This window comes from Arctopsyche grandis, chromosome 9 (assembly GCF_051622035.1).
Source record: "Arctopsyche grandis isolate Sample6627 chromosome 9, ASM5162203v2, whole genome shotgun sequence".
NCBI classification, from domain to species: Eukaryota; Metazoa; Arthropoda; class Insecta; order Trichoptera; family Hydropsychidae; genus Arctopsyche; species Arctopsyche grandis.
The window spans coordinates 17,527,305-17,599,393 of NC_135363.1; the positions used below are offsets into that span (position 1 = coordinate 17,527,305).

Sequence of the window (72,089 nt, forward strand, 5' to 3'; positions counted from 1 at the left end):
TCTTCTATACATATGCATACATATTTTATATCTCTAATTTGGATTTTTAGAAGTTTTATAACTTGTTATTGAGTGATTATAATTCAAAGTTTGATTTATAAAATGTATGTGTATTTTTTTCATTTTTTTTTATAACCAAATAAATGATTATGATGAAAATTTTTCCCTTTATAATTTATTTCTTTTTAAATTATAATGTAGTATATTGTTAGTTAAAAATTGCTATTTTTTATATATGATAATAATCAGAATTTTGTCTTTTTATTTTATTTGACAATGTATTGTACATAGTTATGTAGGTATACTAATATATCAATGAGTTGTATCTATTTTGAATTATTTACCATTTATCATACGTTAATATATTTTATTAAAAGTATTCTTGGTCTTAGTGCAAATGTAAAACAAAAATCGTAGGGAATATTATAACTTTATATTTATATCCCTGTAGTCAAATTGAAAAACTTTTTTTTATTTTTTAAATCTAAAAAATAAAAAAAATATATTTAAAGAATCTCTTATCAATTAAAAAACATTTATTTATTATTAAATATAGTAGAAAAATATTTTAAATTAAATTTTCTCTCATTATTTTGACAGTTTGCGCTAATTTTAGTATGGAAATCGATGTTCATTTTAAAAATATTTAAACTGGAAATATGGTATAAGTTTTATTTTATATTTCCAAAAATAATATTTTCATAATTTAGAAAAGTACATTTTTCGACGGGCGACTAGCGAAATCTGGTCGCGAAGCGGCAAACTTCCAAGGAAAAGAAGCGAACGAAGACGCTCTTCTTTCGACGCTAAGAAAGTCACCCAAGAAAATTACCGACTTCTTGCACCCTCTTTCTTAGTCGTCGGAAAACCCACGCGCACACACATACACACACACAAACACTCACCCCAAGCAAAGCTCGCCAACCCCGAATGGGAAAGGTCAGAACCGACACCAATTCTTAGGGGCAAACATAGAGCCTACGATACGACAACACTGGGGTTATAATGGCTCGAAGTTTGGTGAGAACGTTTGCGGGACACTCGGTGCGCAAGTGCGGTTTTCCTTATCGTCGCGACGCCCCTCACCCCGGTCGGAAAAATCGACGCTGGTTCCGCTACCTGCCGCACGTGGGCGTCGTCGTCGTCGCCACGACTCAAAAATTAAATTTGTCTTGGGGTCAGAGATGGCGGTGGGTGTGCGGTTTTTGGGGCGCGCGGTTCGTGCGGTTTGCTCGCGCGCGCTTTTCCTCCCACACTGTCTCCCCCTTTCCCCCCGATTGTGGAAGTTTGTATGGAAAACCGAGCCGGCCGCATCACCACCCACCCACCACCCATACTCGGCTGTATTACATTGATCGTCCAACAACGTTTGATTTATCATATGCCGCGTATATCGAATGATTGCTCTAGTCGTACTATTCTCTCTTTTATTTGCTTTAAAGATTACAAACATCAGGCTCGTAGTAAGATATTTTTAGACTGAATTATCTTGCTTTATTATTACAAAAAATAATTCAGTAATAAATCAGAAATAAAATATTCAATGCGTCAAAACCACTTTTATATACATACAAACAAATACATATTTTATATTCGAACAATATATTTTTTCATATATCTATCAATTCAGATGAAATTCAAAAATAATTAATAAATAACTGTTATAGTAGTAAATATGTAAATACATACTGGGGTATCTGCCCGAGTTGACCCGGGACTGGAATTCCCGGGAAACCATGGAAATTTTGATGTCCCGTGTCCCGGGAATTCTTATCTCGAATCCCGCCGATAATCTTTCAAAACGTTCTTTAAATGGTTATTAAGTGGGTGTAAAATATTATGAAGTGAGTGTGAACTAATAATACAACAATATTGACGATTCCACAATTAAAGAAAGTCCTTAAGATTTTGATTAAGATGAGACAATGCAGTGATTGACGACGAATGAAGAATTAAATAAGGAGTTATCAAAGACAAAACTACAAAATAACGTAAATTAAAAAAATAGCCTCGACTTTAAAGAAGAAATGAAAATATACATAATTACTGGTGGAAAAACAGATAGTTAAAAAATAAAATTCGTCTATGTAAAATGAACTTTGTACTATAAAAGCTATAAAACCAAATTGAACTAATTAAATTAATGTCAGATGGACTTTGGCCCACCAACACATCTTCATTTTTGAAAATGATATATGTATGTATATTTATGTATGTGTACATACATATGTACTAGGGTTTCTGATTTCTTGAACTTTTTCAACTCCGGGGACACGGGACGGAGTTCAGGATCGTTCCCGAAATTCCATCCCGGGATCCCAGGACACGTGAGCCGTTATATTTGAAAGTGGCGAAAGTCCAATTTTCAGTTTCAAAAACACTATTTATGTTTGACTTAATTCACAAATTGTTATAATGATAACACTAAGCAACAAAAAATCATGTTTTTGAGCTACCAGAGCAGAGACTAACCAATCCTTACTAAGTTTGACCCACTAAATTCGAATATGATATTGATTTTTCTTGTTTGGGTCTCCTTTACGAGATATGAGCGTTTAAAAAAATGCGCACTATTTACAGATTTTTGGCTTTTGCGGTCTTTAATTCAAAATCTAGTATTGCTGTGCTCAAAGTGAGTATTGGAATCAATAGTCAGATGTTTTTCTATTGATTGTGATTTTTATTGTTTTAAAATACTTTTCTAGCGAATTTTAAAAGTCAAAAATATATATTTTTTACGGATTTTTTCTCTGTGCTATTTTGCATTTGTTTGGTCAGTTTTTTATTTCACCACGTTTATAAGGATTGGTTTTCTGTCTTCATATTTTTTTATTTTTATCTAAACGTACTAACTCGAGCGGTAATTGCTAAGAAAGAGTTTCGTTCAGTTTCCGGGAGCATACACTAGAAGCTTTGGAGCAAACGAGATGGCAAGTCCGCCACTTACGCGCGTAAGTGGCGAAAACTCGCGCATATAAATGAAAGAACTTGTGTAGGTTATTGAAACTACTTTCAATAATATTTTATTCGTTTATTATCTGGTCTTCGTCCATTACTAAATCTCAAATCCACCGCTAAGTGCTGTACCTTTTTTTGTTGTTCAAAAAGATATACATACATATGCTTATTCCCTTTGAAAGTTTTAATATACACATTTTTTGAGCTTTCATATAAATTTTAAATTCATAATTGTTTTAAGTTTAATTGTATTAGAGTTTTGAGGAAAAAAAATCATTAATGAAAACCTTAAAAAACCGATTTTCGGTTTTTTGAAAAATGGTCAAAAAGCCGGGTTTTCGGTTTCGGTTAAAGCGGCTTGAAAGCCACTAGAGCTACACACATGTATATGTTTATGAAAGTAGTACATTACACGGATAGTTCAATTTTTGAAATTATAATTTCTTATAAAATAATTATTCAATAATAGGTATATAATATTCTGATCGATCTTCTATTTTTTACATACCTCTTATACAGTTCACATGGTTTTTTACTATATTTACTTTAACTGTGTCGTTTCTTAAGAATGAAATTAAGTTCGCTATCAGTAGGAACGCTAAAAGTGGTTTAAATATTTTTTGCAAATGATTTCAAAGATAAAAATTTTAAAACCAGTACGACTGAATAAATTTTAAAACACTAAATAGCGAACATTTTAAACAAGCAATCTTAATTGCCTACCAACGTAAACATATATCTATGTACATAGCATTTATATATTCAAATCTAGCTTGTTTTATTATGCAAACAACATCGAGGGCAAAGATAAAAAAATCAAAAGCTACGAGTTTTCATCCCCATTTATTAATTTAAAGTGAGTCCAGAATGCAAACAATTTAAAATCGGGAGCACACAGAGAGCGAACCGGGGATCATCGCGAGCGGAGCCGAGCGAGCGTCCGAATTAATTTCGCCGAAATCCTGAAAAGTGAGTAAAAGCGGATGAATTATTCTTATCAGGTCGAGCGAACCAGGATAAGGAGCGGAAGTGGGATGGGGGGTTAATCATGCCCGACGACCGCAGAACGACCCCCTCGAGGGTTAAAAGTCTTAACGCCACGCGAGCGCGCCGGGTATTAATTACCCCGAGCGGCCTCAAAGGCCGGCCCGAACTTGCGACGCGATATTTCTTGCCTCCCGAAACCAAGTCTTAAGTGAAATCGTACGGTAATATGTGTGCTGGGAAATAGACAAAGTCTATACCGCTCGTCCTTTGTATTAAATTTTCTAAATTTTCATTGAAAAACTCTCAACTTACTGATATTTTAATAAAGAAATTACCATTTAATCCAAATAGTTCATTTTTAATTTACATATATTATAAGCTATGAACATATTATATCTTCCAAAACGATAGAAATAGGTCAGCGGTCGCGAACCATTTTGAGACTTCGCCAAAAATCTAAATTTATGAAAATGAGTATATCCTAACTCAACCTAATGGTATTCAGTCTTATAGGCTTGGATCAAATATTGAAATGTTACAATTTTCAGTAGTTTCTAGAATATTTCATATATCAATTTCGTTGATGATATTTTTTCATTAAATTGTTATTCATTTATTTTATCAATTCTGGGGAAGTATTTATGTATTTTTTGTAAATTTGCAATAAAGCGAAAACACACTGCATGGTGCGTAGTACGTGTTTTTTTTTTTTAGATACTTTCAAACATTCGAAAAAAACGCAGCACCCTTAGCCCATATTCATGGTCGGTCTCCGTGACGAGCCAGAATGTTAAATGACAGAAAACGCAAATATCGAAAGGCAAAGATCGAAAATCGAAAGATCTTAAGTCGAAAGATAAAAAAGGGTACATGGTAAACGGTACATACTCACTTAATTTGCGCGAGCAGGATACAACAGGAACAAGAGGAACAGGCTTTTCCTCCCGTATTAATGTGCGCGCGCAGAATACGGGAGGGAAAGCCTGTTCCTCTCATTCCTGTTGTACCCTGCTCGCGCAAATTAAGTGCCTTTTTTTTATCTTTCGACTTAAGATCTTTCGATTTTCGATCTTTGCCTTCCGATATTTGTGTTTTCTGTAATTTAACATTCTGGCTCGTCACGTAGACCCATTCATGGTACACAGTCTGTAGTGTTTTCGGCGATATTTTATCCTTGCTTGACAGTGATCGATAATGGTGAGTCCCGTATTTGAAGAAATCTAGTAGAAACTTGTCGTTTGCATATAATATGTAGATATGCATACACGTGCGACCTCCCAAACATATTCATTCTGCACGTGCACAGCAGGAAGCCAATGACACATGACGTCCCATACCACTCCGTGTATTTTCGCCCATAGATTCACTACTGCTTTTTAAATACATTTCCGAGATCGCGATAAAACTATTGGTACTAGTATATTATAATATTTTGGATTTAAAATAAAGTTTATTTGTTTATATCATTATCAGCCAATCACCGTCCACTGCTGGATGAAAGTCTCTTCAACATGCTTCCATTCGTCTCTATTTTGGGCAGCTCTCATCCATCTCATCCGACATATTTTTCTAATTTCATCTCTTCTGCGGCCTTCCTTGCACCTTTTTACATTATTTCGGGTAATGTAGCTACGTGACCTGCACAATATTTTTTAAGCCTCTTGAGTCGCTCCACTATGTACATATATAAACTACTCTTGTATTCTACACCCACGTATTCTGTTTTCTATCTCTCCTCGTTATGCCTAGCATACAGCACTCCATACTTATTTGAGTACATTGGACTACATACTTCTCAACTCTCACGTGATATATGTAATACTTTCATACACATAGTTTATTATTTAGTTAGTACACGAAATTACATATAATATCATATTCAATGTACAACTTGTTTGATCAGAATGAGAGGCTGAGAGAGTTGATATTATTATTAAATAGATAAATAGAAAAGTGTCATAATAGTATACATATGTATGTACGTTTAAAAATGTCTAGATGTCGCTTTTAGTTAATAAATTCATTAGCGTTCCGACGTGTGAGCGTCTGAATAAACATGAGTGTGCAGTAAGTAATACATTAGACTGCCAAAGTACTGAGCAAAGTATGTCTCTCCAGGGAGCGATTTCCTTTGTCTTTGCTCCAACTGAGGTGGTAGTAGACGAGCTGCTCCTCTTCCAGAAGATGTTCAAGTGCCTCCCGGATGTAGAAGGAGATAAATGAGCTGGCTGGCTTATTGCTTCATGCTGATTTCTATGCCTCCCCCCCCCCTCTTAATTGTTAGTCTTGTTCGGAGTTAACAGTTTCGCGGGACTATGTAAAATGGATAGGAGACGGAGGAGGGGGAGGGGGCATCTACGCATAAGAACTATGGGTAATTTAATTACTACGCAACTCTGATGCAGATATCACAAAGACGTATCGCCTGTTTAACTATAAAACTGAAAATACTACGAAGCATGTATATGTACGTTGATACACTAAAATCAAAATTAACTTTGGAATTCAAATTTATAGTATTAAATTTAACTAATTAATCCGCCTAGTTCTGTTTGGGTTCAGTTTTGTATATGTATGTACATACAACGAGTAGTGACTGTCTTTATTAAAAGGTGTTGATATGATTTCACAAGTCTTGACTTAATAGCTACGTACAAAATCGAGAATGTTTTAAATAAATAAATATAAAACTATTACCATGTTTTACCCATTGTAAATTTACATAACTAAAATTTGCGTTGAATTTGAAAGCGCTTGTCGCGCGTGATGAAATTTCAGTAATCTCTCCAAACACGCATTCTGCACAATTTTCCAGGCGGTTAAGCCCAGGTAGCCATTTTCATTTCCATCCACATTAACCCGTATAGCCCTTAGCACTATAGCACTGATTATTTATCGCAATTTTCTTTGTACGCTAATTTTTTTGCTTTCTACGGCTGTGCACACCGATAATGCAAATACATATATCTCTCTAGTGACGCTGCATAATTTATCTGCGTGCACTCTACGATGAAAAGGTTGCATTTTGCACAGCCGCGCGCGGGCACGCAGGTAGTAATTGCATCAGCTCGATCGTATTAAAACAATGCTTTTATCGACATCATAAATAAGCGGATTACTTCACCGAGGGCTTAAATTTTAGCGTATGGCAACGAAGCGGATGTGCAATATTACTAGGTATATCAAGCCTATATCAAATTACAATTATTGCGAACCAGTACATCGTCACATGAAGTGGAGAGAAGGGGGATTATTGGGGGAAATTTCTACATACCTGCGTACGATTTCAAACCTTTGATATCTTCTTAAATTATTATTTGATTTAATTGAGTACATTTATTATATTACTAGCTGTATTACCCGGCTTCGCTCAGTGTTTATAATATAAACCGCTTAAACATGACTAAGCTAATTTAATTAAAAAAAAAAAAAAATTAAAAAATTAAAAAAAAAAAAAAAAAAAATTAAAAAAAAATTAAAAAAAAAATAAAAAAAAAAATAAAAAAAAAATCAAAAAAAAAATTTAAAAAAATCAAAAAAAAAATCAAATTTTTTTTTTTGCCTTCTAGGGCTTCGCCCTCGGCACCCCCCTGAGCCTTTGCCTTCTAGGGCTTCGCCCCTCCACGCCCCATGAGCAATTGCCGTTTAGGGCTTCGCCCCCATGATCAGTTGCCTTTTAGGGCTTCGCCCCTCCGCGCCCCCATGATTCAAAGCCGTCTAGGGCTTCGCCCCCCTTAGTTAATGCCTTTTAGGGATTCGCCCCCCGCGCCCCCAAGATTAATTGCCGTTTCGGGCTTCGCCCCCCTTAGTTAATGCCTTTTAGGGCTTCGCCCCTCCGCACCCCCATGATTAAATGCCGTCTAGGGCTTCGCCCCCCCTAGTTAATGCCTTTTAGGGCTTCGCCCCCCGCGCCCCCAAGATTAATTGCCGTCTAGGGCTTCGCCCCTCTTAGTTAATGCCTATTAGGGCTTGCGCCCCATGAGGCTGGGCCCCCCGGGCCCCCTTCGGGGCCCCACGGGGCTGCGCCCCTTGTGGCGCCCCCTTTTGAGCCCCATGGGGCTGCGCCCCATGAGGCTGGGCCCCACGGGGCTGCGCCCCATGTGGCGCCCCCTTTTGAGCCCCATGGGGCTGCGCCCCATGAGGCTGGGCCCCCCCGGGGCCCCACGGGGCTGCGCCCCTTGTGGCGCCCCCTTTTGAGCCCCATGGGGCTGCGCCCCATGAGGCTGGGCCCCCCGGGCCCCCTTCGGGGCCCCACGGGGCTGCGTCCCTTGTGAAAAATCAAAAAAAAAAATCAAAAAAAAAAAAATCAAAAAAAAAATTTAAAAAAATCAAAAAAAAAATCAAATTTTTTTTTTTGCCTTCTAGGGCTTCGCCCTCGGCACCCCCCTGAGCCTTTGCCTTCTAGGGCTTCGCCCCTCCACGCCCCATGAGCAATTGCCGTTTAGGGCTTCGCCCCCATGATCAGTTGCCTTTTAGGGCTTCGCCCCTCCGCGCCCCCATGATTCAAAGCCGTCTAGGGCTTCGCCCCCCTTAGTTAATGCCTTTTAGGGCTTCGCCCCCCGCGCCCCCAAGATTAATTGCCGTTTCGGGCTTCGCCCCCCTTAGTTAATGCCTTTTAGGGCTTCGCCCCTCCGCACCCCCATGATTAAATGCCGTCTAGGGCTTCGCCCCCCCTAGTTAATGCCTTTTAGGGCTTCGCCCCCCGCGCCCCCAAGATTAATTGCCGTATAGGGCTTCGCCCCTCTTAGTTAATGCCTATTAGGGCTTGCGCCCCATGAGGCTGGGCCCCCCGGGCCCCCTTCGGGGCCCCACGGGGCTGCGCCCCTTGTGGCGCCCCCTTTTGAGCCCCATGGGGCTGCGCCCCATGAGGCTGGGCCCCACGGGGCTGCGCCCCATGTGGCGCCCCCTTTTGAGCCCCATGGGGCTGCGCCCCATGAGGCTGGGCCCCCCCGGGGCCCCACGGGGCTGCGCCCCTTGTGGCGCCCCCTTTTGAGCCCCATGGGGCTGCGCCCCATGAGGCTGGGCCCCCCGGGCCCCCTTCGGGGCCCCACGGGGCTGCGTCCCTTGTGGCGCCCCCTTTTGAGCCCCATGGGGCTGCGCCCCATGAGGCTGGGCCCCCCGGGCCCCCTTCGGGGCCCCACGGGGCCCCACGGGGCTGCGCCCCTTGTGGCGCCCCCTTTTGAGCCCCATGGGGCTGCGCCCCATGAGGCTGGGGCCCCACGGGGCTGCGCCCCTTGTGGCGCCCCTGGCGGGGCCCCATGAAGCTACTCGCCTTGCGCCCCCGCGGGGGTGAATCCATTGAAACGAAAAAAACAAATCGGCGCCCATGGATCGAAAAAAAAAAAATCGAATCACGTGTTCGATGACGTCACCGATCTACGGACGAAAACGACGACCAAGGATACATACAAAGTCTCTTTCCAAATTATAGATTAGATAACATGGCCGCCCAGGGAAATCCCCGATGCAGTTTTGTAGCAGTGAACCATCAGAAAAAAACTCGGATGAAAAAATCCCACTTCCGGTTTATTAATATTATACTCTGTACTCCCCCTCTCCTGTATTATGATATTCTCACAAAATTGTGATTTTATATAAAATTTACTATTATACGTTACAATAGTTTAAATAAATAAATATAATTCCGCTGTGAAAGTATACTTTCACTAATTTCAAGTATACTTTCGCCTACTCATTCGTTGAAAGCTTATCATACAAATCAAGTCATTTAAAACATGTTGTCAACTTGGTCGCTGGAACATACATATGTATGTATGTGCATAACAGCATCAATTGTAAAAGAGGACTGAGGATAATTCAATTTATGAAAAAAAGGCACTACAATCAGGAATCAAACGGTCCCATATGAAGCTGTATTTGGACAAACTGAAAAAGTCATAAATTTTTTGGGCAAACTGCAAAAGTCATGAATCATAAATTTTCTACTGATTGAAGAAAAAGATACAAAATTAAAGTATCATAAATAAATATAAAGTATACGTAATACGAATTCTCTAAAACGCCATTGAAAGCATACGTTCACTGGTAGTATGAAATCATTGTAACATAAATATACATATACCAAATATAAACAGCTGAAATGTCTTACGAATGCATTATATTTTCTTTTTGATGAATGATTATGTTTCCTGATTAAACTACATATGTATGTACATATATAGCTCACATTCTTCGACGTCTGTAACTTCTTGAATCTTTTATAAAATCAAATAATAAAATGTAATAATAACAGACGATTATAGTAACAATCTACATACAGTGTTATGAATTCGTCATATTAGTGTTATGATTTTTTATTGTATTATATAAAAATATACAATATCTCGTTCAAATGTTCAAAACCGCAATTATTGCCATTATATATTTAGGTATTTAAACTTAGTGACCACAGATCATGATAATTTTTGGATTCGATCAAAAACCATATATACCTATCACTTTGTTTATCTATTTTGTACAATATAAATGAAATATTGATCAACGTAGTGAAATTAAATATTGGACAAACGGCGGTTGCATATGCGGGCTGGATCTGTTTGCGGAATTATGTCCAAAATTACTATTGACATTTTCGTATTGACGTATGTATTAAATTGGACATCGAACGCCAAGATTTTAAATAAAGTCCAAAGCACGCAAAGAAGTATAGAACGCTGTTAGCTCAACATATCGAGAAGAGATACGGAATACGTGGATAAGAAGTATGACCAAGGTAATGGATATAGTGGAGAGAGTAAAGAGATAGAAATAGCAATGGTTGGGTCACGCAGCTAGAAGAAATGACGATAGATGGATAAAATAAGTGCTAGAATGGTACCCGAGAGAATGTAAACGAGTGCACGGAAGGCAAGACGAGAGATGGGTAGATAAAATGTGTAGTTTTCCAAAACAGAGAGGATTGGAAGCATTTGGGAGAGACCTTCTTTCAGCAGTGAATTGCGAATGGCTGTAAATGATGATCAAGTAGTATATATTTACTTTATAAATATATCTATCGATATTTTATTGTGTGCAAATCTTTCAGCGAACAAGCTGCTCCGACTTCGGCACGTGGCGTCCAATAAAATATAATCTGAATTTTATGTTGTTCCGCGAGGTCTGCGTACGAATGATAATTTAGCAGGTAGCCTTTACGACCCTCCCAACCACCCCCTCTCGCAAGCGCAACACGAGGAAGTCGCGTAAACGCTGTCGGATTTACGGTAATTGTTATTGCTGGGATGACCGCCATTACCAACACTTGCCGCCCCTCCACCAGCACAACAGATTTTATAAACGAGAATTTTTGGACAGAATTTTATCGGCGAACGTTATATATATATGTACATTTGTATACATATATACGTGCATACATATGTATTTATATGCATAAAGGAGCGAAGAGGTGAAGGGGAAGGCCGACCCTGTTCATAATTTAACCGAACCCTTCATATAACCTGTTAACAGTGCTAACATCTGTACTACTATGTACTTGTCAATTCAATACGAGTAACTGTTATTTGCATTTTATTCATTTATTCGTGTAATAAATAAATAGGCAACGTTGGAAGTTCAAAAAATCGTCAATTTGACTGCCTATGGGTATGTAAGCAACACGCATATTACACCATTTCCGTCATTAAAAAAATTGATGCCATTGAATCATTTTTAGCAATAAATTTTAATACTGTGAGATGTTTGATTTTATCCATTTTTCAAATTTACTGATATAATTTAAAAAATAAAATATAATTTGAGAAGTCTAAAAAAAATTTTGATATTCTTTGTTAAAAAAGAGGGTTATATTAACATTCTGCATAAAAAATAATACGAAAAAAATATAATCTGCTACTTTCGGGTGGCGTAAATTTAACAAAACTCTACAAATCCCAAAAGTTAACACCAAAAACAAACTAAAAATATGAAGTTTCGGACCGGTAAGCTTATTAGTTTCGTAGCCATGAAAATACACACAAACAGATAACTTTCACGTGTATAATGTACTTGCGCTATACTGGCCGGGAATATTTTACCGAAAGTGTTCTCAATCGTTCCGCTCGTGAAGTTTTGTCGTACGAATTCAAATTTTAAGATGGGTACCATTCCGCGGCTAGTTCTAAATAAATTTTGCGTTTTAATTACGTCGAACTATCGCAGTTTGAACCGAGCACTAAGAAGATGGCGATCGTAAAATAATATTATACGCGAAGGCATAATAAACTCGGTGCGCAATTGTCGTACGTTACAAAGTCTCATTCGGTTAACGATCAAACTTTCATAAGCCTAATAATATAACTCGGATGATGATGATGATTATGATCGTCGCGCACGAAACTCTAGCGCGCGTCTTAATTTTTGTACCCCGGTCGTAAAAGTTGACGGTTGCGTCAAATAATAATAAACAATAATTGAAAACTTAGCACGGAATGGGAGCGTTGTCTTATTTACATTTACTGTAAATAGGAAGGTTTCGCATATTATAATAATTATATCGAGAATTCGATGGGACTTTCAAAGTATCGCCGAGTCACTTTGATCCGCGCGTTCTTTGCCGAAGTCAAGTAGATATTTTAACCCAATTAGATCTATATAGCGTTTTAAATGTAATTTTCGATTCATATAATTGGCCCGCGTTTCTATCTCGAATGGGTAGATGAAGCGGAGGCTGTTTGGTGTTACGTACGTGGAGATGGTCTACGGGTGGTAGGAGTTGGGGAGGTGAGAGAGGACGACTCTGTGTAATTGTAAAGGTTCATTTGTAGAGTGTCACCTCTATCCCTCTACATTCGTTCCCATCCATCCCTTTTGCTTGGTTGCAGTGGCTGTACGAGAAGGATTACATTTTCAGAGAAAAAAAATCATTTGTAAACAAATATTGATGATTTTCTTACCTAAATGCTGTCTTGATGATTTTCTTACCTAATTACAATTGAGATTTAGAAGTTTAGTTTGTAAAATGTCATTGAAAAATTTAATTTTGAAGGAAATTAAAATTAAAACCTACTGGAGCAATATAACAAAATAATCATTCTACATTCATTTTGGGGATGAATAAAACATTGATCTTTATCTTTTATCAAAAACCTTTTTATAATTGGTATTTTATTTATAAAATACTAGTGGTTTTACCCGGATTCGCTCGGTATTTGTAATATAAACCGCTTAAACATGGCTATTCTATTAGTAAATATTTGATTAAATTTATTTGAATATTCATTTATTTTTTTATTAAATTGAACGTCATTGATTCTACGAACCAAAAAAATAAAAATACATACAAAGTCTCTTTCGAAATTATGTATATATTAGATGACAAAATAAATAGACGTATGAAGTCAGGATGGAATGCATTTGAGCGAATGAATGCTGTTTTCAAATCTAAAATGTCAGCCACTGTATTGTGAAGAAAAAGATCTTCGATCAATGTGACATGCCAGTGATGATGTATGGATGCGAAACTTTAGAACTTGAACGGCAGAATGCTGCATAAGTGACTAGTGCTTTCAAAGAAACATGACAAGGTTGGTTGATGTAGTGGTGAGAGACGTAGTTAGAAGAACGGACGATAGATGAATAAAATAAGTGCTCGAATGGTTAATAAGAGAATGTAAAAGGATGCAAGGAAGATTATAGGGGAGATGGGTGGATGAAATCAGAAAAAATGTGTAGGATGAGACGGATGAGAGTTGCTGAAACAGAGAAAAGTGGAAGCGTGTTAAAGAGTGTTTCGTCAAGATATGGACGGCGAATGGCTAGAAATGATGATGGCTTATTAAATATAAAATTTAAGAGATGGATAACTTCTATAGAGTTTATTGACTATTTCGCAAATGAAGATCTCGCAACATCCCGTGATAATTCGAGTGCTAGGTATTCTGTATTTGCGATTTTCATGGCAACGTTTGTCGTGTGCGAGATAGCCATGTGCGAAATTTTCCGTTTAGCCTTCTAAAGATAGGCTATATTATTTGATGTTTTTATATAATACATACATATATGTATTTTTGACTCGAGTACTATTAAAACATTGAAAACAATGCAATATTTATAACCAATTAAATGTGTTCATGCACCGCCTTTTGCATCCAAATCTACATCATTACGGTGGGCCTCACCGCGAGAAGGAAAGTGGGCTCACAGGTGGGTCTGAGAGAGGGTGGCCGATGGGGAGTGAGTAGGGAGATAAATGGGGAGGAACTGAGGTGTCCTTTGTCTGTGACTAATTGACAATTCAAAGAAACATGTCGAACGAATTCACTGACTAAATTTGTTTGTATTCATTTAGCTCCGCTATCGGATCCTCGTTACTACGGTACATAAGTACATACGCAGACGTGCTGTGCCATTGGTTCATACTTAAAAGCATACATCGTTAATATATTCCGAATTGCTAATAACTATATAATCATTTACAAACTTTAATAAAAGATTTTTGTATAGTTAATGTATTTACATATGTTAAAATGACTACGCTTTTTTTTTGCATTTTTACCCTTGAATCACTTTTACTTAATCGTAAACCATAAACAATACCAGATAATTTTTCTTATTCTTTTATATATGTACAATTTTTTTAAGGTTAAACCATAGTGATTCGACGGATGGTCTCGATATGTTATTAAAGCCATCATTAAACTGTTTAATTCGCATAAAAGTAATATTAAAAAAAATCCACTAAGCTAGAATGTCTTCCGTTTCCATCAGAAAATCATGTAAAATTTTTGAATATAAGCGACAAGTCTTTTAGAGGTCTATAGATAATTAATTTAATGTCTAAAAACGCCATCACATCGTCTTGATTGACATCTTGATTCACGTTATTAAATCCCATACAAAAGTTTAAATATGATTTTCTATTACGTAAGACTCTTGAAGAGTATCTTTAAATAACTGTTGTAATTTAAAAATGACTACTAAACGTCGCACAGGGTAGTCGCTTGCGGATCTGCCTAGACATTCACGATTTTAATATTTTCTGAAAAACTATTAAAATATCATCGTTTTATATTTTTTATTATCTATACTTTTGTATTATTAAAAAAACTGTAAAACAGATTTACTATTAAAAAAAATTATTTAGTCGTGTCAAAAGTCCATTAAACTTGATTAAACTTGTGGCTCGTGATATGCAACGAAATCAATTTATACTGGGTGCCTTTGTAACTTCCTTATTGGAGGTCAATTGTGGTAGCTTTATTGAAATTTTTTTTATTGAATATTACTCAAAAAGGTATGTTATAATATATTTAATTAAAACTTTAACAAAAATATAATTACTTTTATATAAATTTTTATTAGAATATCCACCCTTGAGCTTGGTATTTTTTTTATAAAAATGAAAATTTTCACTAAGATTTTTAAAGTAGATTTCCCCTCGACTCTGCCATGAATTTAGTTAATTATTGAAGTTGAACTATTTAACTATCAGAAACTGTAAACGTTTCCTGCCACAAAGACTTAATTTTGTACGTTAAAATTTCTGCAACCTAATTTTTGCAACCATTGCAACCTAATTTTTCTGACATATTTTTTTCTACTGAAAATAAATATGACAAATAAATATATATCAATCATAAAGATTTGCTTTGCAAAATGCAAATCAAACTCAATCCCTTGCGGAAGTAAACTAACACTTCCGGTCCATGGCTTTGTATTAAAATCTCACAATATCTGAAATATTATATTGATGTATCGAAAATAAGTTAAAATAAAAAAAGGGTGCGTGTCTAGTCAGATCTGCAACGTCTACACTGTGCGTCGTTTATAATAAAACTTGCATACAATCATAATTTATACAAACAGTTATGAGTAATTCATCAAATGTTAAGTTGAGAGCCACTGACATGTCGTGAAAGCTAGACTTCCTAAACATGTTTCTATGACACTATCACTCATATATGTATTTATGTGCATACATTGGGGTCTCCATTAATAAGGGTGTCTCATTATTATTAGCAAGATCTGATCTCGTAACTAGAGGGCTAAACTTCAAAGACGCACGTCTGTCTTTCTATTATAATTATAGTGACAGGGTGCGAAATGCATTTGTGAATCGTGATTTGTTATCCGATGGGTATATTTTTAAAGCGTGTTTATTGATCAAACACTTTGCACCACATATGAGTACACACGAAAATATTTTATAACACTTTTGCACGGCTGCAATTGCAACACGAAACGGATTATTGCATATTTGCATTCGGGAGCGCTGCGGCCAAATGCAGTTGCAGTGCACCAAAACTGTGTTATAGGTATACCGCATTTTTTGCCGATGCATATAGTATGTATTTATGTATATAATATAAAATGAAGTGGGTTTAAATTGGTGCACAAGCTAAATATATGTAGGCATCAGTTCGTTCGAAAATGGTAATCTATTTTTTATTGAATTATTATAGGGTGATTATTTTATTATACGAATATATGTTGTTGGATATGTTGTTGCAATCACGATCGACCATTTTATATGTACATACATTCATCAGCATCCGTGCGGTTGTGTGATACCAACTGAAAAAAAATACTGCAGGATAGAAATCTAGATAAAAGGGACGGTTGAATGTTTAACCGTAGTGGTTGATGAGTGAAGAATGGTTAAAAAACTATGTTTACTTATGTTTTATGTCTATTTTTATTGTATATATTCTTAAAATAAATTGTGTATCAAAAATAAAACGCGGAATTTTTCATCGAATATTTTTTTATTCAAACACAATATATAAACAATGTTTAACAAATAAATGCATAGTTTATTTATTTTTGTACAGAAACAAAAAAAAATAGTGTATCGTACAACAGTATAACAAAAGTGTTCTATAGACATTTTAAAACGTAATATTGCATAGTAAAATGCACAATCATATTGCACTTCATATGCAAAGCATAGTACGAAATATTATAAGGAACGAAATTTTTTGTGAAAATGATTTAATTTTTAATCTCGATGCGTTTTGCTTAATTAAACTATTTTCGAAAAAATAACTGTGTCGTTTGAAAATTATTCAGTACGGCTACAAAAATGAGGTCATCTTTTGGTTTCCTTGTCACTACATATGTATGTATATAGGTACTATGTGTTTTTGTCACTATATTTACGATACTTTGTGATAATACTTACAAGTGTAATAATACTAACAAGTGCCATACAATGGATTAATTTATGTTTTATAAATAATAAATTTAAGAAATTAATATTAAAAGAAAATATTACTATTTATAATATGTAGATCCATTGTATGCAATCGTTATATGTATTTATCTTTACTTATCTATCATATATAATATATAGTAAGATTCGATTATCTACAGTGATATTTTGTTATTTATCAATTTACAATTTACAACAATAATTTATGTATCTATAATTCAGTTCATCATTATGAGCGCATAAAGACAGAAAAAATATATCACCAATAATTTTTAACATTCCTTGAATCAAAAAAATAAAATCGTATACGAAAAGGAATAAATTTTTAAAATATACACACATATATTATATTTGCAAAATAATGATATATAACTTAGTATTTCGTTGTAATAGAACCAGTTCGATAACTACCGCTATTTTTTATGATAGCTCATTTTTATATGACAATTGTATTTACACATAATTGCTAACTAAAATATATATTAACTTTTGTCGTCCCGTTATCATAACGTTTGAAGTTTCGACTTATTTATTATGATGTAATATAATATTGAAATATAAATTATACGTAACTCTTCAAAATACATACATAAACATTTTTGATTTCACGTAAACCCATTTCAAATGGGTTTAATCACATTAATTGCTGCAATGTTGATATTATCATATCAACTCAACTGTAAACAACATTAATGAATAAAATTATAAATATCACTCTGTATACAAATTGAATAACATTGTTATTGTAGACAATTTGCTTAAAAATAAAATAAAGTAAAATTTAAATGGAAAATATTGCACTTTTATAGATAGCACTGAATTACACACTAGTCAATTTTTAACAGCTTTTAGATCAAATGCTAATTTAATGAATTTTTATTCATTTTCAATTAGGGATTTGATCTGAAAAGTGTAAATTAATACTACTTTATACATTTTCTTTCGTTTTATTATTAAAATTATGTTTAACTCGAGGAACGTCTTTCCGTTTTTTTTAGTAAGGTCGCCAAACGACAGCGTTTCCATCGTTCTGAGGTTGCCCTCTTTGGCCATTTATTCCACCCCCTCGTCCATCTTCACCACCTCTTGCAGCAGCCGCAGCACAAGAACTACCACCCAACAAGTCCGTACCACCACTGTTTTGACTCAACGACATGTGTTGCTGCCTATGACTACCCGTAGTTGAAGTAATTTGATCCATCATCGATTGCAAATCATTGTGATGGTTTTGGGTCGAGTGAATCGAATTCGAGTGAAGCGGGTGGAAGTTATGAGTCTGATTGGCAGCTGTGTACAATTGACTGTAAAGTAAACTAGCAGGCAGCACTGGATACAGCGAATTATTGCAGTTCCCGGCGCCGTAACCAGATCCAGGATTCTGATGGGAAGACATGAGCGATGGAAAATTAGTGTTGGCAGTATTACCCAAATGTGTTATGCCTAAATTGGAGCCGGTATTCGACGTAAGGAGATCATCTTGGACGGGAGATTCCGCTTGTGAGCTGTTATCACTAAGAGAACGAGGTCCTGCGGATAGACTGAAGTCTCCAGTGTTGTTGTTGGGGTATCTGGGTACTAAAAGACTGGAAGTTGTCGAGGAATGGTTATGTGAAGGTGGCGTACTCACTAAACCCGATAAATGTTGGTCCAAATCTGACGCCGTCGTATCTGGAAGTACTGTGAACAAAATAATGAAAAATAACAATAATTTAACATATATATATACATATATATATAATATAAATTTGTACTTTTTCCACGTGCAATTTTTGTGCACGTGTAAAAAATTGCCTGATCAAACTGATTGATAGTTTCATTGAAGTGTACCGATCGAATAAATGTGTACCGGTTCGGTCACTCGACATTATCGATTTATATTTATCTCGAACGCACACTACATATATAGGTATACATATGTATGTACATAGGTACGTATATTATAAATATAAAAAAAATTATATAACTTTTGTCGTACTCACTCGTGTTGGGGGCGAAGTCTTGAGATTGAGGCGCAGGTTGGTCCGGAGGTGCTCCAGGGAAAGTGAGAGCAGGGGGTCCGAATTGAGGGGCTGTCGGTCCAGCACAAGACGATAGTGCTCCTCCTGCCAAGTACGGGGAGTAGGCCCCCGTACCCCCGTAGCCCCAGTGTGAATTACCTGAACCCAGACCAAACTGTGGCATATCTATAAAAAAAACAAACTGCTAAATTGTACGGTATTATTAAATACAATATTGTTGCAATGTTGTAATAGATGCTAAGAAGAAGGGCAATTAATTATATAAGTCAAAATTTTATGGGAAAAATTTAAACGTCCATTTTATAAAATACATATGCATTTAAAAAAAATTTTGTACATTAAAAAAAGTTTCTGTACATTACAAAAAAATTCTGTGCATTTCTAAATGATGGATACAGATCGCATTAGAAACTTTGCTTTGATCATTGAAAAAAATATTTTCTACTTAAAAAGAGGATGAAATATGTATTAAGCCTGCATATGTACAGCAAATATGTACTAACCAGCAGCAAAGCTCGGTTGTTAAGCTTCTGCCTAACACCGAGAGGTGCCGGGTTCGATCCCATGAGCTGACCTCGATTGAAAAATAGTATATCTGTAGTGCTGCTGGTCAGACCTGGATATTTGTGACTCCAGGTCGATCGTTTCCTATCAGAGTTTGCCAATTTTCTCTGATTTCATTGTTGAAACGGTTCCCGATTAAAAATTGGCTAAAATCCTTCCTACCTACTATGTCACCACTATTTGAGTATGATGAATGTACAATAAAAATTATATACAATTCATAGATGTCACGTTAAATTGCGAGTTTAAGTTAGTGTCTCGTAATTCGGCGACTTGTATAATATATAAAAATGCTGTATTGTTTGTAATTGGCTAAGAAGGCGCATTGGGGTTTACCTCTAAGGCCTTCCTGGTATAAAATGTAATAAAAATAAAATTAAAAAATTAAAATGACATGAACTGTATCGGCAATGTTGCGAATACCAAAATACGAACAGACAGCGACCAACGCTTCTCTCTACTGGATTCCTTCTTTTTTACTTGGCTTGCGACCTTCGACACCAACAACCTTGGTTTCGACTCTATGATATGACATCATCATTCATATTCATACCTATTACGTAAACACTTTTGACAGTTGACAGTTGTCAATAGCGGAAGACTGCAAAATTGCCAATTTTTGTATCTATTCTAATGCTAAAATCTATTTTTTTGAATGATCGTTTCATATTTTTTACTGGTCATTTTATAATGCCAAAATATTTTATTCGATGTACATATGTACAATACGAGACTGTTTAATGCTCTGAAAATAATATAACGAAGAACGGAATACGTATTGATTGATTCTGACCAGACAGATTGTAAATCCGTTGTCTCATACGAAATAACTAGTAAGGATAGATTAAACATATTTTAACTAGTCAAAATATATTCAAACTGGTAGTACACTTTGATTGTATATATTTGTATATACAAGATAGATTTTTAAAAATTTTAAAAAAGAACTCCCCGGCGGGGAATCGAACCCCGGTCTCCCGCGTGACAGGCGGGGATACTGACCACTATACTACCGAGGATGTGATTTACCCATCTTTAAAAATATACGTGATTACGCTATGATTTATATGTACATATTGTCTGTAATTGATATTCAAATCACACTGATGTATGTCTGAAACCATATATATTCATCAATAATTACAAAATTTCAATGAAACTGAATTCTAAAATACACCCGGATATGGTCACGCACGTTTATAAATAGAATTAATTAATGACATTAACTGATATAATTTTCACTGAGAATTGGTGAATCAATTATTATGAATTCATTTTCGTAAAAAAATGCGTATTCTCTAAAATATTTAAAAATAATATTTTCCATCAACATGGTTTTTATGGAATAACTAAAGATTAATCATGTAAAAAAAAGCTCCCCGGCGGGGAATCGAACCCCGGTCTCCCGCGTGACAGGCGGGGATACTGACCACTATACTACCGAGGATACGAAATCACACAACGTCTAGTCTACCTTAAGACGAACACGACTGTAACCAGGAAAATGCAGTATCAATTTGACTGAAGTGTTTTCCCATGTTATCATTTAACCATTGTATTTTTATAACAAACTCGTCATATTATTACGTCGTTTAATTTCAGAAATTAAAGTAACTGTGTATCACCGTCCATCTAAAGCAAATACTATCGTTCATTAATATAATTATTTGAAAATGGGTTCATAATAGAGACATATGAAAATGTAAACACTGACAAAATCATACCTATAAATTTTAAATTGTAGATACGCATAGCTATCATTACATAGGATATATGTACATATATTACATACATGAAGATACATACATACATAGATGGTCAGAATTATAAGACTTATTTGAATTGTTTTAGACTTTTGAAAGTAAAATAAACCCAAAAGGAACATTGTTGTTGAAAATATGAATAGTCTATTAATGAAAAAGTCGAAACTATTCGTTAATAGAACGTGGTTAGAAAAACATCGTAGATTTAAAAATATTGCGTTAGACATTAAGTATATTGTTAGAGATTCAGCTCTGATGTTGCCAATGGTGCCATTTCATTAGATGGCAGTCGCCCGGGGCGCTAGTTCCGAAGGGGGCGCCATTTACTCATCCTCGTTTAGTTTAAAAAAAATTAAAGAATTAATTTTAAAAAATGTTGAAAACACGAGCGATTTTTAAAGTAATGCACTGTTACTTTTTTTCTAATATAGACCATAGCCCTGACCCTGTTCAAAGTGGTGTCACCCTAGAGTTTCGAAAGCCCGATATCATTTTTGTTAAAAATTTAATTTAAACTAAATATTTTTAGATGATTTTTGACATAATATGGACTAATAAAATAAAATTTACAAACAATGTTCAAAATTTCCCTTTTAAATGGCCTAGAATAATAATTGATGTTAAAATTAACTTCATTATTTTAATTTTGTTTTCATTTTATTAAATTATATTGTTTAGAATGTGTTAATAAAAATTAGAGGGGGGGGGGGCGCAAATTTTAGTTACTATCCGGGGCGCCGAAAATCCTCAGGCCGGCCTGTCGTTTATGAATATTACAGACATCTTTCTATTAGAGATTTATTTGTAGACCAGATTAAATACGGCTGCAAATCGTAGTTTGAGAATCCCTGATCTATACTAATTAATAGTTTATGCACTGGTTTAAAATCTCAGTAAATGTGTCTGATTCGTGCCATGCTTTCAGTAATCAAAAAAATTCTCATGAACATTACTAATATATAATGTTCCGCTTCATGATCACGGACATTTATAAATGACCTTTAGACCAAAATTATAAAATGTCATCAATATTATTGTCAACATCATCAGAATAAATATTAATAATTTTTATTTATTTCAATTTAAATTCGGTCTGAATTCGGGACAGAAGAAGTCGAATGGTGGGGGTAGAGTATTTATTTATAAAATTTAAATTTAATACCAAAAATGCTCCCCGGCGGGGAATCGAACCCCGGTCTCCCGCGTGACAGGCGGGGATACTGACCACTATACTACCGAGGATATGAGTCTGAGTTTATATTTAGAAAACTGTAACAGGCCAATGGCAATAGTGAAAGTAAAAGTATCACACTAACTGGAGGTCTTAATTGAAACGGCCTCAGTTGAACCGCTTTAAATATGTACTTTCATGTTACGTACAAAACTTGTTTTGTTGTGATAAAGTCAAATTGGTTTAAGTTTACTATGTGTATAGATATCGACTCCGTGGCGCAACGGTAGCGCGTCTGACTCCAGATCAGAAGGTTGCGTGTTCAAATCACGTCGGGGTCAGAAATACGATTGAAATTTTTGCAATTTTCCACGCTTGTATGGTGCGACACGAATCAAAGTTTTTTATAATTAAAAAAATAAATATGTAGTGTGAAATATCGACTGTACAGTGCCACATGACAGTGACTCCGTGGCGCAACGGTAGCGCGTCTGACTCCAGATCAGAAGGTTGCGTGTTCAAATCACGTCGGGGTCAAAGTTTTCCCGCATTTTCCGCAAGGGGAATAATTATTTTTAAATTTTCCAATGGAAATCTTATGTTATATGATTTTTTGTATTGTAATTAAAATTTAATTTGAAAAATATCTGATATCTAATCAATATTACAATTATTTTATTTTGACACACGTATGTAAAATTATCTAATGATAAGTGAAGCGATAAGTAAATAAAATCAATTTATCAATATATATTAAAGGAAAATAAAAATTACGTAATTTTTTATATACAAAATGAGACTTTTATAAAATCACATTGTTTAACTACGTACATACAATATTTACATACATATAAATGTATATTTATTAAATAAAATAAAATTCTATTAGATGTATGTAAATATTCATTGTTTTCGCAAGCAAGAAACGTTGAAAAAATTTCACCAAAGTCCATCTTCCATAAATCGAAGGTTATGGTTATTTGAACACATGTCATTACACCATATGCCGATTTAAAAATATACATTACTTTTTCGATATAACAATACTCGAATTATAGTACATTTAGAAAACAAATGGCTTATACATATATGATATGAACTTCATTATCATCACTTTTTTATCAATTCATTATATCAACCGTAAACCACCCACTTCTATTATTTATATCGGATTAATTCCTAGCAATATCATCTCAATTCATCACTTATAATTAGGGATTGCGTTTTACCATCAAATTTCATAAACCAGTAAACGGTAAATGATTATTTCCTACTATCGTTCGTGGTTTACATAACTGTATATTTTTACGCAACGTAAAAAAATCGTGGCTTACATAACTGTATGTGGCTACTTTTCCTATAATGAATCGTAAATAATTAAAAATAAATCTCAGATGAATAATGTTATATAAATACGGTAAATTTGTAATAATAATATTTTTTTTCTTATTTTTTATTTTTAACCAATTATATTTATTTACCCATTTGAAAGTTTGGATCATAATTGAAACAACCGTCTGATCGCATTTATATCGATAAGGTTGGTCTTTTTTGTTAGTAAATTTATCAATTTGAAATTGCCACATTTAATACTGAAAGTAAACAAATTCAACACAACCTAATCCACAATACGTCATTTGCATCGAATTTCAATGTACTATTATGCAATAATGCACTTTACATAATTTACGATAAAATAGTTACCGGTAAATTTTAAAATTTACCGGTGTTTACTGATGGCGAAATTTTGGCGATTTACCGGTAAACCGGTATTGCAATCCCTACTTATAATCCGGCCCAACTTTCTTCCTTTGATGTTGTGTATTCTTTGTGAATCCATCCTTCATCATTTTTCTAACCTCTTTTTAGTTCAGAATCGATTTTTTCGTTTGACGAAGTTTGAGTTCTTATCCGATCGTTTTCAAACTTTACCATTTTGCTCGGTTTGGTCATCAATGTAAGTGATTTCTTATTCCTCTTAATTATTGAGATGTCAACTGTTATTTGTCATTGCTTTTTTTTTTACTTAAATATGACTTCATATATGCTTATCACGGGTCTACCTCACGGGCCGGAATGTGAAATTACCGAAAACGCAAATATCGGAAGGCAAAGATCGAAAATCGAAAGATCTTAAGTCCAAAGATAAAAAAGGGTGCATGGTAAACGGTACATACTCACTTAATTTGCGCGAGCAGAATACAACAGGAACAAGAGGAACAGGCTTTTCCTCCCGTATTAATGTGCGTGCGCAGAATACGGGAGGAAAATCCTGTTCCTCTTGTTCCTGTTGTATCCTGCTCGCGCAAATTAAGTGAGTATGTACGTGAGTATGTACTGTTTACCATGCACCCTTTTGTTTTTGATCTTTCGACTTAAGATCTTTCGATTTTCGATCTTTGCCTTCCGATATTTGCGTTTTCGGTAATTTCACATTCCGGCCCGCCACGGAGACCGGCTTATCACATAGACATATACATACATATGTATATATGTACATACATAAGTGCTTCTTCTTATTTTAAATAATTAATTTACCTCGATGAAAATAAAATGTCAATTGTAGTGTTTTTAGATTTTTTTTATATTTAATTATTTGCAGGGTCAATGTGTTATATCATACAGTTTCAAGTCAATTAATTGTCTCTGAACTTTTCAGTCATCGGAGAAAATCAGTAAAATGTATAGATAGCGTTCCATGCAAAAATTGCATCAGGGTATACATGTGTACGTATGTAGTACGTACATATGTACTGCAATCGTCGGTGGCCCGTTGCACTTTCTCGTTGCACTTTTATTTTTTCGCTTTTTCCAGCGTGTGTGTGTGCCGTATCCGGCTTTGTGCGGCCATCGGTTTTTTATGTCCGGTTTTCGGCCGGCGTTTTGTTTATTTTAGCCGGTGTTTTGTTTCGCCCCCAGCGGCGGCTGATGCAGTTAACTTATTTTGGGGCTTTTTCCGTGGATATTTTGGCTTTGTACCGACCACCAGGGTGGGTTTTTATTGCCCCAGTTTTTTTCCTCCCCCACCGCTCCCGATACCGCAACGGTTTTCACGGGACTTTTCCGACTCAATCGCTCTTCTTCATAAAAGTATACAGGTCGCTCGTTTTACAAGCGCAATTTTTTTTATTCTTTACACTGAAATATATTCGAATGCGTTTCAAATTATAATATAAATATTTCAGGTTGAAATTAACGACGTCATTAAATTTTGAGCCGAATGATTGATAGTAAAATGCGGAGAATTGTGCCAAAATAAATGGACTGTAAATAAAACGCGTTAATTTAATTGGTTTTATTGAACCATTTTCAACAAACATTTAAAATTTTGTTTTTTCTACACATTAAAAAATAAAATCTGTAAATAAAGTTTGCTTTACATACAAATATATGTAGATATTACTAAAAATTTGTTTAAAATTATTTTAAAGAACTAACAAATTTACTAACATTGAATCAATTTAAATGAATGGAAAAAAAACCGCGTTCTGCCATAATATTCTAATTTAATATACGAAGTTCTGTGTTCATGACAATATTTTACTGTTATGCATTTAGTATTGATCTTGATCACGTATTCATGTTTTTTAGAAAACATAAATATGTACAAGTGTGTGTAAATAAATTTTCAACAATACAGATGCAATACTTCGATTCTTAAGTATCAGTCGATAGATATATACATAGGTAATATGAAAAAAAATTTCGTCTTTCGTTTATTTCATATTTTTCCATAAGATATAGTCACAAACTGATCCAGCCATACCGGTTCTCGTATATATTTGGTAGTACAAAGGCATCATTGTGCTTGCTATTTGCTCAGTTATTTAAATATAAGAATATCTTACATTTTTTAATGTCTGTGGTTTTTCCTTGAGTTTTCCGATAGAATTAAGCTTTGTAGAAAACGAGCTTTGCGCGCAAACTTTCCGCCGTTTGAAGCGAAGGGGTTGAGTACACACGCGTGGCTCGCACCCCTCCAGCTTGATTATTAATTAAATTTCAATACAAAGCATCCCCCACCCAACCACCCACCCTCTCATACCCATGGCGCCAGAGGAACTTTCTTCTTCTGTTGAAGCCCGACCGATATTTGCCGGCGAAACCTCTTTCCGTCCATTTTACTTGGAAGCATCAAACAAAAGACGCCAACGCTGCATTATTACCATCTTAGTAACAAATGAGCTCATCTCTTAGTCGACGTCTCATAATGCTTTTTATTATTCATATGTATGGTAAACATCTCCGTACTTTATTATGTTTGACAAATATGACAGTTATGAAATGAATAGCTTTGTGCGATTATATTTCATATAACATATTCGCTTCAATCTACACATATCAATAATATCTACCGACGTACATATTCTGCTCCTAATTGCTTAGCAAATTTATATGTGTATAAATATGTCTGATTTACATCCTGTAGCACGCTTTGTATGAGGCGATGAGACTCATTCGGAGCAAATATAAATAAATATGTAATACATGTTGTCAATTAAATAGGTGGGTATATGCCACCTATGTACATATGTATGATGAAGTGATATAAAATGTCTCGTCTTTCAAGTGAAAATTACAAAATGGAAACTTTTTTGTTTCATCGAATAATAAAGTAAACTTGGACTATAACTTTGTATATAAAAATAGTATACAAAGTATAATCACTAAAACGGAAATAGATGATTTAATGATGAACAAGCTTTAAAATAAAAAAACAAACAAACTTTACTTAACAAACGCTCAATGTTCCATAGTCTATGATTTCATTATATCTAGACTTGACTCATAGTTCATGGATGTATTATTCAATTCGTCTCTTAGTTTAGTTGGAAGATTGTTTACTAAAATAGATATAATGAATTAGAGGAATTGTTTGCTGTACAGATTCTTAAATTTAGAGATGACTAATATGCAGTTAGAGACACTTTATTTTTTGATGAATGGATGTATTTTGAATGACTTTGTTAAAAAATTGTTGTATTAGTAATTGGCATTTCACTTTATCGCGGATTGGCAGAAGTTTACAAAAGAAGGTATGTTAAATTTTTGTCAAGTTTTATGGAAGTTTTGATATCCATAATGAAAGACTACATACATATGTATGTACACAGTCTTAAGTATTGTAATTTTTTTACGATTTTTCCGTGTATATTCTTTTTTATCAGTACATATAGTTGAATTCAATTTTTATATGTACCACATGTGTAAAATTATCTCTTACGTTTTACTTATCATAATCATCATCATTACAGTTATTTACACTCTCCATCCACTGCTGGATGAAGGCCTCTCTTATTCGCTCCAATTCGTCTCTGTTTTGAGCAACTCTCATCCATCTCATTCCACACATTTTTAAAATTACATTCCACGCATTTTTCCAACCATCTCCCCTGTGGCCTTTCTTACTACCTTTTACATTGCCTCGGTTACTATTCGAGCACTTTTTTCGTCCATCTATCGTCCATTTTTTAGGTACGTGACCCTCCCATTGCCATTTCAATCTCTTTACTCTCTCGATGTAAATGCCCAAGTTTCACTTCCATACATCATTACTGGTAAGACACATTCATGTAAAATATTTTCCTTGGGGCGTTTTACTCATACATACATATGTAGATAAATTAAATAATATTTCGAGTACTTACTTTGACAATTGGTGATAGGCGGCATTCTGAATCCTGACAGCGGATCTGGCGGGAAATGAAACGGTCTTTGTCCAAAGGCAAAGTGGAACTGTTGTTGTTGTCCTAGAAGTGAAAGCACTATAACTTAGACAAATACAAACTGCCCTTAATAATATTTAATACATGACATAGCACCAATATATAAATAAATGATTGTGGAATGTGTAAAAGCGTCGACGAATATCCGCAGCATAACTTGAAAGTTAAGATCTCCCGTGGAATATTTACTACGGCGAAGCTTAGAGCTCTCTTGGAGCCGAATTTCCAACCGGAGAATGCAGTTTCCTGCATTTCTGGAGAACTTTAATGCATTAGACTCGAACAGATGCAATTATCCGAGGGCTGCGTCTCGAAGGAACTTGCGACCGAACACGAGTCGATAAAGCCGCTTAATGGAGCACGACTTTTGAAAACGAACCATTTGGCAACCGACTAACAATATACAACAGTCATCAAAAACTCATTTGTTATTACATATTTTGCACACCTGCAAATGGATGCCAGATTAGTAATTATTAAAAAAAATCGTCCACACATTCGAAAATCTTTTCACACTCGGTTTGAAATTTAAAATGGCCGCCGTAAAATTATAAACGTGCCAGAGTTTAGCAAACGAGCAATTCGTCAGAATAAATTAGTGCGATGGGAATTGATTCGGCAACCGCCTATCCCCCGTTAAATTGTACACATGCACGGCCGTGGCAAGTGTGTGCTCAATAAAGCCGTAATTGAACGAGCAATTAACGGATCACGTGGATTAGGTGTAACGTTAGGATTCCAACACTGAAATACATCACATTTCCAAATGCAGTAAAAACCACCAAGTGTTCCGTATTTGACGACTAGAAGTACTGTAGACGCACATCAATGATTAGATGCTTTATTCGTCGTCATAGGAATATTCGTAGATAAACTACTGCTATTCATTGATTGAACATATAAAAATATAATTATACAATATCGAGAATGTATGTAACTCTTCTGAATGTTTGTTTTTTATATTTAAAATTGTACTTTGATGAAAGACGGAGTGTAGAAATAATGCGCCGCGGCATAAATATGTTGGTAAGAAAAAAAATTACTTTGAAATGTCTTTTGTCTATAGCATTTGTCGTTAAACAAAAACGGTTTTTTTTTAATATAAATATTAAAATTGTCTTAAGAGTTTTTAGATTTCTTGTTAAAATTCCAAAAATACGGCATTTGTCGTTACTTTTTTTTTGCTTGTTTTGCGCAAAAAAAAATTGTCTATCGGCATCGATTTATTTCAACAATTGGTACAATAATATTTAATTAAGCACCAATAAAATTATTGTCATTAATTATTTAAATTAATGAATTACTTACACAATTATAAATAATATGCTGGGTCCCTCTACATACATACATAGCGTGAATTACCGATTAACGAGTGTTAAAAAACAGTAAATAAATTTTTGCTCCGAAGAGTTTTTGTGTGGAAAGGATGCTTTTGGCTTTTAAACATTATTGAATTTCAAATAATTGTTTAGTTAAAACAACATTTTACAGAAAAAATCACAAAAAAGGTAACAAGGCTTCTACATAATTGTTAAAAGTCACTTATTCGATATGATATTTTTGGCATACTTTATTTTTTATTTTAAATGATGATACAATTAGTGGCTTCTTTGAATAAAGGGTCGAAAATCCGGTCGATAGACTAATATTGGAATCCCTAGTTCTTAAGTATAATAAATTTAATTGTTATGTAATGAAAAACAATATGCAAGTGGATAAAAGGAAACAATATGCACGCAAATTTTGTGACATTACAAATTTAGTAATAGTAATATAAATATTGTAATTTGCAAACTATTAGGTTTATTATCATGACTTTCGAACTCGAAATAATGTGGTTGTCCGTCTGTCTGTCTTCACCCGCCTTAGTAATGAAACGGCCGCTCAATTAATTACCCAAGAAAGGGATTTGGGAAACGCAACCCCTACACTATCCAACTGCCACTGAACCTATCCATATATCAACGATCTAACATTCTATCTTAGCACAAAATCGTTGTTGAAATAAATTCTTTAAACTAATTTCATTAACAAAAAATCTAAATTTTAATTCCCTAATGCTAAAACGATGACGAAATTTCGATTGGTCACATGTATGTATTATACCTACGCACATGCTGATTTTTTAATGAGTGCATTCTAACGAGTCGCGCATCCCCAAAGCGGTGAAATGAGAGGAAAGAGGGTTTGTGATAGGAGGGAGGAGGTGGAAAGCAGTATCCCATCAGACCCCATAGTAAAATATTTGCACGGCTAAGGTTTTAACCCTTTCTGACCATTGGTGAGGGGTGAGCCGAGATAAAATGGGGTTGCAGGCGTTTGATGAGGGTGCCCCCTTTTACAATAGATATTTCAAACTGACAGCGACGTTAATATTGAATAGTTTCGAAGAGTATCCCGTAGTCGTCGTTCGCCTTCTTGCATTTGCATCGATGATTTATTTTCAATTTTACTTTAACGCGGTGAATTTAAAATTTGGATCGAAGCAATAATTATGTATGTATAATATTATATATACAACATAATCGAACTGAAATATTTTATTACTCATAGTTTTGCGTCAATATCGACATAAAACCGATTTCTTTTTTGAACTTGCGGTCGATTAGTTAAAATATTTTCCCAATAATCCTTGAAATAATATTTTGAGATTATCAATAGATTATTTTATTATATTTAAACATTGCGTGTTTTATTCGAGCATAGAAATATTTAATAAAAAATAAGCTGAAAGAAAATCTTGTAATTTTTCATCTCTTTCAAGACTGAAAGGATCATAAAATTTTTAGTACTCTCTTTTGTATAGAATTAAACCTAATAAAAATAGAAAAAATCATAATTTTTTGTTAACTACTCTTTTTAGAATTAAAAGGAAAGTATAAATTAAGAACCAAGCGAATGTTAAAAAAAGCTCTCCAATCAAAATCATTAAACATATAAATATCTAAGAAGTTTTTCAAGAATATACATATTATCAACTATTTAGTATTTTTATAGTTCAAATGCACCCGAAAATATTTTTCTAGCAAAACATTATATTAAAGTCATCGAAATTGCATTAAATTAATTAAATGATATCATAAACTGAGCGCTAAATTAAATTTATAAATAGGATTAAGTCTCACAATTTCCTTCGAAGCTTCTTGTTAAGTCCACGGAACTTAAGAATTCATATACATATGTATGATTCATTGTATGATTCATATGTACCATTCAAAAGCCTCTATCCTACGTGTAGTCAGCTGTCTTCATGATAGGTTAGAATTTTTGTTTGCCATTATTTAACCATGATGATTACGATACTCCAATGAAACTAGATCATTATTAGGCATGTGATTATGAGGTACGGCGCTGTCATCGCGTTCTCTCAGTTCGAGCATCTTCACTTCTTATTTTTGAAGAACCATTAAAAGCTATTTTCATCGCCATTATTATTCGACGTGTCTGAGACCACCCAGTGAATTGGCTGTGCCCGACTACCGTAAACAATGAGCGTCTGCTTTTTTTTACGCCACCCGTATCATACACGGAGCTTTCAAAAGCTTTACGAGCTACTTAGCGCAATAAAAGTATTAAAGTTGTGACATAAAAACGATCGTCAAGTTTAAACGAACCCGTACTACAGTTGAACACATGCGATTAATTCTACAATATTGGTGGACATGTTTGGCGTGTGATTTACGGTAAATGCAAGTACTATGCATGATTTAAAAAACCAATGAAAACATATCTATCCATTTTATGACAAATTGCATTACATTATTGCTATTCATTAAAATTTTACGAGACGATACGAAGATGCTACAGTTACATTTTACAGATGGTGTATCATGTTAGGAATTCGACCAACCGGAATTGATCATTGAGTCCTTTCTCGTAATAATAATATTCCACTCTCAAAAAGGTAACGAAGTGAATATATTTAATTTAGTGTATTTTATCAGTAAATTTCACATAAATGGAGGAGTATTTTTTCAATGAATATATGTACAATTAAATTTGAATAATTCATTTCCAAGAATCGGATAATATGGAAATAAGTACGAAAAATTAAATTTTCCATCTATTCACTTAATTTGTTTGAAAACTTTCAATAAATATAATCGAAATGCAAACAGAATACAAGTGTTATATTTAACGCATTTAAACGAATATAATTTGCACGCTTTACTTAAAATATTAAATTTGATTGAATAAAAAGCTCTGCCTTAGTGAAAAATCATCATTGAGGTACATATGTTTGTAATATCATTTGGAGGTTTCGGTGATTTTTTTCGCACAGGATGTTTTCAGACAGATTTTTCCGTACACTAATTATTCCAGATATTGATTTTTCCATACGTACCTACATACATAAATGATTTTTGCGAAAACTGATTATTCCAAACATATCATATAATTAAAAAAAGTAAAAATTTGGAATGTTAAGCCTCCGATTTAATCAGTTATTAATAAAATTATCACTATCCGCGAAAAATATTTTCCATAATAGTCAGCCTACAGAAAGATTGCGTAAACGAAAATTTTCCACAAAGTTCGTGTTTGGGAAAATCCAAGCATGTAATTTAAACAGTTGTTGGGAGCCGGTGGCTCTGGAGCCGCATGCGGCTCTCTATTCATGATTAATTCCGGCTCTCAGCATCGCCTATTCTTTGTGTATGTAAAATTAGTAATATAAAATGATCCTCAAACGTATTTTTTTTCGACTTTAAAATGTATATACGTATTATTTTTATTTATGCAAATATACTTTTTTTATTGTGAGTTATTATTATTATTACGAAAATACAACTATTACTAGAACTATTAAACAAATTTCACGAATAATTTTGTAATAAATTTAAATTAGGTATATTCAGGATATATCAGGAGACTGTCCATATATTACGATTTAAAACTAAATTATTAATTTAATATTTACATATAATAAAATGCTGCGACTCTTTCCCTATCTGGCTCTCGCTGAAAAAAGATTTCCGACCACTGATTTATAAAAACTCATTTGTAAGGTCAATGGGAGATAAATCAAAAAGGTCATTATATTATAACAGTCGGAATAGTTTTCATCCACCATGTACATTTGTATCAGGTGGATGGCCCAATATATTCAATTGGAAAAGCACTTAAAACTGCATAGAGTGAAATATATATATATATATATATATATATATATATATATATATATATATATATATATATATATATATATATATATATATATATATATATATATATATATATGTATATGTAGGTCTATAGGTAATATAAGAACACCAATATTCATCGTACTTTCGTTTCAACTTATACAAACATCCACCGAATCGTTTTGAATTTTCTTTCTCACGAGTACGTGTGAGTCCAGTTGTACTTTCACACAGAACTACGCCGTTCGGGAGCGAAGTCACCCACACCTACCCTTCTTCCCCGATCAGTGGGAGGGCGATGGGGGGGTTAAGGGAGTGTTCCTTCGCTATGGCCCTGTGCAAATGACAGTTTCTAATTCGGCCCCGACACGGAAGTGTGTCGGTAATTGTCGTTTCCGGTAGCGCATATGTGTGTGGCCGTCGCGCAACACAGACTCGCTTTTTCAATGTCCGCGTGTAATGGCCCCGCGCGCCAGAACCCAATTTCTCAGGGGAACTCCCGTTTCAGACACACCAGAGACTTTGCAATTAATTCCCGCTTCAAAAGGACAAAGTTATAAGGCGAATTACACACACACACACGTGCTTTCGCGTACATGCATGCTTAGGCGAATTTTTCAGAGCCTTCTACATACATATGTACCTATCGGCTTTGCGTTCAAAACTAAAACCGTGAAAGTGACAAATAAATTTTGAATTTTCTAATATTAATACATATAAAACAATTTGTTATGACGCCATAAGAAGAGGATACGTAACAAGATTGAAAGTTTTTGAAAAATCAAATTAGATTAATATCTAAAAGTACTAGATGATAAATTATAACCAGGATTATACGGGACGCACATATGTACATATATGTATATGCTACAATCCAAGTGCTTACTTCGGTTCGTTCATAAACATACTAGTTTGTTCATACACGAACTATTGGCTTTAGCTTAAGTGCTAACAGTCAAAAGCTATCTTCAAATAGACTCTCCAGGTTTCGAATGAAACTTTTAGCTGTCAAAACACCAAATATTTCAAAGGAAAATCCTATGTAAACTACATTACAACGTTGCTATAATTCCCGTTTCCGCTAATGTTTAAAATATTATAACCCAAGGTAAGCTTACATATGTATGTACATACATAGAAAATGGACAAACGATTGAGAATACTTGTGCATGGATAAACTACATACATACATAGTTCGATTGTCAATTTGTTCTTTTGTACACACTATAACTGGCTAGATTGGTTTCGTATATGAACAAACCAGTATGTTCATGAATGAATGAAATGTAGCATGACACTGAAATGATACGGAGGTGGTGAGAGACAAGATCAACACAGAAAACTGACAAACACCCTAGATCTGTCAAATTTAGCTGAATATTACCAATCTAAAAATTGATATGTGGCGAACATCAAATGTGCAAATGTAATTGAAGACGATCGAAGACGAGAAGACGAAAAATGGTGGAGAGTAAATAGCTTCATTTATTTTATTCCATTACAATTGCATTCACAATAATTAGACAAAGTGATTTTATTAGCAGTATTAAAATAAAATAACAAATATATTTCTTATGAAATGTTCTGAATTGCACACAGTTAGATTATAGTGCAAAGCTACATCGCGAAAATGTCGTGAACACGCTGACAATTTCCCATGGATGAACAGTTTTAAACATGGTGAACGCGTCTTCAATTCTAACTCCCAATTTTTAATTAATTTTATAACATCATTTATTTATTTTTAGGCGAAATTCAATTAATACTTTAAAGTGTGCGCGCGCGTATTAATATCGATACGGTTCGCAAAATGGCGCTCAATTACTTGCGTTTATTGAATCGATCGAAAGCGCACACCTTTTTAACTCGCGATTTGAACAAAATCTCATTACTGTTTATTGAAATTATACGCCGGGATTGTTTCCCCCTGAGGGATAATGCGAATCGAGAGCGTTTAATCGACTGATTTTATATCGGATGAATCTATGCGTGTGTGTGTGTGTTTTAATACAATTTGATAAAAAATACTCACTTGTCTTCGATCTGGGTTCTCTTGGTCCATCTACTGTTACTTTGATCGCTTTGTTGTATGTCGTTATTTGAGGGGGCGTCGTAGATACGGTTATCGTTAACGTAAATGATTTTCCTGTAAACAAATGTAAATAAAAAAATTAATGCATATATGTATAACATATCCAATTTGATTTGATATCGATATCTATACTATGGGTTATGTTTTAAACTTTTTTATATGAGAAAGTCACTGGTAATACATGCGACAAAAATTTCATACGAAAGGAATTATGGCCAACTGTTAAATTTCACACTTAAAAACAGAGTTCTTCTACATTTCGGGATAACGAAAGTTTTAATCGAATCAACAGTGGTAGTATCGGGTACCCGTGAAACTTGAGCTTTTTTAAAGTGCTTTCCCGGCCGACGAAAGGGCGGCTCGACACGCGAACTTCCCCCTTGAACCCCGCCGTCCCTACAAATCGCAATAAAACTGTTCGTGTCTGTCAGTTTTACTCCGAACGTACTATAAACGAGGCTCGTTACAAACGATAGCCGCCTAAAATGTGTCGTTCTCACGTAATTACCTCAAATTTTCGTGCGTCGTATATCATCTCTCAATTGTATATAATTTCACTTTACATATATAAATATCAACATAAATAAATATTTTATCGATTTAATTTTTACTTTTATGATGACAGGTTGCCCCAAAGCGATACCTATGGTCAAACTTTTACATAAATACATACATACGTAAGTACTAAGCACATTCTACAATGTCGATATATTTAACAATAAAAAAAATCGAATTTGTGAGATACGGAGGGGGTGAGGATGTCGATTTTATTGGATCCAACGGATATTTATGTATATATCCAACAGACAGATAAAATGGCAAGCTGTAACAGGAGACGGTAGATCTGAATTAATAACCGTATATAAATTGAATAATTACTTAATCCCGGATGGGATTTGAACCCTCGACCTCTCTACTAGTAAACAATTGCTTAACGATGAGCTGCAGTATGGCTCAATTTACATACATACATCTACATACATATATACCACTTATTATACATATTAAAACATCAAATATTTTGTTTATCGTCAAAAAACCAACCGAATTCCTTGCTAAAATAATTTAAACAAATATTGTGAAAGAAAGACGTTGAGTCTGAACTAACGCGATACACCTATCTATGTACCTATGTATGTATGTACAATATGAACATACATACATATAAGTATCTAAACACTAGTTTAAAACAGATCCAGATTAACTCTGGAGTTACTGTAATTTAACCAAACCAAAAAACCACGACGAAACTTTTAAAATTAATCTTTCGAATTTAAGTCACAACCATTTCATTTACAAAATAAATGCTTTTCAAAAAGGTATTTACTTATTTATTATACTTAAATCATGATAGAAAGTTTGTTCTGAATTTAATTTTAGATTTTATAATATTGAAATCGTGATAATTATTTTGATCTCTGGCGAGACAATAAATATATGGACATTTAAGAGCAACTAAACTCGCATCTTTTTAAATTATAATATTTAATTAATTTATGATATTGAAATGACAATGGTTGGGTCACTTAGCTAGAATAACGGACACTAGATGGAAGAAGGAGGTGCTCGAATTGTACCCGAGAGAATGTATATGGGTGAAAGGAAGGCCGCGAGTACAATGGGTGGATGAAATTAGAAAAATGTGTGGGGCGAGATGGATGTGCTCAAAAAAGGAGACGAAAGGAAGCGTATTGGAGAGGCATTCATCCAGCAGTAAATGGCAAATAGCTGTAAATGACGATGATGATGGATTTTTAATGCACATATGTACACATACATACATGTGTAGATCACTTAAAAATGTGCATGAAGTTTAAACAACGCTTCAACGTCGCGATAATTGGATCGCGGGCCGCTAAAACCTTCACGCGGTCCGCCCGAACCGGAACCGAAATCTGGAATTTTCACGACCTAACCCTTTCGCTACCAAGTCGAAACGAGTGTCGGTACGTGTCGCCGGTTCGATAAGCCCGTAATGAACACAGTTTGCGGGGGCGGCGGCAGTGTATTTCGGTGCGGCGATACATCAAATAAACACATGGCGCTCGGTTTTGCGTACACCTTTATCGAGGGGGAGGATGTGGGAGGAGTGGGAGGCTTTCCACCCCATTCCCTGTTCCATACAAAGAGGGGTATGTGAGGGACGATGAGAGGGAGTGAGGAGAACGGCCCTGCGGCTGGCACCGGGTTTCGCGGTGGCCCGTGCGGGGGTCGGACCCGGGGTTATGTAGAGAGTGAGAGAGGGAAGAGGGGGAGGGTGCCCGCAGTCATTGATTCGGAGGCCCCCGTGCGGAAGACCCCCAGTTTGCGTCTGTGTAATGTGGCCAAAATGGCCAATCGCCACGGATGCCTCCTCCCCCGCCCTCTCTCCCTGTCCGCAATCCTACGCTCATACTTCATAATTCTTAAAAATCTTCAGGACGATTCACAGTCACAACATTTCAAGTCGAAGCGTTGTGACTGTTACAAACTCCTTCAAGTGTGTTGCATAAAAGTATTTTAAAAAGGACCGGTTTTTGAAGTATGTATAATATTCTATGGACGTGATTTGACGTAAGACCATTACTAAAGTACTAACAGTGGGTGCTGTTTCTCTTTAACACCTCTGAATGTACGCTATAGTTGGGTCGCTGTAGGAAAACAGGAAAAATGTACTTAATGTCCTTTACACCGCCTCTCGACCAATAGCATTTCCTACAGCCAATAGAACATTGTACGTGCGAAATGCTATTTGTTGAGATGGGGTGTAAGGGACAGCATGTACATACGTTTTATCTAAATGTCTTCCTCCCGCGGATGGATTATAGCTAAGCATTTTTGCACTCCTTGAAAAAAAGATAAATACAAGTTTAACTCATATGGTCCGTTCTCTCACACATCCTTGCTTTTTAACAATTAATTTAATGATCTATAGATCTAAAATACGATAAAATAAATACGACTACTAAATATATATATTTATATGTATTTATGTACATATGCATACATACATAAATATACATATACACCATGAATTGAAAATTTCAATTAGAAAAATATATTCTATATATATAAATTCCTTGACCTTTAAAGCGGGCTTAGAAAGTCAGTAATATATAGTTTTCTCATTGAAATTTTCAATTCATGGTGTATATGTATATTTATGTATGTATGCACATGTACATAAATACATATAAATAGCTAAGCAAGTAGCTAAGCACGTGTCCGACATTTTTCAAAAGTAGTACTCTTGCCTTACAGATATGGTTTTAACCAGTGGTTCATGTATGTAACTTTTAGAAGCCTACGGAAAGATTTCAATGGATCCACATATGATCAGATCAAATTTTCCAAAGTTTTCCCTATAAATTTCTTAAATTACTTCAAAGATGATTATATCCAAGGATGAATCCATCAATTTTAGAATAAAAAAATACTACAATTTTAATTTAACTCAAACTTTAAAGAATTCTACTGTGAACAACATATCTACACTTATCGGAACTTTCAGCACTTAATTTCTGCTATCATATGCGTGTTGTCTTATCAAATACTACTGCACATTTAAATCTATCATGGATATAATATTGGGAATACGTGGTTGAGGAGCATGTCAAGGGTATTTGATACAACGGATAGAGCATGAATTGAAAATTTCAATTAGAAAAATATATATTACTGACTTTCTAAGCCCGCTTTAAAGGTCAAGGTTAAATTCCTTGACCTTTAAAGCGGGCTTAGAAAGTCAGTAATATATAGTTTTCTCATTGAAATTTTCAATTCATGGTGTATATGTATATTTATGTATGTATGCACATGTACATAAATACATATAAATATATATATTTAGTAGTCGTATTTTGCGCTTAGCTACAAACAATTTCACCAATTTTAGAAAAGTGTTAAATATTATAATGTAAATAAATCGACTACCAATATCTTAGTAAATTGCTTATGTGAAATATTTTGTAATTTTCCGAGTAAACATGTATGTACATACATATGTATATATGTATCACCAGAGACATATATATCATATAACATACCGTCGAGTCTGCATTCGACAGGATCAACTCAAGTTAGTTTATTTAAAAAAAGCAGCCGTTTTGAAAATTATTATATTGCAATAGGTAACGATCAAACTCGCTGACATTTCAATTAATGTCCAGACAAAGCGTCCATGACCACCCGTCGACAGCGGCTGGCAGCCAACGGGTTAAAACGTGTCCCGTTCGAGAACGAGTCAAATGCACCTTGCAGTGTGGTTTTTCGTTTCATCCATTTTTAAATTGTATTTACAAACAGATAGTATTCTGCATGCATGTTAAAAGACACATACATACATACATATTTACATATGTATAAACTTCATATAAATAGCGAAAATGAAACAGCTACTTATGTATGTACATATGTATTATAATCACATTGACGCTTTGGGGCAACCTGTCTAGTCTCTGTGGTATTGATTTTTTTTAAATAAAATAAAATAAAATAAAATATTTATAGATATGCATGAGTAGCTAAGCACGTGTCCGACATTTTTCAAAAGTAGTACTCTTGCCTTACAGATATGGTTTTAACCAGTGGTTCATGTATGTAACTTTTAGAAGCCTACGGAAAGATTTCAATGGATCCACATATGATCAGATCAAATTTTCCAAAGTTTTCCCTATAAATTTCTTAAATTACTTCAAAGATGATTATATCCAAGGATGAATCCATCAATTTTAGAATAAAAAAATACTACAATTTTAATTTAACTCAAACTTTAAAGAATTCTACTGTGAACAACATATCTACACTTATCGGAACTTTCAGCACTTAATTTCTGCTATCATATGCGTGTTGTCTTATCAAATACTACTGCACATTTAAATCTATCATGGATATAATATTGGGAATACGTGGTTGAGGAGCATGTCAAGGGTATTTGATACAACGGATAGAGCAAAGAGATTGAAATGGGACGATCACGTAGCTAGAAGAATGGACGATAGATGGACGAAAAAAGTGCTCGTATGGTAACCGAGGGAATGTAAAAAGGTGTAAGAAAAGCCACAGGGGAAATAGTGGGATGTAATTTGAAAAATTTGTGGCGTGAAATGGATGAATGTTGCGCAAAACAGAAATTAATGGAAGCGTATTGGAGAGGCCTTCATCTTGAAGTACATGGTGAATGGCTGAAAATAATGACAATGATTCACGATAAATACTTCACAGTAACTTTTTTGTTAATATACATAATTTTATTTAGGTTACTCCAATGCGTCACAGAGGTCTTATATAATATAACAAACAATGATGTTATGTAAAATATGAATTATCATTCATTCATCTCATTCAAACAGCCTCGTTGATTGAATGAGATAAATCGTTATAAGCTCGCTGAAGAAGCTGATTCCTCAAATACGGCAATCAAATGGTCCAGATGATCTCTAATCACGTTGACAAACCGGAAATCCCCTACAAGAGACGTTGTTCTTGCCACAATAGGTTAGAAAAGTTGACGATGATGCAAAGCTCAGCTACTTCATTCAGGAGCCCAAAATTTAAGCTCCTTTACAATCGAGAAGTTGTCCGTACTTCTTTAATACTCCAAAGAAGTATTTGGAAATGGCAACAATCCTTTTTAAAGATAGTGATTCAAAACCTAACCTTAGAAACAATCTGTGTAAAACAAATTGATGATTTTATGACAGGAACTGACCAGAAAATGTATAAAAAATAGACAGCGAAAAATAGTTCGAAAAATAGTATCTGGATACTTTTATCCTATTAAAATAAAATCATTACTGCAGTTGCCAAACAAAACAATCAAAACAATAATTAAAGATAATGAAAACAAAAAAATCATGTAAACGCACCATACTTCAAAGGTGGAATTAATTTGATCGAAAGCCGAATGTCAATACTTGTCAATCGAGTGCATAGCCGAACACGTTTCGAATACCCTCCGATACCGTACACGTATACCCACGTGGGGTAGAAGTATACGTACACATAAGGGGGTGTGTATGTGGAGGTGGATTGGACCCCCCGCGGTGTACCATTTTCATTTGGAGCACCGCGGCCTTGATTGCCGTTTCCGCCGGAACAACCCGCCATTTTATATTGATAAGTACACTTTTACGAGACACGGAGGGGTTTAAAAACACAATTAAATCCATCGGTCGGCGGTCGGACTCCACCTCTCGTACCCCCCCCCCCCCCGATCTCCCACACCACCCACTCCAGGTGTCGGGACGTAAATTTCGACCGGGCCTGTATGTATATGTACATATGCACGATGAGCATATCTGTAGATGTGGTACTGATGCCAGTGTTGTTTGGCGAATGCACTCGTTGCAATCTATTCGATGCATCGCATTGCATCGCTGGGGGACTTTCAGTGCATCAATTGATTTTTACTACATATCTATACATATATTTTTTTTTTGCTATATCTAAATATACCTATATATGTATACGACATATCAATAGACGATGTTTTGACATCCAGATTTTGACTAATTTGTCTCTAGTCTCGTTCTTTGATCGCGTTATTTTGTATAATAATACTCACTTTATTTTATTTTTACATACATATTAGCCAGCAGCATAGCTCGGTTAAGGTTCTGCCCAACACTGAGAGCCGCCGGGTTCGATCCCATGCGCTGACCTCGATTGAAAAATAATGTTTCCGAGTATATCTGTAGTGCTGCTGGTCAGACCTGGATATTTGTGACTCAAGGTCGATCGTTTCCTATCAGAGTTTTCCAATTTTCTCTGATTTCATTGTTGAAACGGTTCCCGATTAAAAATTGGCTAAAAATCCTTCCTACCTACTATGTCACCACTATTTGAGTATGATGAATGTACAATAAAATTTATATACAATTCATAGATGTCTCGTTAAATTGCGAGTTTAAGTCAGTGTTTCGTAATTCGGCGACTTGTATAATAAATAAAAATGCTGTATTGTTTACCTGTAAGGCCTGATATAAAATGTAAAAAATAAAAATAAAATATGTATTTATATACCTGAAAGGTCTAACAGGTAAACCCCAATGCACCTTCCTAACCAATTACAACCAACGATATAAAAATCTTAGAATAATTTTAACAAAGCATCATAGAGACATCTATGGATACATTTTTGAAATACCTACTTATATTTTCGGAGCAAAATATAAGTAGGTATTTCAAAACTCAAAATTTGCGAGAAATTTATGAATTAATTTGAAATAGGTAGAGGTTGCTAATTTTTTGAAACCGTTTCAATGAAAATCAAATAAATTAACAAACTCTCGTAGGAAACGATCGACCTGGAGTCACAAACCAAGGTCTGGCCAGCAGCAACCAGTGGGACTCGAACCCGTGACCGCTATGTTCGAAAGCATATACATATGCTAAACACTATTCCTCGCTGCTGGTAATCAAAACAAACACACACATACATTGCATTAGATACATGCATATATGTATTTACATATGTATATAATTTAAAGTGTATGAATTGTGGATTGATTATAGCACGATTTTCCCAGTGTTTTCCCCACATAGCAGCGCACCGCTCTCGTCGAATCAAACCCACAGAACGAAAAAAAAAACCCCCAAACGACCCCCAAAACTACCCCAACCACCGTTCGCCGGGTAGATAATTACGCTACCGCCCGCCACCGCACAAAAATGCTAACCGTAAAAACCAGAAATAAAAATAACGAGTTGGCGAACGAAAACCCCGAAAAAAAATCCGCGACCGCCGAAAAGCGTATTGACGCTTCAATGAAAAACGATACTCGCATAAGCGACCGGCGCTATTTTTACTTTTTCAATCTTTTGACAGTGAATTTGCGAAATAAAATAACGAAAATTTCATTTTGCTACTCATCTAATATATAATTTCGAAAGAGACTTTTATATGTATGTATGTTAGGTTTGTTGGTAATCGAAAAATAAATCAAAGTTTCTATGACGACGATTCGATATGGTTGAGTATTATTATTTTTTTCGATTCAAATAAATTCAATAAAAAAACAAATGAATATTTACTATTAGATTTGCCGTGTTTAAGCTGTTTATATTACAAATACTGAGCGAAGCCGGGTTAAACAACTAGTATGTAATAAGTATATGACGATCACCCATTGAAATGAAGGACTTAATTCCACCTTCTAAAAGAAACCTACTTTTTTTGTACAATTATATTGTTTTAATTTTTATTAAAACAATATAATTGTACAAACAAATCTATGTACTATACAAATCAGGAAACATCATATTTTATTATTATATATGTATATTTTTTACATTATACACGACATGTATGGCAAAGAAGCATTACAAGCATTTATACAATACGATCAATACAAGCGTTTATATATAATTATAAATAAAACACCAATTTATACGATTATCATCCACAGAGACTTCTCTGGAGAAATTTGCAGCATTTTTTATATTGGTACAAATCGGTGAATCTCGAGATGCTGAATAACTTGAAATTTCTGAGAAAGATAGGAAAGGGGATGCCATTTTTTACAGAAACTGTTTCAATGAAATTTAATTGGCAAACTCCGATAGGAAACGATTTACCTGGAGTCACAACCCAAGGTCTGACCAGCAGCAACCAATGAGACTCGAACTCGTAACCACTTTGTTCAAAAGCATTATGTGCAAGCCACTAGTCCATGCTGCCATGTTGATCCAAAAGAATCGATAACAGAAATTTTTGAAAAACCGCAAATATAACATTTAAAATTTAGAACATGATTTCAAATTTGTTTAATTCAGTAGCATATAATGTATGTATGTAAACCGATTTTGCCTTGCACTTGTCCAAGTATGAACGTGCTGAAAACGGGCAGTGCTGTATAGCATGAATAGAAGTAGTCTTTTCTGTGCATGGTTTTGCCAAACTGTTGACATACAGTGTTGCATAATATAAACAGACCTTTAGTCGTTAATAAGACGGAACAAATAAATTTTCACAGAAAATATTGTACAATATGATCACGTGAAATTTTGCACTCAATGGGCTTTATTTTTATCATGTTGCTAAAAAAAATATGAATATCCGTTTTTCAGTGAAATAAGGTAAGTACATATGTACATACATATATACATATATATGTAAGTATGTAAGTACCTACTCAAAATGTTATTACCTACTAAAAATGTTATTTGAAATGGTACAATTGTCCGATTTTAAAAAGCATATACACCAAACCTCGATTGTAAAAGGGCCCTTATCAAATATCAAACACATTTTTGTTAATGAAAATTTTCACATACAAACCTCTACAAACGGAAATTTAATCCAACATTTTCAAAATTATCAAAGGGAATTCAAAACGAAACGATTCCATATAAAAGTCGAATTACAATATTTGATAGCCCAACTGAACGACGTTGACCCGTTAGCGTTGTATCAGAGGGCTCTCGAGTAGGTTACAAAGGTTCGGAGAGGATCGAGGAGAGGCTTGTTCACTCCTCCAGATACGAGTGATATGTCTCACCGAAGTGGAGAAGGGGTGTTTCAGAAGGGATTGGGTACCAATTGAGAAATTGGCAAGACGCGGGACATTTCCTCACTAAACTAGAAAGTGCCCGAATTCGTCTGAAACCTTCGAGATTACCTGTGCGTCGATACACGAATAATTAATGCGATTCAAATTGATTCGAAAGTTTTGCCTATCTATCAGAGAATCAAAATTTATCATCTTCGAAAATTAATAATGCTTATAACGTTTGCCATTAATGTCATGCGTTGCTAAAATTATATATCGTCGGTCGGCATGCAATACCTCGAATGTGGCGAATAAGTAATTTTACAGGAGACGAAGAAATTGATTTACAGCTTTTGTAATTATGTTATTAAAAATTTTAGATCTATGAATTTCAGAATGGTCTGAAGAATAAGTAATGGCAACTTTTTTCCGTAATGCATTCAATGTAGAATGCATATTGGATGATCTTATACAAATTGGTACAAAAAAAATGTTTTTGTTTAGCTCATGCTTTCGCGGTATACTTATACTTATTTATTGATTCAAAGAATATTAAAGCTAGATAATTTGATAATGCATCAAAACCCATCATAAGGTTTAATTTTGTATGTATGTATAATATAATTAATGAATTGTACTAGAGAGAAAAAAATTATTAATATGAAGATGAAATTTATCATCTTAGAAAATAATTCAATTATTCTTAACGCTTATAGCTTGGATGCATGTTGATCATTAATATACCATTCGTTTTTGATTTAATTGTAATAAAATTAAATATATTTATTTATTAATTCAGATAGTACAAAAGCTAACTAAATTGATAATGCACCAAAATCCATCATAAGTTTTAACTTTATATAATGTTTAATCAATTTCACTAGAGAGTATAATTTTAGTGCTAAATATAAATATGAGGACGATTAAAAGAACATACTAACATTTAGTCGAATGACAACAGGAAAAAATACATACATATTCGTATGATCAAAATACAAGTTTAGAATTATCCAAATATAGCACTAATTATATTCTCTATGTAACACCAAGTCGAGACAAATTTAATTTCAGTGCCACTGCAATGAAAAGCTAGCTTTTTCTTTTACAGTGGTGTATCCAATTCACAATTGAAACGTTTATGACAGCCACCTCATTATATATTTATACTCAAATTCAATCAATAACTATACATATATTTATATATAAACATGCATACGTTTCGGCGCAGTGCTCCCGAACGGGGTGCGATACACCCGTTAAGCTGCGCGTTAAATATTTCATTTATCTGTCGACGCACAACTGTCAGCCGGAATTTATAGTGAACAAGTAGACATCGGAGCAAGGGATGAAAGATAGATGGGTATGCGCTACTTGCACAGCCTCTGATATTGTTATTATGCGACACTCACTACACACCCTGTGTACGAGCACGTCCGACCGGAACAACGATCACATCATGCACCCTGCGTTCCCATTCATACATATCTACGTATTAATTAATACGGTGTCATTGGTCGCTATATTAGATACATATATGTATGTACACATTCTAGGTTGAAGTCACAATATTTTGAATTTCATAAAAAAATACTTTTGGAAAAAATATGCAAATGAAATATACTTACATATTTAAATTTTCTACGCGTATAAAAGAAGTGACTTGGTATAATAGGTTTTTCTTTTAATAAAATAATTAAAAAAGCTTCTTTTAATATAATAGTTAAAAAAATGATTTTCAGAAAAACGCAGCTTCGCGCATATTTTTTGTGCAATATTATGTATGTATGTATGTACATAAAAGCAAACTTATGAAAACTAATGAAATTGATTACTATCAGTTAAATTAATCATTTGGGATAATTTCATTAGACAAAAATATGTTCAATTGATTAATATTATGGACAAAATATAGCAATCCTGAAATAAAAATGAATTGAATTTGCGAATACGCTCATTTGTTGAAAGATTCAAATTCATGGAAAACCTAGCATTTTCCAAAAAAAAAATACGATGAAATGATTTTTATCCGTTTAAACATGGTAACAGATTAGTAATAAAAAGATATATAACTAAAATTTGTATGTTTTAGATCGTTATATTTTAATATTGGGCTTCAACATTTAAAGCGATTTGGTATCGTATAATTGGCAACTTCAATGGTTTTATTAATTGATTATATTCTACTTAATTCTGATTTATCTCTCAAAATGACATGACACTTTTAAAATCAAAGGGATAATGTTTAAAATCTTGTGAGCCATTTTCATATCATTAAGCAATCAATAAAATGGATGAAATTTTAATTTGATTAAAAATACTCCGAAAAAAAGGTATAAACATAATTCGATTTCATGAAAATCGAGTTGAACGAAAGTCGCTTCTATTAATACTCTAGCGACGTTTCGAGACAATCGTCGAATTAATTCAAGGAACCGTCGTCGATTAGCCGAACTTCCTTCGAGGATTATCACGAACGGAACGCTAAGCCGACTTTCAGTATGACGAGATTAAGAGATTTCAAACTCACTAAATTATTTTCAAATATAAACGTCGCTCGGTCTGCTTTCATAGCTGCTTTTAAAATAGAAACAACACAATAACACGACAAAACTTTTTAAAACGTTCGAATATAATAAATTCAGAAGTCGACCAATCCCATAGCTTGGACTCTTTAATACTCGCGTAGAGGTCTACGCCTCCTCGCTCTACGGAGTCTGCGTAGTCGAGCTTAAGAATTCTCAAGACGCTTATACATAACGTAAACAAGTATACACAGTTATATAAGAAAACTTACTCAAATATGTATTATTGAATCTCAAACTCGAGCACTAAGTATTAAATTTTCTATTTTTATTAATAACTTTTTCTATCAAGCCCCATAAACTACATATATTGAAATTTCGCGAATATTTTCCATCTTCTTTTTAGGAACATAAAAAATAAATTACACTACATTTATGAAGACTTTTTTTCAATGAAAGAAAATATTGCAATTTAAGGCACTCAATATTGATAATGTTATCATATCTATATTGGAAGGTCGTCCAAATCGAATAGATCTTACAAGTTGAAATTCCTATTTCGAAATCTGTTGAACTTTTTATTTGTACGAAGAGAAGTATCATGGTCCAAATAAACGTCCTGGATGTTTTTTGTACAGTTTCAACATTCACTCCTTTCTGGAACTCGTATAAGAAAACAAGCCGTAAATTTGTATTCTTTCTTCGTTTTGAAAAATCTCTTTAGGGCATAAATCGACGGCGTCTGACGTCAAACTGATACCATCACCTAATCAGAGCATGCAAAATAACAAAAAAAAAAAAGAACTGCACCGCCGTGCGAAAGTGTTTACCGCTATCTATAAAAATCGTGCGCAAACCTGAGCAATGATCCAATACGTCCCTTTAATGTGTGATAGATGTGATGTGAATAAAATCTACCTTCATGAGATATTAACAAAGTATGTATGTATAGGTACATATGTTCAATCTCGTTTAAACGAGACGCTACTGACAAATACACATATATGTACGATAAACTAAAAAGAAAACCTAAAGTATACAAACTATTTTATAACTATATCGGTATTATAGGTATTACTATTATTATAGGTATTTTCGCCGGAGCGAAAGATATAAATTTAAGATTTTCATCGATGGATCTAATGGAAAACTTTTATCTTATCAATAGAAAGTTAAATAAAAAAAAATCATTGATTTTAAGCAATGTCCTGTGCCCCCAGCCAATTGATGTACATACATATCTCGACAAAATTTTCGAAAATATACATTTTTCATATACATCACTTTTTTGAGAATAATTTCGACTTTTTACTATTTAAATAAAATAAACGCAAAATATTCACCTATTGAAGTTTATTTGGATCGATTATGAAAAGTTTGAGATTGATTAACGAGAGTTCATTCCTTAATACGACGATAATTTTCCACTAGGTCCATTGAAATCCAGAATTCACAATTTTTGCTCCGATTTAATATACATACATCCATACATACGTATCAGAAATCAATGTAATGTTAATTTAATCAATAAAATCTTAGAAATGTAAAAAACTCCAAAGTAAACATGTTTACTATATCTATACGAAATTTAATTATTCCCACAGACGGATATTAAAGCTTTTGTATTTGTAATGTGATTTATATTTACGTTCATTGTCAATCACAGTCGAAGTCAACGGTAAATAAGGCAAAGCTGAAATCCAATCCGACGATAGAGAACGATCGGCAGTACAGGACCGCACGGGGACTATGTGTATAATCAATAGTAATTGAACGCTGCTGGACCGATCTTGCACTGGACATCCTAATACAGTCCGGTGACACGTGTCACACGCACGTGTACGACGCGTCTGCCAATTTGCCGCCCCTGACCCTCAGAAGATCGCTAATTAAACCGTCCGTCTTATGCTCAATAGAGTGAGGTATCGTCAATTGACTGCTATGATTTTGACCCTCTTTTCACGTCGAGTTTTCCGCACCGACTTAAATTGATACTCTTGTACATAGGCAAAGTTTTCCATTGAGAAAGAAAACGGGTGGGGAGTGGGGGAGGGGAGACACTTTTGGGAAGTTTTCCGGGGTGAAAACTTTTCCCGTGAAGATAGTGTTAAATGTTCCTCGCTCACTTTATTTCGATGTAGTTAAGTGAGCGCTAAAAGGGGAGCTAAATAATTGTGAACGACATAATCAAATATGTAATTGAGAAAATGCTCACGAGAAGGGTGAATGTGACTTGGAGGCTTATAAAGATCTACTTCCTGAGGTTGATAAAATACTATAAAAATATAATTATTTATTAAAGCTGCTTTTAACATTTTTTTTGCCTTCACAAAACAACTTAATGAAATAAAAGTAATTAAGTAGATTAATGTTCAGCCCAGCTTTATAATTTTGTAAAAAGTAATAATGCTTATATTTTTAATCTAATTATTACTTAGTAATGATAGCATTTGTAATTAAAAATCAATAAATTGTGTTCTGTCTGTTTTGATTTATTTCTTTCATTGAATTTAATTTAAACACTTTTAACATATGTTCATATATTACGAATCTAGTCCACATGATAGATTCACTCTCGGCCACAGGCCACAGTGGCTAACCACCGAATAAATCTTCCCTCATTCCTGGATCACATTTTTTGCACAGCGACTATTTCTCAGGAGGCGTGAAATTTTAGTAATATAAAGAATAGCATATTGACATAAATGCTATCATCGTCATCATCATTTACAGCCATTCATCATCCTCTTATGTATGGAGACCTCTCCAACACGCTTCTATTCATCTTCACTCTCTCCACTATATCAACTACCCTTATTTATTTATTTATTTATATGGCAAACTGCTAATGCATATAACACAAAATAACAACTAAAATTATAAATCATCTTCCACAAAGATATCCATTAACACCCTCCAAGAAAGCATTAATGTTATTAGCACTTCTAATGCTTTCAGGAAGGGCATTATACATTTGAACACCTCTGTGAAAAACACCTCCTGCAGTTTTAGCTTTCTTAACTCTACCATACTTCTCACCCATTTATTCCATTTCCTATATTTCCTTATCATGCCGAGCATACAGCGTTTCATACTACTGCGGGTGCATTGGAATTTGTGTAACATTTTGGTGTTTAATGTCCAAGTTTCAGATCCATTCGTCATCCCTAGTATGGATGTTATTTTTTTTTTATTTCAATCGAACATGTACACTCCTATTTACAAATCGTTCCGAACCAAGGTCTGTCCAGCAGCTACTAGTGGCAATCGAACCGTGATCAGTATATTCGAAAGCATAATATGCCAACTACTAGACCACGCTGCTGGTTGTGAAACAAATTGATTTATTTTTCTTCAGGCAAAGTGGCATTTTTTATTTAAAAACGGCATTGATTCGCCAAAATGCACCCCATCCTAATTTCATACCTTCTGAATGTCTGCGAAATTATCACGAATCAAAAAAAATCGATGATTAAACATAGACGTTCACACATACCGACTCTGAGAGCATTTTCCATACAAATTGAGCTCAAATATAGGGAAACTTACACAAGACAAAAGTTCTAATTTTGGTTGTCGAATTTTGTTCGAAATTTTTTTGTTACTTAAAATCACTATAAATATTATATATAGGTATATTAAATATTAAGAAAATAAAAATAATTTAAAAGGTCAAAATAAAATAATGGAATGTTGTTTTAAAAAAAATTACTACTTCGGGTTTACGAATTCTGACAAAAACCTTATCAACTCTACATAAGTTAGTTCATAAAGAATACAAATATAAATCTTCAACTTGATGCGTTCAGAGGTGTGGAAAAAATCGTGTGATCACAACATTTTTGACTTTTCTAAGAGGAAAAAATCCCAATTATTTTTTATTAAATCTAATGATTTTTTTTTATTTTCATCAAATTGATACGAAGATTATACTTCAATTTTCTTGTGAAGAGCACACATGTTAAAGAGGTCGAATAAAATAGTGGAAAAAAATTACACCACAGAATTAAAGCTTCATTACGTAAAATCCTACACAAAGAAACTAGATAAGAACACACACACACACACAATAGATAAGAAACAATTTATTTATTCATTTATTTTAAGAAGTAGTTCAATAGCTAATTTATAACACACACAGACAGACATTCAATTTTATATATGTATGTATGTACATATATAAAATTGAATGTCTGTCTGTCTCGTATAGGCTCCTTAACCACTAAACCGATTACGATGGAAATTTCAGGATTTGTTGTATGTATTTCTGGGAAGAATTCTGTGAAAAAAAAACCTCTTTATAATAATATTCGTAATTACGATTTTACCGACGCGAAAGTTTGACAGACAGACAAAGAGACATTCAATTTTATATACATATATAAAAATTAAATTATTCTTGTTATAAATTAGCTATTGAACTACCTACTTCTTAAAACAAATTAATAAATGATTTTTTTCTTATTCATATAGTGAGAAAATTCTCAAAGTTGAACGATAGGGCACATGTGTACTTCATTGTCCCACTTACATATGTACATATCTAGGTTTCGTGCAATGTTTCAGCATTGCAAATTTTTGCGACGCATTAAATCAATTCACCTGTATACGGTATGTAAAGAAGTTTTATTTAAAAAAAAAAAACATTGAAACACTTTTCTCAAACTAGAATTTTCTCACGTACAGGTGAGTGGAAAATCGATAGCGAAAATTTAAATTTCACATTCGAAGGTGTCCAAAGGTTAACATTGACGACCAGTCAGGCAGGGGGCATCCATCGAATTTGATCGTGTCCGTTATTAAGAGTGGGTTGTTCGGCACCTGGCCAGGTGTCCGGTCGGGTAGACCGCGGTCTGAGCGGGGGACCGCGGGCAGACCGCGGGCCGCGGCTAACCGGCCCAGCCGCACCGCAGATGGCCGCCAACTTCCCCCGCCAAACCTCTAACTATCGGCCACGGACCCCCAACACACAGACACCCACCCACTTCTGTCCTTGTGGGTACGCATTTTTAAACCGACCACCGCAAACGACAACAACAACCCTCTAATAGTCCTAACGTGACCCACTGACACACTCGCAACGAAACCAATCGAATCCAATCCACAAACACACACACACACACACACACATACATTATCAAAACACTTACTTTTCACATTTGATCAAATAAATACCGATTTATCACTTGCATGATTTAACAACTGCATTATTATAAAAAGTCTTGAATCATTTTCATACTATTATACCAATTATATAATATTTTTTTATTCGTACTTTACATATATACTATGTGGAAAATGCGAATGTTTTTCATATTTTAAGTATTTATGAGTGTAAAATTTGATGTTATTATACAATATTGTATATTGACGTGCAAGGGCGGTCGCCTCAGCCGTTTCTTTGTCGGCAAGACCCGCCCACTAGAGAGAAACTCCTCCCACATTTTTCAGCAATATCAACAATTTTCCGGAAAATCTTCGCTTAATAAAATATTGCTATCCAAACAAAATTTAACTGTTATATGTAAACATTCAAAAATGTTTTATTATAAACATTAAAATATTTTTATCTATGCATTATATACGTGTAGTTCATAATAATAAAGAATTTTCCTAAAAAAAAAAAATTTAAAAAATTTAACCGTAAGAAATGAAGAGCACGTCTTCTTAAAAACGAAAATAATCATCATGAATATCACAAAAGAGTGCTACGCATTTCTTGACAAAAAATGCTTAAAACTCTTTGATTTAATTTGATTTTTTTATTCTTACTACTTCGATCCACTTTTTTGCGATGGTGAAAAATAGTCAATTTTAACCATTTTTGTTTTATACAATATAAATTTATCAAAACTACAAATCTGGCAATGATCTTATAAAAAAATGATTTATACAAATACACTCGAAACATGATAATCTAATATATATATGTAATTTCGAAAGAGACTTTGTATGTAAGTATGGGAATTTCGTAAACAAGTCAAAATTTTCCATGACGACGATTCAATTTTTTTTTTCGATTCAAATAAATTTAATAAAAAAAAAATTAATATTTACTATTAGATTCGCCACGTTTAAGCTGTTTATATTACAAACACTGAGCGAAGCCGGGTAAAACAACTAGTAAATAGATAAAACAAGATACACAGTTATCGTGAATTATAGGTATTCTTCAACGTTCTCATGAAACTCAGCACCGCAAAAATGTAAATTGAAGTATTCAATTTTAAACCGGATTATAAAAGGGGAATATATAATTGATTTTTTTTAATAGTATTCAAATATCATGCACTTGAATTTTAAAAAATTCAACACATGTATGTAGTATCATACAATTTTAATTGAATAGTTTTAAGTTAGGAATTAAATGTTTGAGATATTTTTAAAGAAAGTTGAAATAATTTTGTTTCAAACTGAGTTGGCTAGGGTTGTCATTTCATCTTTGCCTTATTACGTCTGTTGTGAAATATTTCCCTTGCTTCCTTTTCCCTTTCCAAATCATAATTATTGGTTAATTCAAGAAGATTTTTCATCTGATTCCTACCATCTATGATACAATATGAATTTATCAATTAAACTACATATAATATACATATATTAATCGCTTACCGGGTCACTAAAAAATAAAGAAATAGTCAGTTTCACAAACAAAAAAGAGGTTATGTACGCACAAACGCACTTTATTGGAAATATAACGCTGTCAGTAAGAAAAACGTGTGTTTTAGTCATTTTAAAGTGCGACTAAACAAATTCCAGTAATAATATTTTTTTCATGTGCAATATATGTATGTATTTGTTGAATGTTGGAATAATTTATTTAATGTTGAATACATTTAATTAAAATTAAATAATTTGTTTTTCGTGCAGTATATAATCATGAGTGTTATGAAAGTGAAAACGGTCAAAATTTAAATGAATTAGCACGCATTATAAAATATGGTATTTTTTCTACAGTTTTATTTGATTTAATGAATTTCAAAAAATTCATATTGCATTGTAATTGAAAGATTCAACTCACTACAACTACTATGTTTTTTTTTTTGTCTACCCTAATATATTATCTATTAAGTACTTTTTTAAATTTAATATAATTGGAATCTATGAAAATATTATGAAACAAATTCAAAAGAAATCTTCATTCAAATTTAATTGATTTATGACTACAAAGTAAAAATACCGAGTAACCATTTGAAAATACAATCATAAATATAATACTAACCGAAAATTTTCACTAATCTAATATATATGTAATTTGGAAAGAGACTTCGTTAGCAACTCTCATCTGTCTCATCCTACACATTTTTCTGATTTCATCTACCCATCTCACCTATAGTCTTCTTTGCTTCCAGCAAGCACTAGACCTTCTGCAGCATTCTGGCGTCTCAAGTTCTCAAGTTAAGTTAAGTTAGTCTTAAGTTCTCAAGTTTCGCATCCATACGTCATCACTGGCATGACACATTTATCGAAGATCTTTTTCTTTACAGTGCAGTCAGTGGCTAATAGTTTAGATTTGAAAACATCATTCATTCGCTCAAATGCATTCCATCCTAAATTAATAAGTCTATTTATTTTGTCATCCATAGAGACACATTTTATTTGTCATCTATAGAGACACACATACAGACATTCAATTTTATATATATAGATTGAATTTCTGTATGTGTGTGATAAGAAACAATTTATTTATTCATTTATTTTAAAAAGTAGTTCAATAGCTAATTTATAACAACAATAATTTAATTTATATACCTATAAATAATTATTTATATCTAGGTCAAATAATTGACATGTCTGGTAGTAAAGATGAAGAGATAAAGAGACGTATGAAATTAGGATGGAGTGCATTTGGACGGATGAATGCTGTTTTTAAATCAAAAATGCCACTCTGCCTGAAGAAAAGGATCTTTGATCAATGCGTTTTGCCAGTGATGACGTATGGATGTGAAACTTGGACACTGAACGCCAAGATGCTAATTAAAATCCAATGCACTCAAAGAAGTATGGAACGCTGTATGCTTGGCATAACGAGGAAAGACAGAAAGCGTAACACGTGGGTGAGAAGTATGACAAGGGTAGTGGACATAGTGGATAGAGTGAAGAGATTAAAATGGCAATGGGCGGGTCACGTAGCTAGGAGGATGGACGAAAGGTGGACAAAAGAAGTGCTTGAATGGTACCCGAGAGAAGGCAAAAGAGTAAAAGGAAGACCGCAAGGAAGATGGGTGAACGAAATTAGGAAAATGTGCGGAATGAGATGGATGAGTGTTGCGCAAAACAGAGACGAGTGGAAGCGTGTTGGAGAGGCCTTCATCCAGCAGTGGATGGCGAATGGCTGTAAATGATGATGATGATGATATGTATGTATATAAAATTGAATGTCTGTCTGTCTGTCTGTCTCGTATAGGCTCCTAAACCACTGAACCGATTACGATGGAACTTTCAAGATTTGTTGTATGCATATCCGGGAAGATTAATGTGAAAAAAAAAACGGGAAAAAACCTCTTAATAATAATATTCGTAATTACGATTTTACTGACGCGAAAGTAAAACTATCCCGCCTTCAACGCATCACGCGGCGAGTGTAACAATCGAATGTACTGACCATTCAGGGCTGTACCACAAACACACAGCGGATGGCCCACGTCTACAAATATATCTATAGTATAGATATATAGGTATAGATTCTATACCTTTATATAAAAATGAATGTCTGTGGAACGGGAACGGGAACGGGAATTGCACGCGTTATTGTGACATTGCAACGCATGCCGGGGTCAGCTAGTCTAATATAAAGATAATTTCGAAAGAGACTTTGTATGCATGTATGTTTGTTTGTTTGGTTCGTAAAATCCGTGACATTCAATTTAATAAAAAAAACAAATGAATATTCAAATAAATTTAAATAAAATAAAACTATTCAAATAAATTTAATCAAATGTTTACTATTAGATTAGCCATGTATAAGCGGTTTATATTACAAATACCGAGCGAAGCCGGGTAAAACCACTAGTAGGAATATAAAATCGATTCGTTTGAATAAATTTCATATACTGAAGTGCTTTGAATCAAATCAAAACGGCCAAAAAAGTCCAAGTGAAAAATTGACTGACCTCTACCACTCCTGCCGACGAACCTCAAATCGTTGAACTTGGCCACCTGGTTCTTCATGACGGCCGTGCAGTTTCTCAGCTCGGCGCAGTAATTTTCGTCGTTGCCGGCACGGACCGTTACCACCGTTCCGTCACCGACATCGCCAAGTGCAACCACCTTGAAAGCCACCGGAAGAGTCTTGTTAGAGCGCCAGTGCGGCGGCAGGACCGTGCACACGAAGTGCGGACTTCCGGTCCTGACGAGCTCGCCGGGATGCTCGGACAAGAAGTCACCCAGCGTCCTCTCGGCGAGGATGTCCGAGGTCATCTTGGTGTACGTCTCCTGCAGGAGGGTGGTGGCGCCGTCCGGAGAACCAGCCCCCGCCCCCCCGCTCGAGGCCGAGTTGTTATTCGCGGTGAGATGCATCTTCCCGCCGGCCTTGGACCTCTGCGTGGTGGTGCACATAAGCGACTTCCGGTTCAACGCCCTCGTACTGTCAGGAGAGCTATTCGGATTATCATCACAGAACAGTTCCTCTCTGCCGGATGACCAACCAATTTTTGCGATGATGCACACGCACGCGACGCGCGCTCGCGCACTTTACGGCCTTTCTGCGGTTCAAATCATAACAGAATCGGCGCGCGTTCCCCGTACCACTTCAGTATTTACACAAAGATTCCTTTCAAATAAATATTATTTTTATTTTTGATACTTATGTATTTATACATACGCGTGTGTTTGTGATTTTATTATTGATCTTTTATGTTATGTTTACACGTACGCACTTTTATTATAATATGAATGACGTTTGGATATCGCTGCAATAAAAAAAAAATCACTTTTAGAATGGTGTTTCACAATGACAAAAATATTTTCATTATAATCGAAATGAGTGCCAAAATAAAAAAGAAATGATTTCTAAAATTTTACAGCTTTTGCCCGTTGAATAAACGTATATAAATAAAATTAAATAAATGAAAAAATATATACATATTACTGCTCTAATAACGTATACACAGTTGAAAATGTGATTATATATAAATTTTTAGCTCAACTGATTTATATAAAATTATTTTCATTCATCAATTTTTTTAATTTAGAGGTAAATAAATTTTAAAAAAAATACCAATTAATCCTATTATATTAAATTATAAACATATGATGAATACATGTAAACCTTCCAATAAAATAAATTGTATTTTTAAATCGTTAAAATTGGAATCCTATCCTAAAATTAAATCTTATTCGCATACTCGCTTGCCGACGGGAACAATCAAATGTACATAAACTATCAACTCATTGAAATTTGTACAAATTAATCTATAATACAAATAAAATATATCAAACTTAATATATAATAAATACTATTATATTCAATTCAAATAACGTATCGCTTAAAAATATATACATACTATTATGTTTATATTCATTCACTATGAATATAAATGGATATATTTGAAAGTGGCAAAAGTCCACTTTTCTTAATTTCGAGAAATATTTCGCAAAACATAATTTTTTTTTTTCGTTTAATAATATTTAAAAATACTGGTGGCCTGTAATTCGTTTATTCTGCTTTTCCGAGATTCTGGACATATCGAATATCGAAAATTGGACTTTTGCCACTTTCAAATATAACGGCTGATACAACGAAGTCGAATCAAATTACTTTTTTATATTGTGCTATAATATGTATAACATATATACCATAAAATATTATATTCAGGCCGTAATAGTGCACACTGAAACTATTATTCATAGTTTGACAATTCAAAAAATAAATATGAATTAACCAATTTATTTTTTAACTAATCAAATTGCAAAGAAAAAAAATAATGAAAAATGATGACGCAATCAAAAACCGCCCTCAACGATAAGTGCACGAATCCGAATAGTTTAACGTAATTAAATAACGTAAGACATCGACTGCAAAGTGGTAGTGCGTCGTGCACGTGCAACGACCACGTGCTGTTCGTAGTAGGGGGTGGTTGGGGGTTGCTAGGAGAACGTGGGGAGGGTGGAGGCGCGCACTTGACACGCCGTCACGTAAAAATGTACCCCCGGTGGCCTTGCCACACTTTTTTTCGGTGAATGAAAAGTTTTCGGGGGCGCAGGGGGCTGGTTTGGGGGGATGAGCGGGGGCGCGACGCGATTTTTACGCGACGGCGGGGGAGACGCACGATAACCGGCTGACGGCTAACGCTTTTCCGATTCACCCCTGCTCCACCGGCAAATTAACTCGTTTAAACACCACCCCCCGCGACAATCATCAATGAACTTCATATTCGGATTTGTTTTTTCGCATATACATATATTATACATACAAATGTATTTATATTGTAGGTACATTTAATTTTTTATTCAATAAATTGACGATTTAAAAATTCACTTTGAAAATACCACGATCAAAATTATTCAAACTTAATTTGTTTTTACTTTATCTTTTGCGCGAAACTCTCCATCGACGACCGAAAATAAATATTTAATCAACTCATTATGGGCCGTCAAGACAGCGTGTGTTTTTAAATCCTCCAAACTTCATAGAAAAAAAATAATTTAAAAGATTTAATTTCAAACTTCTATTTATAGATATCATACCAGCATATTTTTATCTAAAATATCGATAAACAATTAATTGATCGATAATATTTAGAAAAAAATTCAAATCCCCAGATATTGAAATTGAATGGCTTTTTCCGCGTCGCATATATATTTCTTAAATTGAATCTTTGATTCAAATGAAAAACACAATGATCTATAAGATATACAATATCGTTTATATATAATTTTATACGAAGACAACTCTAAAGACAACTCTAAAGAAGCTATATTTAATTTTTTTATTTTATTGATAGAATGGTTTTGGTATTATGTTTCGGAAAATTCGAACGGTCCATAATGACTTAATTTAAACTTTTAATAAATGTTATTTTGCTAACTTGAATACTATGATATCAAATCAATTTGTAGTCAATTTTATCGAAATATTTTGGCATTCTAAAATTGAGCGGCCAATAAAGTTCAATAGAAAAATTATTTAAAATGCATTTAAAATTCGTGTCAGATGTAAACCATTGTATGGAATATATTCTAAAATTATTCAAAGTAAAATACATTAATTTTGTGAAATATAATATTTTATTATTGAACATATGAGCCGTTATATTTGAAAGTGACTTAAGTGCACTTTTCTTCATTTCGAGAAATATCTCGCAAACAAAACATTAAATATAATGTTTTGCATTAAACATAAAATACTGGTGGCCTGTAATACGTTTAATCTGCTTTTCTGAGATTTTGAACATATCGAATTAAAATAAGCGATAACAATTTATGAATTAAGTCAAACAGAAATAATATTTTTGAAACTAAAAATTGGACTCCGCCACTTCAAATATAATATAACGGCTCATATTGTACATATACATACATACATACATACAAACATATAAAATTTATTTACATACTTGTACTGTTAATGGAAATACCTTAATCACAATAATACTGTGTATTTAATTTATTTTGCGATTCGCTATTATTTTCATTGTATTAAAATCATACAGACACATTATACACATACACTGGAGTGCAAAAAAACAATAACACTCCACAACAGAACACAACGGAACAAAACGGATTACGCACTTCACGACGAGCACTACAATAATAGCGCGCACGTGCAACCCAAACGAGAATTAACCCTCAAACGTTCATCAACCCTTCGACGACCGCGTTCCGAATCAATTTAATGCGAAGCACACGTCTTAAGCCCACTGTGACGCTTACCTACCAACCGACTAATCCGACTAAGTTTTCATTAACGGCGAAACCGTCACATCTCAGACGTGGAAATTAAGGAAAGAGGGGGGTGGGGCTAAATTTCACCCCGCAACGAACGAACTAAGCCCCACAGAACAAGTCGCAGAGTGCAAATCCTTTCTTGGCACGTTCGCGAATTCGGCGACAGTCGTCTGACTTGCGGATTTGGACCGACTGCGCCCCCGCTAATCCCGCCAAGCCTTCCCGCTCGAAGGCTCATCCATTTATCACGCGGTCCATATATCCATACATCCATTTATGGGGGAAAATCGCGTGACAACCGCGAGTTGCATTGCTCGGAAGGTGAATTATTATCGCGTGCGGCACGCTCGGATATCTCGCGTCAAATGCGCGCCGAAACGTCGGTTTCTCCGCTGTCAAACTTCTGTCAAAGGGCCCCGTGCTACAGTAGTCGTCCGCCGATCTGCCCTTTTAACGACGGTGATCTCGGCGGCAGTGTAAATATTTTGAAAATTCCCCTTTTGAAAGTTTTTTTGTGAAGTGTGTTACGTTTTAAAAGTCGTAAAAAGCGCGGCGATTCCTCTGTAGGGCGATTTCCGCCGCCCGGCGATGATGCAACAACGCAAGGTTGATTATTGGAATATTTGTTTTATCTTTTATTATTATTATCATTTTTTCCGTCCAATAAAATTTACACACATTTCAACACTTTCATGTATGATGTACATACATCATTGAAAAATTGTGGCCGTAGGCAAATCAAAATTATAATTGAATTAATAAATTTAATATAGTTAATAAATCAAAACTTAATTCTATTGAAAGTATGCTTATGGACACTTCTATTTTCCTATGAATATTTGACTACATGTTAATTATATTATGACATGCTTTCCTAGACAAGAATTCCGGTGAAAATGTTTCAATTCAACCTCCCCCAATAAACAATGAACACTATTTTTTATCCCATCTGTTAAAACTCACAAAATTAAAACGCGTTAATAATAATTTGAATTGCTTCATTAATCATAGACCCAATAATATCAAATAGATACTTAAATTAAAATTAAAATTGTTAATATATCTTTAATTCAAATTATATACATACGTACGTATTCATACGTAACACAGACGTTTGTACTTATTTCCACTAATAAATAATTTAAAAATCTAACTAATTATTTCATCATATCAATGAAGTTAAATCGCGCATGAAAATATCAATTCTTTCTGAAGCAAAAATTATCCCTGAATAACAGACTGAGCAGATGTACACAGAATTTATCTTATGAAGGCATATTATTATCACTAATATTAGGCGTTGGATGGATGTTTTTTTTAAATAACAATAGACCACTCCACTAGTGTTCAAAGTTAATAAAAGTGAACCATTTTTTGTGCGCAAAGAATCCATCCAACGCCGTTTTTCAGTTATCACGACAGTAAAAGGGGCGTATTTCCATCATTCGTAAAAAAATTATCAAAATGTATAAAAAATTACTAATATATGAGCCGTTGTATTTGAAAGTGGCGGAAGTCCATTTTTCAGTTCCAAAAACACTAATCCTGTTTGACTTAGTGCACAAATTGCTATTACTTATTTTAATTCGATATGGCCAGAATGTAAGTAAAGACGAATAAACGTATATTTATCGTCTGGAATAAAATTATTATTATTATTAATGTTTTGAGAAATATTTCTCGAAATGAAGAAAAGTGGACTTATGCCACTTTCAAATATAACGGCTCATATGTAGTTCCAATGCATCAGTTTCCTATCTATGCAAAATCTTCCCCGTTACAGTGAAAATAGTACATTTGATAAATTTCCTCGAATGCCATTGACAGATTGTTAAAAATCATATGTATTTTAACCAGCACAACTCGAATGAATCTTTCTATTATGCTATATCAAAGCCAACTTATAATATTCAACAGTATAATAGTAAATAAACAGTACACAAATATCATCAATTATTTTCAAGTCACTTTCACATTGAACAAATTGTGCTAATTAAAATACCAAATATACCAAATCCATCGAAAACCTCAACATACAAAGATACACCAAATGAAATCACAAATCAGTATGAATAATAACAACCTCTCGAGGGAGCACAAAACGAAAAACACCGAAGAAAAGAGGGCGCACGAGAAATGTCAACGCGGCACGTGACACCGATCACAACTGTGTAAACTTGGCACTTCGCGGCGATGAAAAAAATTCGCTCGAAATTCGAAACTCACATAATTTGCCACGACCGTCAAAAGAGATCGTTTCGTGTTATCAGTGCGTGTTAATACCGAGGCAGATGAGCGGTAAGTGAGTGAGTGGGTGGGTTTGTCGTGCGTGTGGGTGACCATGCGGCGCGCGCGGGTTGCCGAGACTGAGGTGTACCGAGCGGCGGGCGCACCAGCAGCGGTGCCGGCGTGTGGTCACCCCCGCCCCCTGTACCACCGCCCACCACCCACTTGTGCCCCCTCTCCTCCGACAGAGATAGAATGCGACCTACACGTGTGTCGGCCGATAAAGGGTTGTCCGCCCTCAACCCTTCCGCTGCGTCTTAGGCGGCCACTCCGCGCGACCGCAGGCAAAAATGTGCCACGGTTGCCTTTTTCGGCTCGTTTCCGCCCGTTTGCCTCGCTTCCGACCGAATGAGTGGGTGGCGGACGATGGCTAACACCTCACTGGTTGGGGGGTTGATTGAAACCTAGTCATCTTAGCAAGAGTTAGCTGCGGACATTCGAATCTTCGAAAGACTATACTTAAAGTTGGAAGTACAGTTGATTAGTGATTTGACAATTCAATTCATTTGTTTTTAGTAATAAACAGCCAATTAGAGAGGACAACCTTTTAACGAATTCGCTTTTTACATACCTCCTATACGTTTCACTTACGATTACAATTCAGGAAAAATTTGCCTTTTATCCGATCGTTTTCATACTTTGCCCATTTTGATCATCAATATAAGTAAATGGATCCTCCGCCATTACGATGGTGCAAAAATATCGTGTAAGACGCGTTTGAAATTTATTTATTCAATCAATTATGCACACTCGTCTAGCAGATTGCCCCAAGGCGACGAGTGTGCTATGCAGATTAAGAATTATTTAATCATTAAAACAGGTATGAACAGGGTCGATGAGATCTGGTGTAAAGTTTCTGGGCCCGGACTACTGGAGGGGCGCCGTGTCGGGACGTCCCGACAGATCGATATTGATATTTTAAAAATATTATTCGACATAAAAATATACGTATTCATTTAATGCTTATTATTTTTAAACTTACGCATTATTTGTGTCTTTTTGAAATCGTACCTGTTATATCATTCTTTTTTATTTAATTATTTTAAAAAATAACAACCAATATATAGGTAATTTTCTAATAGCTATGATAGATTTTTCGCATATTAAAAATTTATTTATAAGATATTATTTTCCTCTCGGCGACCTTGGGTATAGACAAGGCCTCCGAGAGGAGCCCCGACCCTATGTCAAACTAAAAAAAAAATTATAGTTATATTTTTAATGTGTCAACTATTAGAAAAATTAATGTGTCAACTATGTTGGTTGTTATTTTTTTTAAATAATTGTTTAAGAAAGTATGATATAACAGGAACGATTTCACATATACAAATAATGCGTGGATCGAAAAATAATAAACATTAAGCATTAAATAAATACACGTAGTTTTATGTAAAATAATATGAAGTATCAATATCGGTCAATCGAACGTCCCGACACGGGCCCCTCGAACAGTCATACGATTGACAGCCACAAAGATATGAACAAACTTTTGCAGCATTTTCTGATTTTTTGCGAAAGGGCTGGGCCAGGGTTGTCAATTTGTTGGACCCGTTTCAAATGACATCAGATAAATTGAAAAACTCTGATAAGAAACGATCGGCCTTGGAGTCAAATGACAAAGGTCTGGCCAGCAGCTTACGGGATTTAACCCGTGACCACGCAATTGGAAGCATTACATGCTACCCATTGATATATACTGCTGATAAAAACTTCTCTTGGAAAACATGACTTTTCATCATATATATTTTTACTTTATCTATGTACGTAGTAACAATAGATGAAGTTTTGTGATCATGTTTTATATAAGAGATGACACTCATTATAAAATAGTTGGTAAAATAATTAAAATAAATAAAACAAATAGTCAGCAGAAATATCATTAAATAAATATTTATCTATTATATGTACACAATAAAAAATGTTTTTCTTAGTTATTGGAAATGTGTTTAAATGAGTATGTGGTATGTATAATACATATGTTTGTATGTGTATGTACAAAGTGGTGACAAAAATCACTAATCTATAGAACAGCTACATACATAGAGGCCTAGAGAAATTAAACGCTATACAAAAATTTCAGTTTGTTGGTTAGTTAACTTATACAAATTTTCCGTAAATAATAAAAAACCATTTTAAGCACGGTACATAATTTTTATTTTATTTTTATTTATTTCTGCATGTTTATAATTTTATATATGTACATACATAGACATCTATTTTATATTTAACTTCTCTCTGATTAAAATAAAACGCAAAATAAACTAAATCTAATAAATAATTTCCAAACAGACTTTGTATGTAAGTATGTATATATCTTTGGTTGGGAATTTCGTAAACAAGTCAAAATTTCTATGACGACGAGTCGGTTTTTTTTTTTCGATTCAAATAAATTTAATAAAAAAACAAATGAATATTTACTCGCCATTTTTACGCTGTTTATATTACAAATACTGAGCGAAGCCGGGTAAAACAACTAGTACAATTATAATTTTATTTTGATTCTTGTTTTTATCTGACTTTATTTTATATTTGTGTTATTATATACTTAACAATCTTCTTGAGTCCATCCCATCGCCTATATCGCCTCCCCCAAATATTTTAAATAAATAAAGTATTCTATAGTCTAACATATCTTCCACAAATTATAATCAAATGTGTCTATCAAACTAGCAGTGTGACCAATATACTTGTGCAAATCTAAACCATCATTCATTTATCTCTCTTCCGTTTCAAATAAAATAAAGTTTTGAACTATTAAAATATTGTTTAATTATATTTTAATTGTTTTTTTATCTAATGCCACCATATTGGGCTGTTTGCATTCGCGTATCTATTATTTAATACTTCCTATATCTCTTTAGACATGTAAAAAAGGCAACGACAAAAATCGAATTCAATAATTAAGTCGGGATGTTGATCATCTTTTCACATCATGAATTTCAATTATTCTCAAGTGCACGAATGGGTGCACCAAACTACTAGGTAGTATTAAATAATACACACTGCAAACCCTATCACATCACAAATTCATTTAACCCTTCGAATGCTGACTAACGCCGATCGGCGTTTTGCCAACAAGTCGTTGTATAGGCGTTGTATTTTGAGCATGTACATACATACAAAGTAAACACGAATACTACCCGAAAAACCTTTCCATGTAGCATTAAATGCATTGAAAATGGGTCGTGTAATCCGTGTCATCCGTGTCATTTGTCAACGTTTATTAAGACTGGTTTACACTGGAATTTCTAAATTTATAACCATAGCAGAATTTCCCGATGGAAATCCCTAACTGCTGAATATTTCAGATTGTGGCTTGGCATTTAGATCGTGAGCATTACATTCTAACAACAATGAAGAAGAAGGAATTAGTTTTGGGAAAAATACATTAATTAATAGACTTATTTTGTTTATTTTATATTGTTGCAATTTATATTAGAGAGTCTAAGCACACCTTTACAAAACTTGAAATCCTCGGCGGTAGTTATCTATGGTAGCGATCTAGGGTTTGTTTGGATTAGCTACAATTTTTATACCTTTTATTCAATTGGCGGGCTTTCAACAGAAAAGACGTCAGCACTCAAAGGGTTAATTCTACTTTTTAATTGTTTTTCTATTCAATGCCACTATATTGGGCAGTTCGCAATCGTGTATAGATATATGTCTTTATACATGTAAAAATGGCAACGACAAAAATCAAATTCAATAAGCATTTCGGGATGTTAGTCATCTTTTCACATCATGGATTTCAAAAGTGCACTTTTTATCAAGTACACAAATGTGTGCACCGAACTACTAGTTAGTATTACACTTTAAACTACAACCAATGGTGTAGTGCTAAATAAAAAAGAACCAGGGCGGTGTTTAATTTCTATGACCCCCCCCCCTCCCTATCACTTAAAAAATATGTATCCTAATATTGGTAGTTAAAATATTTATAAAAAAAATCAAATGCTAATTAACAAATATTCTTGTTGAAATTATGATGCTTTTTTATATTTTCTAAAAACTTCATAATTATAAGTAACGTAATAACTAAAAGAAAACAAAAATATAGAAAAGATATTGGAAAAGCAGAATTACAAAAATAAGTTTAAAAAAGACTTTTAGCTTGTTTTTAAAAATATTATGGTTTTCAGAATTTACTACATTGTTGGGAAGATTATTTCAAACTTTAACTACTTTGTTTAAAAATAAGGAATCTCTGATGAATTTATTCGATTTTTTTTTTGGAGTCTAAGAGTGTGAGTGCTTTCAATGAACTTAATCAGTTTGGATATAAGACAATTATGATGATTATTTATTATTTTAAAGACTTCGATTAAGTCGCCGCTTATTCTTCTCGTCTCAAGTGTTATTAATATTAGCCAAAATATTTTTTAATTACTAATTTCTTCTTAGTTCAGAATCGATTTTGTCGTCTGACGAAGTTTGGGTTCTTATCCGATCGTTTTCAAACTTTGCCATTTTGCTCGGTTTGGTCATCAATATAAGTGGAAATGACGTCCGCCATTACCATGGTGAAAAATAATCGTAATAGACACCTTTGAAAATACTGCATCTTCGTTCACGGTGACGTCTATCGTCCATACTGTCCCATTTGTCCACACCATTCTGATCGTTTATTCCCTTTTCACCCCCCTCTCGCTATTGCAGATTAAGCACTTTGCTATACTCATGATCAAATTTTACGGAGAGAATTGGTGATTTCTTAATTACATAGGTTTTTTTTATATATTAGGGTCTGTAATTTGGAGTCCCACTGAAATTAAATTCTCTCTCTTGATAGAAAGAGTTCAAAAAAAATTTCTTAGATGCCTTTATATGAATAAATATAAATATTACCCCTATTTATTTCCCACTACCTTTTTACAAGGTATGCTAGGCTTTGACTCACTATCTTCGAGAAGAATTATTGCCATTTCCAAATATTTCTTTGGATTATTAAAGGGAATAATTGACAACCCTTCGAGTTTATTTAAATTTAAATTTTCGGCGCCTGAATGCGGTAGAGCTTCGCGTCATCATTTACTTTTCCAACCTATTTCTGCAAAAACGTCTGCTTTCAATAACTCGTCTCTTGTAAAGGCTATCCGGTTCCTTAATGTGATTGATGAGCATTTGGACCTGTTCAATTGTCATGTTGATGAGCTGGTTAGGTTCTTGAGATTCAACACGAGACTATTTGAATGAGATGAATGATTGGAATTTTTATTGTTTTTATTTTGTTATTTTATTTCTTTTGTTTTATAAAACTAGTGTGACGCATTGGGGCAACCTGTCAGGTCACACTGGTCATTTTATTGTTATTATTATTATAAACAATAAATAAATAAATATATCGTCTTAATTTTTTTACTCATAAAACAATTTTCATATCAATCAAAGTGGCAGGGCGGCGACCTGGCTCAAAAATAAGTATGTACCAGAGCGGCGACCTGCCCCGACCTGGTTCGACTACACCACTGACCACAACCGCATCACGAGTCTACCTCACGGGCCCGAATGTGAAACGCCCGAAAACGCAAATATCGGAAGGCAAAGATTGAAAATCGAAAGATCTTAAGACGAAAGATAAAAAAAGGGTCCATGGTAAACGGTACATACTCACTTAATTTGCGCGAGCAGGATACAACAGGAACAAGAGGAACAGCTTTTCCTCCCGTATTCTACGCGCGCACATTAATACGGGAGGAAAAGCCCGTTCCTCTTGTTCCTGTTGTATCCTGCTCGCGCAAATCAAGTGAATATGTACCGTTTACCATGCACCCTTTTTTTTTGATCTTTCGATTTTCGATCTTTGCCTTCCGACATTTGCGTTTTCAGGCGTTTCACATTCGGGCTCGTGACGGAGACCGCCGCATCACATCGGTAATTCATTTAAAAAACAACTAATAGTTTCATTAGTAAATATGTAGTATTACACATGAGCATAATAATAAGCACATCAAATTAGTTGCCTATATAGAGACTGACTGTTTGTATTGTACATACGTATATCAACAACAACAATAAAAAGTCAACAGTTCAAAGCACTCAATCATCGTTCATATCAGATTCTAATAAGAACGTGGTGGGTACGTAGTGCAGGGCAATGCGCGCCACATAATTTGTGCACCACTATGCTCATTGAGTAAAAGCCAGAACGAGAGGCAATCATGGCGCACGCTAGCGGCAAAAAGGGACGTTTGCGGCTCTGATTAAAACGGGAGCCAGCGCGCGAAGAGGCGCCGCTAGAGGGGGACACCGACAGGGTTCGGAAGCGGGTGCGAGCGAGAGCTGCGACTCTGCGGTCGGCGAGGGTTGGGTTTGAAGCCGCCGAAGGATAAAACATACAAATAAACACGTGTTTTAAGCGTGCGCCAGAGCGAGGCCGCACTAGCGGCCAAAGACGCGCGCTAGAACGGGACGGCGCTACCGCAACTGATACACCGCGGACTCCTCTCGATAACTGCGGCATTTGATCCTTCGGAAGCGTACTGCGCGAATGTGAAACGTCCCGTGTACTTTGTCCCGTGTTGTCTTTCGTGCGTATGATCTGGATGATTCTGACCATACATATTGCTAAATATTTTTTTGGGACTGATACAATCACCAAATTGAACTCGGCTAATTGAGTTGTTGATATATTATATGCATCGTACGCAGAGAAACGTTGTATTAATAGAAGTGGCTTTAGGCGTCATATTGTTGTCAAGTGACGATTGACCACAGACAATCCTAAATAATTTGAGCATCAGTCGTATTTGCTGCTTGGTGCTCGACGTACATACATACATACATATGTCCGATAAAAACTTCTTTGTTTGTTTATATTACTCGCAAGATGGGCAAGCATCGGTAAAAATTGCACAATGCATTAAAAACACACACAATATACAACATGGGATACATTTTTATAAGTAAATTTATCCGATTGTATTCCGTGCGTTGTAGCGTATTTATAGAGACGTACAGCGTAATATTGACAACAATTTTTTATTAGTAAGGGCCCTTCTATTATTATTACATTTCTCTGAGCGTACAACCCTTGCCACTATAATGTGTGCTAGAGTTTCCAATCCGAATATATTCCACCTATTTTGAACTATTCGTTATTCGAATATTTGAGCAATTATTCGAATAATATTCGTGTAATTTTTTAATGAAATTTTAATAAAATATTTTACAAATTTAGAATTTTTTTAACATAATACAATTTTATTTTTAACTCGAAATGTGTAACGCAACAGTGTACTGTGTGAAAGACGTATTAGTCGTCGACTCGGAGTCATAATAAAAACAAAATTTATTAATTTATAAGTCATAAACAAAACTCCACAGCAGGGATAATAAAAACAAAATTAAGGGCGAGATTAAATTTTGAAACATTTAAAGCATTATAATTTTTAAAATATGTATTTTTAAAATTAAAATAAAGTTTATGTATGTCGATAAATTTACTTTTTCTTTTTAATGTATGTGCCCACTCATTTTAATTATTTAGATTTTTTTTAATATTTCACATTGTTTTCTATTGTTTAAAACTATTCGAATATATTCGATATTCAAATAGTTGATGAATACGACTAATTGGAAACTCTAATGTGTACCACACACACACAGGTGCTACAACGTAGAAATTTATCGACGAATTTATCGGTAAACAGATCTACAAAGTCTGTCGTAGTGGTCCACAAGTTGTTTGCCAACGAATGCTAAGAAAATGTTTGTTATTTATTATGATTTTTTTTTTGTATACACATACACTGCTGGATGATGCCCTCTCGAACACGCTCCCATTCCTCTCTGTTTTCACTCCACACATTTTTCTAATTTCATCCAGCCATCTCCCTTGTGACCTTCTTGCACCCTTTTACATTATCTCGAGTACCATTCAAGCACTTTTTTGTCCACCGTTCATCCATTATTCTAGCTAAATGACCCGCCCACTGCCAATTAATTCCTTTCACTCGAAGATTGAACCAGCAATGAGCGGGTTATTAATGACAGAATTTAAGTTTTTGTGACAAAATTTTTTGTTCTGATGTAAAAAATTGAAAGATTTTTCTATCGTAGGGCCTATAGCTTTTAAGTATGTAATTTATTAATATTATGTACCTAAGCTTATTTTCATAAATATCTAATGATAAAATACTTGAAAAAATCTGCGAGATATAGCCAATTTATTACATAACAACTTAAGTTGATGGGAAATTAGTACAATATTTACGTCATCATCAACATCTACAGCCATTCACCATCCACTGCTGGGTGAAGACCTTTCCAACACGTTTCCGCTCGTCTCTGTTTTGCACAACTTTCATCCAACTCACCCCGCAGGTTTTCCTACTTTCTGCGGTCATCCTTTTACCCTTCTGCATTCTCTCGGGTACCATTCTAGTACTTATTTTGTTCACCTTTCGTCCATTCTTCTATCCATGTGGCCCACCTATTGCCATTTCAATCTATTCACTCTATCCACTATATCCACGACCCTTGGCATACTTCTCACCCACGCTTCCTTCCGCTTCCCGTCTTTCCTCGTTATACGAAGAATACAGCGTTCCATACTTCTTTGAGTAGATTGGACTTTGAGCAATATCTTGGCATTCAATGTCCAAGATTCAACATCCATATGTCATCACTGACAAAACACATTGATCGTATTTCTTTTTCTTTTGGCAAATATTTATGTAATTGGTACACAATAATATAATTATATTTATTTAATTTTTACCATAACAGGTTGCCCCAGATCAATACTTATGGCCAAACTTGCACATATGTGTGTATGTATTAGATATAAATTTGATTCAATCAGACATTGGTGACAAGTAGATAGTAGGTAGTGAATTTGTGAGGAACCAATTCAACAATTGAATCAGACGGGAAATTCTAAAAGAAAACGATTGAAATCCTATTAGAATTTCACAAGTATCCAAATCTGACCAGCAACACCGCAGAAATACGTCAAAACTTAGTTGTTAGAAGCACATGCTAACCACTTAGCAATAATGCTAGTTTTGTATCGTACTTTTGATTTAAAAAAAAATGAAGAATTAACACATCGTCGAAGCATGAACCACAGTCGCCTTGCGTCAATTCGTAAAGCTTCGATTAGAGGACTTTGCCTCAAACAGCGTGAATAGAAGAAATAACGACGTTTGCGGTGACTAAATTTGTCGCACAAGCAAGTCGATGGCGCCCCCTCACACTTCTGGCTAGCACCTCTGCAACGGCCGAGGTGCCTAGCCTATTCGTGTGCACGTCCCTGTCCCTGCCGACAAAGCGCCCCTTGTACGACACGTCCCGGCCGTGGCGCTCGCAGGATGCCTCTCCGCCACCGTACAATGGTGTCTAATGAAAATTAA

General features: G+C 34.5%; 1 protein-coding gene and 5 non-coding genes across 6 annotated transcripts; 2 read left to right on the top strand and 4 right to left on the bottom strand.

Annotated features, from left to right (window-relative positions):
* Positions 1-18,086: 18,086 nt before the first annotated feature.
* On the bottom strand, positions 18,087-57,470 carry RunxA (RUNX family transcription factor Runt related A). Its single transcript, XM_077438038.1, has 5 exons — positions 56,673-57,470; positions 35,511-35,624; positions 28,257-28,373; positions 19,072-19,275; positions 18,087-18,769 (listed from the first exon to the last, which is right to left on the bottom strand). The coding sequence occupies exons 1-5, from the start codon at positions 57,115-57,117 to the stop codon at positions 18,087-18,089; spliced, it is 1,563 nt and encodes a 520-aa protein (XP_077294164.1). The 5' UTR covers positions 57,118-57,470.
* Positions 20,622-20,693, bottom strand: TRNAD-GUC (transfer RNA aspartic acid (anticodon GUC)). Its single transcript has one exon. It is a non-coding gene; the product is annotated as a tRNA-Asp (tRNA).
* On the bottom strand, positions 21,050-21,121 carry TRNAD-GUC (transfer RNA aspartic acid (anticodon GUC)). Its single transcript has one exon. It is a non-coding gene; the product is annotated as a tRNA-Asp (tRNA).
* On the bottom strand, positions 22,608-22,679 carry TRNAD-GUC (transfer RNA aspartic acid (anticodon GUC)). Its single transcript has one exon. It is a non-coding gene; the product is annotated as a tRNA-Asp (tRNA).
* TRNAW-CCA (transfer RNA tryptophan (anticodon CCA)) lies at positions 22,878-22,949 on the top strand. The gene has a single exon. It is a non-coding gene; the product is annotated as a tRNA-Trp (tRNA).
* On the top strand, positions 23,074-23,145 carry TRNAW-CCA (transfer RNA tryptophan (anticodon CCA)). Its single transcript has one exon. It is a non-coding gene; the product is annotated as a tRNA-Trp (tRNA).
* Positions 57,471-72,089: the final 14,619 nt, after the last annotated feature.

Bases quoted from the DNA above. Each gene is read 5' to 3' on its own strand.
- RunxA (XM_077438038.1), bottom strand. From the start codon at position 57,117: ATGTGCACCACCACGCAGAGGTCCAAGGCCGGCGGGAAGATGCATCTC. The intron at 35,625-56,672 runs GTCAGTCAATTT...ATTTGTTTACAG, and splicing joins CGTCGGCAGGAGTGGTAGAG to GAAAATCATTTACGTTAACG. The intron at 19,276-28,256 runs GTAAGTACTCGA...TTTTTTTTATAG, and splicing joins GCCTATCACCAATTGTCAAA to ATATGCCACAGTTTGGTCTG.